General features: G+C 44.0%; 2 protein-coding genes and 1 non-coding gene across 7 annotated transcripts in view; all 3 read left to right on the top strand.

Moving 5' to 3' along the window:
• Nucleotides 1-15,421, top strand: part of CD84 (CD84 molecule) — a 34,106-nt gene extending 18,685 nt beyond the window's left edge. For 3 of the 5 annotated variants that reach the window (XM_025860613.2, XM_025860617.2, XM_025860616.2), the window contains 6 exons: nucleotides 538-789; nucleotides 1,136-1,273; nucleotides 1,910-1,942; nucleotides 2,945-3,042; nucleotides 4,100-4,159; nucleotides 5,779-15,421. In XM_025860613.2, coding sequence (XP_025716398.1) covers nucleotides 538-789; nucleotides 1,136-1,273; nucleotides 1,910-1,942; nucleotides 2,945-3,042; nucleotides 4,100-4,159; nucleotides 5,779-5,844 — 647 coding nt within the window. In that variant the 3' untranslated portion in view covers nucleotides 5,845-15,421. The remainder of the gene's footprint in view (nucleotides 1-537; nucleotides 790-1,135; nucleotides 1,274-1,909; nucleotides 1,943-2,944; nucleotides 3,043-4,099; nucleotides 4,160-5,778) is intronic. The other 2 variants (XM_025860614.2, XM_025860615.2) reach the window with 2 other exon arrangements.
• A 12,239-nt stretch (nucleotides 15,422-27,660) lies between these two features.
• SLAMF6 (SLAM family member 6) lies at nucleotides 27,661-65,405 on the top strand. Its single transcript, XM_073888248.1, is given in 9 exon segments — nucleotides 27,661-27,706; nucleotides 27,709-27,816; nucleotides 55,259-55,591; nucleotides 59,727-59,987; nucleotides 60,435-60,563; nucleotides 60,805-60,843; nucleotides 61,957-62,036; nucleotides 63,629-63,703; nucleotides 64,077-65,405. Coding segments are annotated over 9 exon segments (1,104 nt in total). The 5' UTR covers nucleotides 27,661-27,675; the 3' UTR covers nucleotides 64,125-65,405.
• On the top strand, nucleotides 33,356-33,462 carry LOC112814972 (U6 spliceosomal RNA). Its single transcript, XR_003205902.1, has one exon. It is a non-coding gene; the product is annotated as a U6 spliceosomal RNA (small nuclear RNA).
• Nucleotides 65,406-72,089: the final 6,684 nt, after the last annotated feature.

The raw sequence follows: 72,089 nt of genomic DNA, 5'->3' as shown, positions 1-72,089 counted from the left end.
TCCACCGAGCAGTCAACCCAGCCCAAGTTTGAGCACTTGCCAATCTGTCTTTTTGGGGGATGGGAGTAAAGGGAGAGAGAGGGAGAGGGAGGGAATCCATGGAGCCTCAATGCGGGGCTTGATCTCATGACCCTGAGATCATGTCCTGAGCCGAAATCAAGAGTTGGAGGCTTAACCAATGGAGCCACCCCGGTGCCCCATTATTTGTCAATTTCTGAGGGGTAAATACTCCCTCTGTGTTTTAAAACTTGCAGAATTGGGAAGACTTTGTATATCATTACAAAAGACAGATACTATAGATGTAAATAACTTTTAGAATGTAGATAAGAGTAAATTGGCTCCCCCCCAAAAAATAGAAAGTGGTGAATGTTGAGTATATATTAGCTTTTTAAAATATAATTAATTTAATTTTTTTTATTTTCTTGCAAGTTTTTATAATTTCATTTTTCATGAATAATTTCTGTAAATTTAACAGTTGGCTCTCCTGGTATAGGCTAACTCCAGCTTACCACTGACACATGTGTCTTCCCCTGTTAGGTCGGCTTGGAAAGCCAAAAATTATGCAGAGTTTAATGACGTCTATGAACAGCACCTGTAATGTCACCTTGACATGCTCTGTGGAGAAAGAAGAAGAGAATGTCACATATAGTTGGAGCCCCCTGGGGGAAGCGGGGAATGTAATTCGAATCTTCCGGACCCCCGACAACCAAGAGCTGACTTACACGTGCACAGCCTGGAACCCCGTCAGCAACAGCTCAGACTCCATCTCTGCCCAGCAGCTCTGTGCAGGTGACCAGCTCCATCCATCTCTCCTGCAGTCTCCAGGACTCACTCAGAAGAGCGGCCCGAGCTGGGCCCTGTTCCCCATGGGGCGGCGGGGGGAGGCCAGGCCTGGTCCCCAGGGGCATCTCCTCCCAGGAGGGCGTGGAAAAAAGGCCAGAGCTTTCTGAGATAGGCCATGCTTCTGGGGTGTTCTGAGGCAGGCCCTGCTTGGCCCTCTGATTCTGTTTCCAGTGCTGACTTTGAATAGCAGAAAGCCCAGTTTCCCTTGGAGATTTGGCACTCCCCTGGAGGGCACCCCGTTTTGATAGTGCCCCTGAATGTGGCCAAGCCCCGCTGTCTCTTCTGTTTGCAGACACTGCGGCAGGCCTCCATTCTCGCCGCACCGGGCTGCTGAGCGGGCTGGTGGTGCTCCTTCTCTTTATACTCATTGTGCCTTCGGTACTTTTGTTCCTTTTGTGCAAAAGAGGACAAGGTAGGATTTTTCCAGAAGGTAAAATGTGGAAATGTACCTTCCTTCTTCCTGGGACTGAAGTCATTTATCCAAGGTGGGGCAGAGCGGTCCTTTGTTCCGGGGAAATCCTTCTTCCAATCCCCCTCCTCTACCTCAACATCTCCAGAGTGCTGGCCCCTGGATGACAGTGCCCTGAGTGGGCTCCAGAATCTGTTCCTGTTGTCATCAGTGTCTGGTGGGCCCAGAACCTGGGTGTGAGTTCAGTACTGCCATTGAGAAGCTGTGCTTCACTGGACATGTGTGTTTCCCTCTCTGGCTCAGTGCTCTCACGTGTGAAATGAGATTTGAACTAGAGGGTCTCCTGGGTCACTTCCAATTCCATCATATTTTGACTATGACCTTTGGAGAGTCACAGAGGGACATGTACTAACTTTGCATTCCATGCGCATCACTAGATCCCTCTGGATCCCTCTGGATCCTTCTGTAATTGTGCCATCTGCAAAGCAGAAAACCTAATCTTAGGCCCCCAGAGGAGCATTGTGCCCTCCTATACCTCCTAGCCCCATGATCTCCCCAAATCTTCCTTTCCCACCAACCACAGTAACAAGCCTGGGTATAGAGGGGCTAAACCTCTGTTTCCATGTTCCTGACTCTCCTTTGGGTCTGATTCCTCAGGTTCCTTCTTGAAGCCCTTCAGTAAGAACTCTGGTAAGTTCTCGGCCACCAGTTTTCCCGGATGACAACTGGGAGAGATGAGTTCACGGCAGATTGGTTAAGACTCAGCCTGTGCCTTGCAGGCAGTCTGGGCCAAAGGTCCCAGCTCGGCTGTTTATCAGTTACAAGGGATCTGTCACCGTAAGCCTATTTTGTCAGTGGTAAACCAGACATAGAGGATGCGCTGCACATACTTATTAGGGGGATTAAACGGAATTACCCACATAAAGTACTTGGCCTGGAGCCTGGTACAGAGTAAGGACTCAGTAAACGTCAGCACTGCGCTTGCGACTGACGGCCCAGGCTCGGCACAGGAGGAGTTAAATTCTCTTCCCTGGAGAATTTAACTCAAATGGCATTGTGATGGGGAGAAGTCCCATAACCTGACTCAGGCCAAAGGGGATCTTCAGGGTTCCTCCAAGAGACATCTGTCTTCAGTCCCTCACAGTCTCTTGGGAAGGAAGAAGTGCTACTTTTTCCATCTATCAATGAGATGACAGAGAGCACTCGGTCTGGCTTGCCTGCCGGGTCTCAGGCAGGGTCTGGGTCGGTCTGGCTCACCTGCCTGGTCTGGGACAGGGTCTGGGACAGGACTTAACTCTGTGTGCCGCTTAAGCTCACTGTGATTTGTGGATATGTTGGTGCCCTGAAACATGAAGGCCCCAAATTCTAGCCATCTCTTTTCAACCTCACCCTAAAATGTCCCACATTAGGAGCAAGGAGAGGAACACACTGGGATGGATGCCTTTACCACCCCAGGAGTTCTTAAGAGCAGGGACTTGTCTCTCCGGACTTGGCCTCTCCGGGCTCCCACACCACATGAAATCCCAAGAGGGAGAGGCAGTCCCAGGACCCGAGCATCCATCTCAAGATGATGATAGCCATTTGACCTTTTAGGGCTTCATTTCTTTACCTTAAAAAGAGAACCTTAGAAGAGGTCATCTCTAAAATCTCTCTGCCTCTCACGCACGGTGCTTCTATGTTTCTTTGTGACAGATGCCATCTCAAAGAAAACAATATACACCTACGTCATGGTTACAAGAGATGCCCCGCCGGCAGAGGGCAGAATCTACGATGAAATCCCCCAATCCAAGGTGAGCTGATGCCACTCATGGGTCCTCACCACCAGCCCCAGGAAAGGGAGTTGGGGCAGCAGGCCAGGGATCTGGAGGGTCCAACCAAGCATCGTCATGTCAGGGAAATGATGCTGTGAGCCCCCCGACGAGACAGGAACATGGCCGATGGTCACCCCGTGGCAGCCTCTAGGGGTGGAGGCCGCCAGCTTCCACACGGGGGTCTGGCTCTGGGTGAGGTGAGAGGCCTGACTAGGAGTGGAGTGCCCTCCACGAGGGACAAACAACAGGGGAGCCCCTGGTGTAAGGGGAGGGCTGCTAGGTGGCCACCGACGCGGGAACAGGAGGCTGAGGGGCCTCCAAGGGCACAGAATCGAGAGAGGTCCCCCCTTTTTAAAAGATTTTATTTCTTTATTTGAGTGAAAAAGAGAGCACGAGCAAGGGGAGAGGGAGAGGGAGAAGCAGACTCCCCGCTGAGCAGGGAAACCCCATATGGGACTCAATCCCAGGACCCTGGGATAATGACCTGAGCCGCAGGCAGACGCTTAACGGACTGAGCCACCCCAAGAGAGGTCCCCTTGAACTTCCTGGTGTGGCGGCGGCACACCCCCTCCTCCCACCTGCCTTTCACCTGCCTGCCCTGCCCTCACCTCCACCCTGAACCAGGCTTCCACAAGCACCGCCTCCCTCTGTGCCCCGCCCCCCGCCCGCATGCTCCCCCCGAGGTCGACAAGAGTGCTGGGCAACAGAGGTCTGCCTGGTCCGTCTAGCACTGTGCTTGGACTGATGGGCGGCTAGGGGCCCAGAGCCAAAATCTTCAGTGAGCAAGCCCCGGTCCGAACCATGCAAACCCCTCCTCTTGGCTCCTGAGGGTTTTACCCAATGGCTACCCACTCCTCCCGCCCCATACCCGGCCCTGACCCTCTCCGAGGCTGGGTGGAACCAGAGCTGAGGCCGGGAGAGGAGGCCATCTGGTGGGAGTGGGAGCAGGGGGGCAGCAGGCCGGGCAGAGGAAGGAAGGGGGCTTGGCGAGGTTTTGCCTGGGCTCCTCACTGAGGGCAAGATGGGTGTTTTACAGGCGCTCCCTGCCAAGGAGGAGCCGGTGAACAAGGTTTATTCCACATTGCAGACTGATAAGGTAAATCCTTTCTGACTTCTTATCCCTGTTGCCTGTGTGTTCCAACCATTCTGCTGTACCCTGTCCATCCAAGCAGGGGCCAGCTCTTGGCGCTCTTCTCTGTCCCTCTCAGGACTAACTGCTGAGGGCCGTGGCCCATGGGTGTTTCACACCTGCACAGAGCCCGGCTCCCAGGTCCATGGCCATCCAAAAGCTGGCCTGCTTGGGATGCTGGGCCTGCCTCTAAATGCAGGAGCCCCCAGGCCTCTGACCTGCTGTGTGGAAACTCCAGCCTCTAGAGCAGCTGGGGCCATGCCGGCTCACAGAATAAAACTAGACAACAGGTGCCCCCCTCTGGACAGAAACAGGCCCACACCAGGTGCCCAGACCGACAAGTAGAACACAGGCTGAATTTCAGTTCCCGTTTCCTCCACCAGCTGGCTTGTACAGGGTGCAGCCTGCACAACAATTTGCAACGGAGCAGTGACACTCACAGTACCCTGTGCCTCGGTGTCCTGCTCTGGAATATGCATAGACGGAAGGTCTATGTCACTGTCCATGAGGATCCTCATTTCTGCTACAGTCAGAAAGCCAGCTTTGGGGTCTCTTGGCAAATCAAATGTTTTGCCAGTGTTCCTGTTTAATAGCTGGGCAAAATCATCATGAAAGATAAATAGGGACCCAGGGAGTCTAGGGGGAAGGGAAAGTCGTGAGAACAAAAAACATTAGGAAATTCGCTGCAGATGGATGGGAAATGAGAAGTAAAAGCTGATTCGGTAGAGGGCATCTGTGAGCTGCAGATGCAGGAGACTTGCAAGAGAACTCAATGCACAGGTCGTTGGGGTGCGAAGCTAAGCCAGTGTCCTGGAGCCCGGGAAGAAAGGGCCTTCACTCCCTTAGTGCTCAGGAGAGGGAAGGAAGGAGAAGGAGACGAAGGGGCAACGGAGGGACGAAGGACAAGGGGAAGGGGAAGGAAGAAGTGAGGGGCAGGGGGCCGCATGTGTGAGCCGAGATCTGAAGGAAGGGGAGGGCACGGAGGTGACACTGGCAAGGACTGGATCAGAGGGATTAATCAGGGCGGCCGCGTTGAGGCATCTCAAAGTGCGTCCTCTAGACAAGGCCAATGGCAATTATTGATTGGTCATTATATAATTTAAGAAGAATTGTTTTTCCTATCCTGTTGGGTCCACTTTATTTGGGAGCAGGGTGTGGGGAGGGCTCTAGGTCTGTCCACATAACTAGAGCACGGGACGCCAGTGAAGGCAACTCGCCAGTATGTGAAGTGCCGTTATGGGGCTTCAGAAGGAGCTGAGGCTCAGCTAGGAACAAGGAAGGCAGGTAGCTTGAGCCTGGATGTTGCCCAAGCCTATAATCAAAATCAATGCTAATACCCCCATTCCGTCCTGCTGCTTTTTTCTGGGCTCTGCAGTTGATGACCCAAGGGCTTGCAAGCGGGTGACCAGAGCAGAGGCAAGGGACCCAGCAAAGGGCAAGGCCCTGCTGCCCCAGATTCCGCCAGCACCAGGGAGGCCTGAGGCATCTCCCTGTGCCGTCTGTCTGTCCCAGGCACCACCCAGGGCTGGGCTTCCCCAGCAGCATCTCTCAGTTAACCTGCAGTTCCAACTCCTTCTTGTGCACAGATGGGGAAAACCAGCTCTCAGGACGGCAAACCTCCTGGGATTTCAACCTATGAAAATGTGATCTAGGCTCATGGCCAGCATTCTCCCTGTGGACACTGAGCTTCAACAACCATCGATACCCAGGCAGATGCCCCGGACCCAGACTTTCTCTGCGTACGTCTTACCCGGAGATTGCAAACCATCACGCCCCAATCTGTGACTTTTTTGTGACTGGAGGTGATGAGCCTTCCCAGCAACCCCCTATGTAGACAGGATTGGTATTTTGCACACCTGTACCAGGCCATGGCACACCACTTAGGATGCTCTGATCATACTCAATGTCTGTGGGGAGCCCTGGGGCACGGCCTCCACAGTCCACACAGCACCTGAGACAAATTAGGCAAAAGCACCCTTCCCCCGAGGCAGATGCAGCCCCTCCCAAGCACGTGGCTTGATGAGTAGAGTGTGGGCTGCATTTCAGCCTCTATGTGCCCCTTTGCCCAGGAACCTTTGTGCAGGGGCGGCTGGCTGGCCCGGCCCGCCCATACATGATGGTGTCACACGGGAAGCCATGGGAGGTGTGGCTCTCGGCTGTGCAGACACACTCTCCAGATGGAGGGTTGGAAAATGCTCCTTCTGTAGGGACTAGACAGCTGCAGCATTTTTCTTCAGGCTCTACTTCAGAAGCCTCATAAGATTTTCTTTCTGGCCAAGCTTTCAACTTGACTGGGCCATTCATGGGGTGCCCAGACATTTGGTTAAACACGATTCTGGGGGGGATCTATGAGGGCATTTCTGGATGACATTAACATTCGGATTGGTAGATTGAGTAAAACAGATTAATCCCCACTCCAGTACGGGTACATATCACCAGATCCATCAAGAGCCTGAATAGAAGAAGAAGACAGAGTAAGGGAGAATTAATTCTCTCTGCCTGGCCATCTTAGAGCTGGGATATCAGTCCTCCTGCCTTAGGACTTGGACTTGGACTGGAACTTACACCATCAGCTCTCCTGGTTCTCAGGCCTTTGGACTTATGCTGGAGAACTACACCATCAGCGGTCCAGCTGCAGACCTTGGGATTTCTCAGTCTTCATAAGCACACAAGCCAGCTCCTTGTTATATCTGTTTCCTGTTGGTTCCATTTCTCTGAAGAACCAGACTAATACCTATTCCAAGCAGCCTCGGCAAGAAGAAGAGACCGTACTCAGTACCCCATTCACCAAAAGGACTTGACCAGCTATATTTCTGACACTTTAGGGGGGCTGAGTACAACCCAACCATCGAAACAAGAGACCTTAAAAGAAGCGGGTCATTCTTCAGAGGGAACTTGGCAGATGATGGTGTAGATGATGAAACTGGCTTCACTTCACCTCTGTTACTAAGGTTCAGTCCAGAGAGTCACTGCTTCATGCTTTGGTTCGATGCCCCTGAGCCCCCGCCACCAGTGCTGAGAAGGAATCACCCATGGCTGAGCAGAACATTCAAGTGATCGTATGAAGAACCGTTTCCCTTATGTGTGAGCACCCATAACCAGCTAAATCCTAAATCCCCATGAACAATCCCAGGCTGGGCAGCAGAAGTGAGCTGCATTTAGGCAGAAGGAAGGTGTTAGTCTCAGTGAATGGTTCCATTGAACCATCTAGCCCCGACCACCATTAGCACTGTGTTGGGGGATGCAAGACCTCCAAAGTATCAGATGAGCGTAATGTCTGCCCTGGTCTAGCTGCCCCGTGCAAGGCAAGCGCGGACACTATAGTTAAATGCTGAATTACACGTTTTGGGGAGTGGCAGGAGCTAGTACAGTCAGGGAAGTCTTCATGAAGGAGGTGGAGCTGAAGCTGGGCTCTGGAGGAAGGGTAGGATCTGGCTGAGAATGGAGAAGACAGATGGCATCCAACTGAGGAAGGCACAAGAAAGAAGCAGAGGCTGAGTCGGCATGATGTGTTTTGGGCACCACCCCAGAGGCACTGAGCACGTTCACAGTCCCTTGCCTATGATGGCAGAGTGCCTCTGCTTTGGTGTGCCGCCCAACCCCCAGCCCTTTCCACACACATGAACGCTCAGCTCAAATGTCACCTCCTCTGTGAAGCTCTCCCTGGCATCACTGGTCAAATTAATTATGGCTCTTTTTGCCCTCTCCCCCCCCCTTAGTCCTTATATCACTGCAACTCATTTTTTTCTGCTTCACGGTATAGATCATTATTTGTTTCCCTCCACACTGTACATACTGAAGGGCAAGATCCATGACTTCATGACCATGGAGAGTGATCACGAGCGATGAAAGTTTTAGTCCCCTGTGCGTCCACCACCAGCCAACGTTTTGCCTTGTACCCTGCCTGTGAGCAATAAATGCTATTGAATAGAATTGAAAATGACCAGCCAGCTCAAATAGAAAGTACACGTTGCAAGTATGGATAGAAGCCAACAAGCATAGTGGAATCCAATTATGGCAAGTGTTAAATGTCAGAATGCAGACGTCAGTGTAAGGACGTTTTGGAGGGAAAAGACTCTCAGAGTTAGACCAGCGAAGACGTCACCTGAAGCCATGAACCAGGGGTGAGCGAAAGGCAGTCACTCCAGGGAGGGAAGGAAGAAATAAGGAGACTTGTCATAAGGATGGAGAAGTTCCAAAGGGGACACCGAACAGGCTGGATTTCCCCTAAAATAAAAGCATGCCTCGCCTTTGTGTGAGCTGAGGGACCGCTGCTGAACATGGTCCTTCTCTAAACTGTCCTTGCTTCACCCTGGTGCGTTCACCCAGTGACATTGCTAGTGTCCTACAGCCCCAGTGGCAAGTAGGGGAGAGGAACAGAAGGAGAGGCCAGAGTTCCTTGGGTCTTCCGGGAGAACAAGCCTGGGAAGGAACTAGTACCCAGGAATTCTTCATGTGGCCTTTGGGATTTGGGACCACTGAGCTCCGGTCTCTCACTTTCTTTTCTCTGACTCTTCTGATTTATGAAGATATAAGCTACTCACCCCGTCCCTAAGGGCTTGGTTCTCAGCTTCTCCTTCTGTAAAATGGGTGTGATCCCATGTATCACACTAAGATGGGCCAGTTTTTACGAAGGTGCATTGAAATTGGAACCTTGGGCGCAGGGCCCTCTAGTGGCAAGTGCCGGTAAGGCAGCACAAGCCAGGCACCTGCGGGTCCACATGGGCTTTCGGCAGAGAACAGAGAACAGGAGAAACAGCGCAGCGAATGCCTCTCAGAAAAAGAAAGTGAAGCCGATTTAAAATGTGATGCTTTTAAAAAAGTTATAGAATGCTCTAAACTGCACAGCCCACAAGAGAGGAGCTTGGCTGGGCCACTTTGGAAACCCAGCAAAGAAAGGAAGGAGCCTGATTGGTCTGGTGATTCTTTTTTCCTCTTTTTTTTTTAAGATTTTATTTATTTGAGAGAGAGAGTGAGAAAAAGCGCGCGCGCACAAGCGGGGGGAGGGGCAGAGAGCGAGGGACAAGCTCCGCCTACTGAGCCCCACGCGGGGCTCAATCCCTGGACCCCGCGATCATGACCTGAGTGGAAGGCAGAAGCTTAACCCACTGAGCCACCCAGGCGCCCCTGGCCTGGTGTTTTGTAGGTTCAGCCTGGAGAAAAGAAGTGGCTGGGCCATATTTTCTTCCAGATCTATTACTTTTCTTCTACTTGACCTTTCCCGGGTGCGAGTAACTTTCTCAAGAACCCTTAGAGACAGTTTCTACTGGCTGTAAAATGAAGTTTGGAGGAGAAGGCAGAAGGCAGAAGGGTACTGAGTGGTCCCAAACGCAGGCTTCGATGCTGGAGTGCCTGGGTCTGAATCCTGGTTCCTTCGTTCTGTGACCTCAGGCAAGTTAGGTTCACCTTACAGTGCCTCGGTGTTCCCACCTGCAAAATGGGGACAGTAATAGCTCCTGCTGTGTAGAGTTAGTACGAGGCAGCACTGTCAGAATATGCCTATAAGCTGATCTTACAGGCTTGAACCTTCATCAGGTGCTGAGCCTGTATCAGGTTCTTGCAGCACAAATGTAGCTGATATTGTGCTCAATTAGTGTTTAGTTAAGTGAACTTAACTCCCAGTCCTCCTACACCGATGCTTGTTCCTCCTGTCATTTCACTTACCATGCTACCCCCCCTGCATCGGCTCCCCAGCCAGACGGAGAGAACAAGGGCTGGTCTGAATAATAATAATGCCAACAGAGACCTCCTGAGGGCAGGGAGACTGTAAGAGTTAATTAACGGTTTCCTTTGTATACCAATTGCTATACTAGATGCTTTTTACAACTCACAACAACAACAATTCTTCCAGCTTATGTTAAGACTGAGGGAATAAATACCTGGCAAAATCAGGCAGCTGGGGAACACAGGACTTGAATTCAAGACTTCTTGTCACAAAGAGCCACATACTTGCACCTGACCATGCACTTGAGCCTTCCTATACCTGGCTCTGGACTCCCAGCACCGGGCACTTTTCTTGACACTTCATAGGTGGACCACAAATATTTGTTGAATGAATATGTATGTATAATAATATTTTAAAGACACCAAGAGCAGCTCCAAGTAAATGTATTCATATATTAATTCCGTTGTTGTCTGGATAACCACTCAACTCTTCTACTAGAAACACCCATTAAGAATCTTGAGTAGAGCTCACTGTCTGCATTTTGGGCAGAGCTGGTTTCACAGCCAATAAGGGATCTAGGTCATAAACACTGCTGATGAGTTGTTATGAGAGAAAAACTGTGCAAATTTCCACTATTAATATCAGAAGAATAACGAAAACAGAAGGAGAGGTAAGAATTTATGAGTTGTGCAACACTATTTAAAAGTTTAGAAAAAGCTGAACCTTTAAGTTTTGATGACCCACCATACTCATAATAGCTAACATTTATTGGAGCCTACTATGCACCGTTCCCCACCCGAAGGTTTTATATGTACTAACTCATCTAAAGCCCACATAGGAAACATTAAAATTCATCTAATCCCTGAAGATGCAATCCTCCTTCACTTTACAAATTAAGAAACTGAGTCACAGAAAGACTCAGCAACTAGTCCAAGATACTATGGAAACCAGGACTCCACTGCTGGCCTCCCAGGTCCAGGGGCTGGGCACCGAGCCACTGTTCTCAGTGCCTCCCCTACCCACAGCTTCCCAAGGCAGGAAACTTGTATTCTTGACTCCAGATGCCCTACGTCTAAGCAGTCACTAGGTCTTGTCAAGTCCAACTCAACCATGTCCCCTCAATCTGCCTAGCCTCCCTCCCGGTGTCCGTTCTCCCAGGTCATTCCTTTATCACATGTGACCTGGGCTGTTATCACATAAAGAGCAATCTTTCCAAAATGCTCACCTTATCGCTTTATTTTTCTACTGAGAAATTTTTCCTGTGGGACCAGACTCCTGAGCAATTTGACCCATCAGACTGTCCGGGCCTTTCTCCTGCTTCCTCCCTAAGCTGCAGTCACACAGAAGTACGTGGGTTCAAGAACCCACCAAATCCTTTCCTGCTCTATGTCTTTGCCCACGCTGTGTCCTGTGCCTGGAAAACCTTCTCTCCTTTCCATCTCTAGCTATTTTATACTCAAGGACCAAACCAAGGATCCCTCTTTGTGTAGAACTCTGAACCCCCCCAACTCAAAGCTAAATATATAGCTCGCTTGTAAATTTCCATTAATAAAGTATTTATTGCCCATAAATTTTACCTCCTAAGTGCCTAAGAAATGAGACTACAGGCTCCATTTCAGCAGGTAAACACAAACTATTCGATAATGCACCTATTTTTGTGTGTGTCTTACTTTGTTTTTGTTTTTCAAGAAAAGAGACCAAGCAAGTAGCAAAGAAACAGCAAAGACTCTCCAACATGACAAAGGGCCTGTGCCGTCTGAAGCCTCAGGCCCTGAGTAGCCAGAAAGGGACTGTGGGGTTGAGGGCAGTAAGACAGAAATTGAGGACGAGGAAGTCTACTGTGAGAGAGATGACCAGGACCCCGAGAGAGGATGGAAAGCTAGCCACTGGGAGGGCCAACGCCAGAAGCAAGAAACCAGAGTGCAGCACAGGCACGTGGCTGGAGGAAGGGAAGGCAACTCTGCCTCCATCATCCTAAAGATAGGAAACTGGGCACTTAAGTCACACCTCCCTCCAGGACAAGAGCTTTGCTTTATTCATCTTGTTGTTCACTGCAACCATGATAGAAGCTAGTGCCTAGCAGAGCTCCATAAACATATGAATAAATATTTGTTGAACCAAACTCAGATTGGGACCCAGACACTGGGATTCTCCTTTTCAGAGTCTGGGTCTAGGGAATGGAGAGCAGAGGTTGTGTGGGTCGCTCACGGTGCCACTTGGAGAAAGCCCTGGGCTTTTCAGTGAGAAGAATGCGCTGTGGTTCCCTCACAACTGTTGGTGCAGGACCTCAGGATGTTTTGTAAAACCCTGAAGGAGAATGGACTTGCTAAGAGGTGGTGTGTGAGATTTCAAATGGAAGCTTCTAGATCTGAAAACACCTCCATAACTCCCCGCTGATCAGAGAAGCTCCAGATCCTCTGCTCTGAGCAGCTCTTTGCAGATGTGCTTGGGCTCCCAGCTACCCCAGCTACATCTCCACATCCCTTTCTTGTTGGGCTGAAATTAAGCTGCTACCCTGAAGAACTTCAGAGTCCCTTTGTAGAAACTCTGTAAGCAGATACAGAACTACTTGAGAAGATTTTTTTAAAAAATTGGTGGCGTTTTCCCAGTGCCCTGAGGTTCTGGCACATTTCATTTATTTTAGCCTTATGCGTTAGCCCTAGGACCCTTTCTCTACCTCTCCTCCTTCCCCTCACCACCTCCAAATCCAACGCCCCCTACCACTCATCCCTCAATGCTCAGTGCAAACGCCCCTTCCTGGGAGCAACTTTCCCTGCTCCTGCAGACCATGTTTGATGCCCACACTTTGTTCTCATTGTACTACATGTCTTTCCTTCACAGAAGATTTCAAACTTTGTCTTTAAATATTTCTCCTTGTGATTATTTAGTTAATGTCTCTCTTTCCTCACTAGACTGTGAGCTCCATCAGGGCACAGACCATGGCCGGTTTTGCTCACCATTTGTACCCACAGTACCTGACCCTGTGCAAGTTGGAGAGGAAGTTTTCAATGTTATCATATTTTGATTAACTAATGAAGATGTAGCAGTTTGTGCAGGCTTCACCTGCCTTACCTGGAACGTGAGAATCCTTTGGTCCATGTCTCAATGACAAAGCTATTTATTCCTAAGCAGTAAGACCCTTAATAAGTCTCTAACCTTTGGGTAGAAATGCAGTAGAAAATGCACCATCGAATGTACTTCCTGTGCAGGAAACATAGTTAAGGGTCAGAAAACATAGAAAAGAACTAACATTATAGGGCTAAGACTGTTATCCTTGGAAAGGCATGCTCACAAGGTTGTCCTGGGCTGGTGTCTGGGAAGTTGGATTTGGGGAGTTTAACCACACCCTGATAAGAGTGGTTCACTGAGCTTAAACTATTTGTACAATTTGGTTTGTGCTAAACACCTGATTTCCTTCTGGGGTTCTGAAATTTTGGTATGTGCTAGGCAGACAGTGCTTCCATTTCTGACAGTTGAAAAAAAAAACCCTGGAATTCTGGGCTGAGGCAGGCTTCCAGGTGGACAACATTTCACACATGTTGGCACAATACGTTGCTAGAAGAATTAAGAATGGTCCTGTGTGACTCCACTGGGATAAGACTCTTGGAAGCTTCACCAGGTTTCTTCTGGACACAACTCCAGGTACCATTCCCTTTGCTGATCTTGCTTTGATCTATTTCCTGTAATAAGTCGTAGCCATGAGTAGGACTATATGCCAAATCCTGTAAGTCCTCCTAGTGAATCATTGAACATGGAAGTAGCCTTGAAAACCCCTAACACACCTCCTAAATGTTTTTGCAGTCTATCTGACTTCTCCCCTTTCATCTGCCAATAGCTGCTGCAGTCATGGCCCCCACCACCTCTTCCTGGACAACAGCAGCTTCCCTCCCACATCCACACTCATCCTGGTCCAATCCATTCTCTATACCACAGCCAGAGTGGTCTTTCCAAACACAAATGTGATCCTGGTGGCAGGAGGAACCAATGGATTGCTGGTGTACCTTTATATCTGTAGTGGTTCACAAGCTGAAAGTTTATAAGTAGAAGAACTTCTTTAACCAGAGAAAAATTGGAAACAATATTCAGTAATCTAATTCCCATAAATGTGCCAAGGCTAGGTGGTCTCATGAACTAGTTCTATCATAGTCAGTGAAAGGATAATTCCCATGTAATTTTAACTGTTCCAAAGCATAGAAACTTCAAAGTTCATTGAGCACTATTAATATAACACTGATTCCAAACTAGATGAGGATGATTCTCCAACAAGAAAAATATAGGGATCAGCAAACAACAGCCTGTGTACAAATCCAGCCTGCCAAGTGTTTTTATATAACCTGTGGGCTAAGAATAGTCTTTACAATTTCCAAAGGTTGAAAAAAACTTGAAAGAATAATATTGGTAACATGTGAAAATTATATGGAATTCAAATTTCAGTGTTCCTAAATAAAGTTTTATTGGAACACACACAACAGTCATCTGTTTGTGTATTGACAATGGCTGCTTTCATTCTACAACAGCCAAGTTGAATAGCTGCAGTGAAGAATGTATCGTTGCACAGTGTAAAATATTCACTATCTTGACTTTTACAGGAAAAAAGTTGTCAACTCCTGATAATCTCACTTATACATATAAATATTAAGATCTTAATTTAAAAAATAAGAAGAAAAAATCTTAATTTAAATTTTAGTAAATGAACCAAGCAATGCATGAAAAGAAAAAAAAAATACAACAAGTAGGGTTTATCCCCAGAATGCAAAGATGATTTATCTTTAAGAAATCTTCTATTGCAATTTATTATTTAAACACATTAAAGAGGAGGGAAAAAAACCATAATCATCTTGACTGATGCCAAAAAATGTATTTGATAAAATTCAACAACCACAACTGATTAGGAAAAAAATTAGCAAATAGAATAAAAATAGAAGACGTTTCAGTCAATGCCCAATCAGAAAAATTGAAACCATGTTAAATATACAAACCCCACAAATTGAACATAAGAATTGAATACAAAAGTGATGGAAGGGTTTGAGGAGTGAAACAGGGAAGATGAGGTTATTGACCAAGTCCGGGAAGGTGTTACCACTCTTGGGGGAATTTGCCTTTGGAACTAGTGCTGTCCCATCACAGGATGCCAGGAGTCCGTACTCCAACCAAAGCCACAAGAATCTGGGAGCCTAAGTTGCCCCGCCACGGTGGCTGCCATCATTGGAGCCAGAGCCCAGAAATACCACACTGCCAAGACTTCTGGAATGACTGCTGGAACTGCATTGCTAGACCAAGAACCCTGGGACTGCATTCATTTCCCACTATTGCTGCCACTGCTGGGGACATGATCAGAAGCCAAGATGGAAAAAACATTTCTCCCTTCTTCCCACTTTCCAGTGTTTCACCAGTACCACCCATTGATAAAAGTATAGAATAATATCTCTCATGAATGTTGATGCAAAAATCCTCAACAAAATACCAACAAACCAAATTCAGTAGCACATTAAAATGATTATATATCATGACCAAGTTGGATTTATTCCTGGAGGGCAAGGATAGTTCAACATAAAAAAAAACAATGACTGCAATAGAACAATTAATAGAATGAAAGGGGGAAAAAAACCACATGATCATCTCATTTGATGCAGAACAAACATTTGACAACATTCAACACCCTTTTCATGATTAAAAACAGTTAACAAATTAGGAATACAAGGAAATTACTTCCACATAATAAAAACCATGTATTAGTTTGCCAAAGCCTCCCATAACAAAGTACCACAGGCTGGATGGTTTAAACAACAGAAATGTATTTTCTCACAGTCCCAGAGGCTAGAAGTCTGCAATTAAGATGTCAGCAAGATCAGTTTATTGTGAGGCCTCTCTCTCTGGCTTATAGATGGTTTTCTTCTCCCTGTGTCTTCATATATCTTCTCTCTGTGCATGTCTATGTTCTGATCTCTTCTTTTTATAAAAACATCAACCTTATTGAATTAGGGTCCACCCATACGATCTTATTTTAACTTAATTACCTCTTTGAACACCTTATCTCCAAATACAGTCACGTTCTGAAGTACTGGGAGTTAGGACTTCAACATGTGGGTTTTGGCAGGACACAGTTCAGCCTATAACATTCTGCCTTCTGCATCCCCCAAATATGTCCTTTTAACGAGTAAAATGTGTTCACTCCATCCCAACAGCCCCAAAGTCTTAACCCATTTCAGTATCAACTCTCAGTCCAAAATCTCATCTAAATATCATCTAAGTCAGGTATGTGGGAATCTCAAGGTAGGACTTATCCTGAGGGAAAATTTAACTCCAGTTGTGAATCTGTAAAACCAGACAAGTTATATGCTTCCCCAATATAATGGTGAGACAAACAAAGGATAGACATGCCCACTCCAAAGGGAGAAATAGAAAAAAGGAAAGGAATCACATTTGTTTTGTTTTTTTAGAGTCCATATACAAGTGAAATCATATGGAATTTGTCTTTCTCTAACTTACTTCAGTTAGCATAATGCCCTCAAGGACCAACCATGTTGCTATGATTTCCCTTATATGTGGAATCTAAAACAAAACAAAACACACAATCAAATTATGACAACAACAATCAAATTATGACAATAACCCAAAAAACCCCAAGCTCATGGATAGAGATAACAAATTAGTGGTTGTCAGAGGGGAGGGGGGCATGAGGAGAGGGTGAAGTGGGTGAAGAGTTTCAAAAGATAAAAAATTTCCATTATAAAATAAATAAGTCATGGAGATGTAATGTATGTTATGAAAACTATAGTTAATCATATGTATTGCATATTTGAAAGTTGCTAAGAATAAATCTTAAAAGTTCTCAACACAAAAGAAATTGTAACTATGTATAGTGACCAATGATAACTAGACTTATTGTGGTGATTATTTCCCATTGTATACAAATAGAGAATCATGTTGCACACCTGAAACTAATATAACTACGTCAATTATACGTCAGTAAAAAAAAGGAAAGGGGTCACAGTTCCCAAGCAAGTCCAAAATCTAGCTGGGCAGATTCTATTAGATTTTAAATGTCTAATCCTCTTTGGCTCCACGCTCTGTTTGGTGGATCCACCTGGGTGGCTCTGCCTTCTGGGACCACCAGGTTCATCCTCTCCACCTCCAGCAGTGGCCCCACCCCTCTATAACCAAAAGCAGCCCTGACCCCTGAACTGTGCCTTAGGGCCCATAGTGGCAGTGTCAGCCCTGGCTTTTTTCTCATTTCTGGAATGATAATACATGTTTGCAGCTGGATAACTTTATTGGTCTATCCTGTAGAATTCCAGAAATCCCATGGCCTTCCTTAATCTAGTCCTGTCTCTGTCTCCTTCAGTCCAAGTTGACAGCCTTTCTGCTGGTATAAAATTCCCAAAAGCCTTGTTGGTCTCCCATGCAATTCACAGAGGCCCGCACCATCAGACAACAGGTCCTCCCCAGATTGTTCCTGGATAACCCCATCTCTATCCCTCGCTTCCCCTGAAATGATTAATTGTATCCATAAGTCACACACCTGTAATTCAGCCCCATGATAGGCCATATATGAAAAACTCACAGCTAATATCATACTAAAAGGGGAAAGAATAAAAGCTTTCCCCCTAAGATAAGAAGACAAGGATGCTGGTTTTTACCATTTCTACTCAACATAGTATTTGAAGTTCTAGCCAGAGCAATTAGGCAAGAAAAAGAAATAAAAGGCATCCAAATTGGAAAAGAAGTAAAATGATCTCTGTTCATAGATGACATGATCTAATATATAGAAAACCCTAAAGATTACACACACACACAAAAACCTATTAAAACTAATAAATGAGTTAAGCAAAGTAGCAATATGCAAAATGAACACACAAAACACAGTTGTTTTCATACACCAACAATGAACCATACAAATGGGAAATTGTGAAAACAATTGCATTTACAATAGCATTAAAAAGAATAAAATACTTAGGAATAAAATTAAGGAAGAAGGCAAAAGTCTTAAACACAGAAAATTATAAAACATTACTGAATGAAATTAAAGAAGACAAAAATAAATGGAAAACATTCTGTGTCCATGAATTGAAAGATTTATTATAAGGTGATAATACCATCCAAAATGATCTACAGAGTCAATGCAACCCTGATCAAATCCGAACAATGTTTTTTGCAGAAATGGAAAAACACATCCTAAATTTCATAAGAATGTCAAGGGACCCTGAATGGACAAACAATCCTGAAAAGGAAGAACAAAGTTGTTTGACTCACACTTCCTGATTTCAAAACTTATGGGAAAGCTATAGTATTCAAAAACAGTGCCACATGGGCATAAGACAGACCAGCGGAATAAAATAGAGAACCTAGATATAAACCCTTGAATAAATGTTCAAATGATTTTTGCCAAGGATATTGAGAATAATCAATCGGGAAAGGACAGTCTTTTCAACAAATTATGTTGGGAAAACTGGATCTCTACATGCAAAAGAATGAAGTTGGACCCTTATCTTTTTTTCCCTTATCTTATTCCATACACAAAAATTAATTCAAATGGATCAAAGACCTAGATATAAGAGCTAAGACTAAAAAATTCTTAGGCGAAAACATAGGGGAAAATCTTTATAATATTGGATTTGGCAATTATTTTTTTAATATAACACCAAAAGCATAAACAACAAAAGAAAAAAACAGATAAATTGGCCTTCATCGAAATTTAAAACTTTTGTGGCTCAAAAGACACTATCAAGTGACACAGTCCCAGAATGGAAGAAAATATTTGCAAATCATGTATCTTATAGAAGATTAATATCTAGAATATATAGAGAACTCTTATGACTCAACAACAATAAAACCCAAACAATTTTAAAAGGGGCAAATAACTTGAATAGGTACTTCTCCAAGAAGATATACAAATGACCAATAAGCACATGAAAAGATGCTCAACATCACTAATCATTAAAGAAATGCAAATCAAAGCCACAATGAGATACTACTTAACATCCATGAGGATGATTATTATCAGAAAAACAAAACAACAAATGTTGGCAAAGATGTAGAGAAACTGGAACTTGTATGCATTGCCAGTGCAAATGTAAAATAGTGCAGCCATAATGGAGAACAGTTTAGTGGGTCCTCAAAAAGCTAACCATAGAATTATCATATGACCCAGCAATTCCAATCCCAGGTAATCGAAAGCAGGGCCTCAAACAGATCCATGTACTCCAATGTTCGTCGCAAAATTCTTCACAATGTGCAAAAGGTGGAAACACTCCAGTGTCCACAAATAGATGAATGAATAAAGAAAATGTGTTATATTCAAAAAATGGAATATTATTTAGCCATAAAAAATAGAGTGAAATTCTGATACATCCTATAATATGCATATACCTTGAAGACATTATGCTATTTGAAATAAGCCAGACACTAAAGGGCAAATATGATATAATTCCACTTATATGAGATATCTAGAATTGGCAAAGTCAGAGAGAGAGGAAGTAGATTAGGTTACTAGGGGCTGAAGGAAAGGAGTAATAGAGATTCATTGCTTAATGGTTATAGAGATTCTGTTTGGTATAATAAAAGGTTCTGCACCCAATCCCATTGTGTGTTTTGGTAGGGGGGTGGGTGTCCAAACAAACAAGAATTTTCCCAACACCAGCTGGGTGTCCTATAATTCAACTCAATTCTGACACCACCTATCTGGAAATAGCATAAGTTTCCACAGGTTAAGTGTTTAGTCCCACAAGTCTGCCCCACCAACCCCATTTCAGATGGCAGTCACAAATGCAGGGCTCCTGACCCACAGGCTATAGATTGAAGGTTCCAACAACCCCCACCTTAGGTTTAATTAATTAGCTACAGCAGCCCACAGAATTCAAGGAAACTCTTCTTTTACTAGATTACCAGTTTATTATGAAAGGATGTAACTCAGGAACAGCCATATGGAAGAGACGCACAGGGCAAGGTGTGGAGAAAGCGCAAGGCGCTTCCAGGTCCTCTCTGAGGTCACCATTCTCCCAAATCTCTACATCTTCACCAACCCAGAAGCTCTCTGAGCCCCCTCCTTTTGGGTTTTCATGGAGATTTTGTTATGTAAGCATGATCGATTAATTCACTGACCATTGGTAACTGATTCAACCTCCAGTCCCCTCCCCTCCCAGGAGGTCAGGAAGTAGGACTAACGTTTCCAGCCCTCTAATCACATGGTTGGTTCCCCTGGCAACCAACCCTCATCTTAAGGTGAAGTCCAAAAGCCACTTGTTAACATAAATCCAGTTGTGGTGGAAAAGGTTTGTTATGAACAAAACACCCATTTCTCTCTTAAAGTTCTGAGGAGATTTTAGGAACTGAGGACAAGAGACCAAATATTATAACAAAAGATATTCTCATTACTCTAATCACTGAGGAAATTCCAAGAGTCTTGGGAGCTGTGAGACAGGAACCATGGACAAAGATGAAATATATATAAGAAATGAGTGACCAAATATGTATTTCTCATAAATCACAGTATCACAGGTAATAAAAACATTTTGGAAATAGATACAGGCATATCTCAGAGATATTTCAGGTCCAGCTCCAGAGCACTGCAATGAAGTGAATATCACAATAAAGTAAGTCAAGTGAATTTTTTGGTTTCCCAGTGCATATAAAAGTTATGTTTATACTGTGGCACCTCGGTGGCTCAGCCAGTTAAGCATCGGACTCTTGATTTTGGCTCAGGTCATGATTTCAGGGTCGTGGGATCAAGCCCTGCACTGGGCTCCCTGCTCAGTGGGGAGTCTCCTGGAGATTCTCTTTCTCCTTCTCCCTCTGCCCCTCCCCCTGTTCACACACACACACACACGCACGCACACACACACGTGCACACTCTCTCTCTCTCCTTCTCTCTCTCCTCTCTCTTTCTCTCAGATAAATAAAGAAGTCTTTTTTAAAAAGTTATGTTTATACCAAATTGTAGCCTATTGAATATGCAATGGGTGTATGTCTAAAAAAAAGTACACACCTTCATTTAAAAATACTTTATATCAAGGGCGCCTGGGTGGCTCAGTTGGTTAAGCGACTGCCTTCGGCTCAGGTCATGATCCTGGAGTCCCGGGATCGAGTCCCGCATCGGGCTCCCTGCTCAGTGGGGAGTCTGCTTCTCCCTCTGCCCCTCCCCCCTCTCATGTGCTCTCTCTCTCTCTCTCTCTCATTCTCGCTCTCTCAAATAAATAAATAAAATCTTTAAAAAAATACTTTATATCAAAATAAAGAGCTCATACAACTTGATACAAAAAAACCCAATCAATCCAATTTAAAAAATGAGCAGAGAACCTGAATAGACTTTTTTTTTTTACTTTTTTCTTTTAATTGTGGTGAAATATACATAAAATTTACCATTTTAACCATTTTTAAGTGTACAGTTCTGTAGCATTACGTACATTTACATTGTGGTGCAACTGTCACCACCATCCATTGCCAGAACTTTCTTCTTTCCTACCCAAAACTGTCCCCATCAACCCTATGAAATCATGGGAGGAAAACACTGAGCACAGTAGCAGACATTGAACAGACACATAATAAGTGCGCGTTTCTCTCTGCCTTTGGAGTTGCTCACCTGCAGCTCTTCCCTGAGTTAAACTTTATAGGTGTTTGTGATTAACCAGAGACCACTTAGGAAAATTTTCATTTCCCTTTCCTACTTCCCTTCCCCCAATTTACATGCCAACAACTTGTCTCTTAATTTTATTTTGAACATTTGAATATATGTTGAAGATGAACACTTTTCTGAATATTCTGACATAATCAGACCTTTAAGAAAGTGTATTTCGTTAGCCAGGAGGCAAGTGTATGTTCTCCTAGGTGCACAGCTTTAACATTATTTGAGTAAGTGCATGTTCACAATTCATAGTAATGCCAGTAAGTCTTCAGTTCCCAGATGACATGTACAACCTTTATGGCGGGAACGCAGTGGTGGAGTTAGTGACCGTCCGATCATTTGACACATCTCTCATCAGGAAGACAAGGACTATTTTTGAGGCAAAACAAGCGGTGAGTACGGTTTTAGACCCTGCTTTAAAACTGTAAAATTAAAAAAACCACTAAATCCTCGATCACCTGTGGGCGACATGGACGAGCGGTCAGTAAATCTGGGAAACAATTTCAGTGAAAACCTAGATTGCTTATTCATGTAGGCATGTGCGTTTTGCCAGTGATGCTCAGTCTGCTTATAATCAGATGATACAAGAATTTGAGTTAGGGTAAGTCTGTCAAAGCCAGTAAGATCGTTCAAACACTGCTCTTACAAGCAGACATCAGAAGTTAATGGGAGGGAGGAGGATGGAGGATTCAGCCCCCAGTGTCTGCTTTTCCCGGAGGTACGTTGTCTGTATGGCCCCGTCCCTCATTTCCCAGGATCTGCTGTTTATACTCCTGAGAATTTGATTTACAAGTGTTTGGCCTGGGTCTTGCTTTGATTTTAGGCATTTAGGGGGTCGTAGGCAAGGGTACCCGCCGTAGTGAAGCATGTGTGCGCCTGCACGCATAGGAGGGCAGCACTGAACATCCTGGCCAAGAACCTTATTGATAGTCGCTACACAGTCATTTATAGACACTCCCCTTTGGACCCATTTATTGATCTCAGGGTGGGACAGAGCTGGAATGCCTGCTCAAGATAATCTAGGCATGACTGGTTTGAGATGGTTTCATTCTAATGGGAGTGGGAGGACCTGTATTTAAGGCCACATGGCAGGCTAGACAATCCCCCAAATTTTCCCACCACAGAGCATCTAGAAATACTGATAAAATATAAACAGCTTTTGAGTACAGAGTTTAGCTTTCAAGACAGACATTCTTAAGGAGCAAGTAAAGAGGAACTCGAAGTGAATTAACATTTTACATATGTAATCTGAAAATTACAATGTCATATTTGTTCATTCTAATAGACTAAAGCACTGGGAGATGGGAGGCTGGTGCCCCGCATCCTTGGGAATGTTCTGCCTCTCAGCTCTGTGTGGACGGTCTCCCCAGCCCCCCAGGCAACGAGGCATTCAGCTTTAGGGTCTTTGTAGGGTGATGGGAATGTTCTACATCTAGACTGTGCTGATGGCTGTGCGGCTCTGGGAATATACTAAGGTGCAGGGAGTTGTGCGCAGGGAGAAAGAAGCCGCTTACCGCCCAAAAGAAAGGGGTCTTCAAGGGGAAATCCTTTCACGTTTGCCTCCTAGGCTCCCTGCACATGGGAATGCCTACCCTCTCCCCCACTGAAATCCCTCTTTCTTCAGTCTGAGAGAAAGAGTCAGAGTTGAAGGAAACATTCAAGTGCCTACAACATGCCTGGTGCTGGGGCTACATCGTCTTCTGTGTCCTTTTAGGACAAACCTGATCCTGTCACTCACTTCCTTTTTGACACCTGTCCACGGCTTCTCCTTGCCCAAAGGCTCAAGGCCAGGTTGCCCGTGGCTTCCACGCGTCTCCAGTTGTTTTCCTCCTTGCTTTGTTCTCCAGCCAGAATGAATGAAGTTGCCCAAACAGCGCCTTTGCCTGGGCCTGGAATAGACTCCCCCTCCACGAAGGCCCGGCAGGATGAAGATGGGGTTGAATGACCTGTTTTCCTCTCTAAAATTAAAATTTTAAGTGGAGCACACATAAGTATATAACGTGGGGAAGGGAACACAATACTTGTTCCTCTGAGCCCCCAGTCTTATCCCTGTGCCTTCTCCATCCACAGGGAATTGCTGTCCCGATTTGTTAGTCATGCCCTTGATTTCTTTACAGCTTGACCACAGAGTGGACTGGAATTGTATGTGAATGGAATCCTACTCTTGTCTTTTTCTGTGTTGTTTGCTGCCCAGTCTTGTTTCAGAGGCCCACAGGCCGTAGGTCCATCCTCACTGCCACGGCTCCCATTGTGTGGACGTGCCACGTTTTCTGTGCTGTTAACGCAGGTTGCTGTGCGTGGCTCTGGGTACACACACACAACGTTTCCGTAGGCGTGGACTCGCTGGATCACAGGATATGCACACTTTGACCTTACTGGTGTCGCCACATTTTCTCAAGCAGTTGGACTGGTTTATGCTTCCAATGACTGTGCACGTCCCCTTTCCGGGAAGATTCCCCTTCTTGGCTCCTCCTAGTAGAAGCATGTCTTAATGCCACCTCCCTGGGTGGCTTGTGGAGCCCCGAGAGTTTTACGGTGGTCACAGTCCAATGGCGAACAAAGGACGAGGCTGTGGTCTCACCCTTGCTAGAGAAACAGACACGCACGCACACACGAGAGCATCCATGCTGTGCACACTTTACGGCTATCCTACTCCTGAACAGACATTTTTTTTAAGATTTTATTTATTTATTTGACAGAGAGAGAGAGAGCACAAGCAGGGGGAGCGGCAGGCAGAGGGAGAGGGAGAAGCAGGCTCCCCATGGATCAGGGAGCCCCATGAGGGGCTCGATCCCAGGACCCTGGGATCATGACCTGAGCCGAAGGCAGATGCTTAACCAACTGAGCCACCCAGACGCCCCATGAATAGACATTTTTATTTTTTTTTCTTTTTCTTTTTTACCCTTTCTCCAACTGAGGCATTTTATTGTTGCCTCTTATACACGTACACAAACACACACAGTGTGTAAACAATTTAAATAACATGTGGAGAACAACCAAATTCAAGACTGTGGTTGCCTCTGGGAATGGGGGAACATAAAGGGATTCTCTATTAATTCACAATATTTTGTTACTTTCAAAAATGTCTTTATTTTAATTCCAGTATGGTTAACATACCGTGTTATATTAGTTTCAGATGTCCAATACAGTGACTCAACAATTCCGCACATTACTCAGTGCTCATCATGATAAGTATACTCTTAAACCCCTTCACCTACTCCACACATGCCCAGCCCAACACCCCGAATAGACATTTTTCTAAAGAAGACATACAGATAGCCATTGGACACGTGAAAAGATGCTCAACATCACTAATCAGCAGGGAAAAGCAAATCAAAACCACAATGAGATGCTGCCTCACACCAGCCAGAGTGACTAGTAACAAAAGACAAGAAATAACAAGTATTGGTGAGGATGTGGGAGAAAAGGAACCCTCATGACTGTTGGTGGGAATGTAGACTGGTGTAGCCACCATGGAAAACAGTATGGAGTTTCCTCAAAAAAATTAAGAATAGAAATACCATATGATCCAGCTATTCCATTTCTGGATATTTATCCAAAGGAAACAAAAACACTCGTTTAAAAAGATATATGCACTTCTACATTTATTGCAGAAATATGTACAATAACCAAGATATAGAAGTGAATGTCCACTGATAGATGAATGGATAAAAAATGTGACATACATAATCGGATATTACTCAGTCATAAAAATGAATGAAATCTTGCCATTTGCAAGAACATGGATGGACCAAAAGGGTATTAGGCTTGGTGAAATAAATCAGACAGGGAGGGATAAATACCATATGATTGCACTTATACATGTAATCTAAAAAACAAAAACAGGTTGATAAATACAGAGAACAAACTGGTGGTTGCCAGAGGGAAGGGGGTCATGGGATTGAGCCCTGCTTTCAGCTCTGCACTCAGCGGGAAGTCTGCTTCTCTCCTCCCTCTCCTTCTGCTCCTCCCCCGCTTGCGTGCTCTCCTTTTCTCTCTCTCTCAAATAAATAAATAAATAAATCTTTAAAAAGAAGAAATATAGCCAATAAATTGTGATAACCTTGTACGATGACAGGCAGTAACTATACTTATAGTGGTGAGCATCTCATAATGCCTATAAATGTTGAATCACTGTGTAGTACACCTGAAACCAATAATACTAGTTTTATTTTTTTTTAAGATTATTTATGTATTTGAGAGAGAGAGCACAGGGGGAGGGGCAGAGGGAAAGAATCTCAAGCAAACTCTACACTGAGCAAGGAGCCGGCTGGATACGGGGCTGAATCTCACAACCCTGAGATCATGACCTGAGCTGAAATCAAGAGTTGGGCGCTTAACCCACTGAGCCACCCAGGAGCCCCTAATAATACTAGTTTTATAGTCAATATAGTCAACAACGCTTCAATTAAAAAAAAAGAAAAAAGAACATATTGTAGTCCTTGCATAGGAATACATTGCATTGCATTTACTCATTAACTTCATATTTACTGAGTGTCTGTTATGTTCCTAGGTACTGTGTTAGGCTGTGGGTAAGAATGGTAATCAACCCATTTCATGTCCTCAATTAAATTATAAAGAAATAAAGAAGAGAGGCCAAGGAAACATACTGAACCACGTGAGAAATGCTATGATTTGAATAATAAGAAGAGCAAATCACTTCACCTGGTTTTCAGGAGGTTTGGGAAAGTTTTTCAAGGAGATGATATCTTGTATATGAAATTGTGCTATGTACCATGAGAGACTTGTAGATACAACCGAACAATCCCTAGTTTCAAGGTGAGCATGGCTTTGAACAGAAGATAAGAGGCAGGTAAAGAAGGTCCAGACCACCCGGACTTTCTCCACATCAGCAACAGGCCAGTTAGCTTTCTCATCGTCCCGTGTGTTCACTGGGATAGCACTTTTAATTTCCTCCAACAAGTTTTCCTTTGCATTCACAACTTGGCTCACTGGTGCAAGAGGCCTCGGCTTTCAGTCTGTCTCAGCTTTGGACATGCTTTCCTCTCTAAACTTAATCCCTGCCAGGTTTCAATTTAAAGCAATGGATGTGTGATTCTTCCTTTTACCTGAACACTTAGGGGCCATTGTAGGGTTATTAACTGGCCTAATTTCAATACTGTTGTGTCTCCCGGAATAGGGAGGCCCGAGGAGAGGGAGAGAGACGGAGGAACGGCCATCAGTGGGACAATCAGCACACACGCATATCTATCGATTAAGTTCGCCATCTTATATGGGAATGGCTCACAGAGCCCCCAAACAATTACAATAGTAACATCAGAGGCGCCTGGGTGGCTCAGGAGGTTAAGCGTCTGCCTTCGGCTCAGGTCATGATCCCAGGGTTCTGGGATCGAGCCCCGCGTCGGGCTCCCTGCTCAGCGGGGAGCCTGCTTCTCCTTCTGCCTCTCCCCTCTCTCATGCTCTCTTTCCCTCTCACAAATAAATACATAAAAATCTTAAAAAAAAAACAGTAATATCAAAAATCAGTGATCACAGATCACCATAAAAATATAATAATAATGAAAAGCTTCGAAATATTGTGAGCATTGCCCAAATGTGGCACAAAGGAAGTAAGTGTTGGAAAAATGGCTCCAATAGACTTGCTCGACCCAGGGTTCCCACACAACTTCAGTTTGTAAAAAGCACAATGTCTGCAACGCTCAATAAAGTGCAGCGCAATAAAACGAGGTATGCCTGTACTGTTGGTGGCTACACAACACTGTGAATGCCATTAGCGCCACTGAATTGAACAGTTAAAACAGTAATTTAAAAAAAAAAGATTTTATTTATTCATTTGAGAGAGAGAGAACGAGCACGGCATGGTGTGGGGGGACAGGCAGACTGCCGACGTGGGGCTCGATCCCAGGACCTGGAGATCGTCACCTGAGAGCCAAAGACAGACGCTAACCATCTGAGCCACCCAGGCACCCCTAAAACTGTAACTTTCAGCTTACAACACCACAACATGTCATTTAGGCCATTTCACCACAAAAAAAAAAAAAACCACCAAAAAATGAAAAAAGGATCTAGATGGAAAACGAAAATGCCAATTCACATTGCACACTTAAGATCTTTGCGCTTTGCTCAGAAAAAAAAGTAAAGGGAGTAGTAATAAAATCAGGACTGCAGCATGTGGGAAGAGGGCTTACCACACCTCTGAGAGGAAGAGGAAGTCTCCGTGAGAACCAATCTCCATCTATGACAGAGCAGAGAAGAGCAGATGCCAGGCACCGGGAGGCCACCAGCACCAGCCTCTGCCGCTGACAGCATGCCCTGGTTGCTTCTGCCCCTCACGCTTGTCTTCTCCTTCAGCCCAGGTAAACGCTGCAGCACACTCAGGTAGCCGCTCGCTGACGCCCTGGGTTTGTGCCGCTTGCTCGATCTGAGGCACTTGCGCGTATCGTCTGTCTGTCTCTCTGCCATGGGACAGGGTGGGGGATGGGGCTCTCAGTTGTGCCTGAGAAACTGCCCCCTCCTCTCAATTTAGCACATGAGGTGCACTCGCTCCTTCAGAGGTCACGGTTTCACCTGTGTCTGCCTTTGAGGGTAGTCTCTGCGGGGCACGGGAGGTGAGCTTCTTCTAAGACCAGATTACTTGGGCTTTTTACAACTAGCGTGCTGTGGTATGAAGAGTACTGAGATTGGGAGAGTGGGTTCTCTTCCCAAAGTAGCTCCTGTCTTGCTCTGGATCCTCAGGTAGGTTACTGATTCTGCCTGAACCTCACTATCCTCATCGAAAAGATTGAAGATCTATGGCTCAGTGTAGCCACAATTTCTGGGCACAGTGAACACTAGAATAGTCCTATTAGTTTTTGCTTACTGTAAAAAAAGACATCTCCCATCCTCTCATGCAAATCAGGGTCTAGGCAGTCCAGCAGGACTTTAGGTGCCACAGAGAAAGGAACGGTTCCCCCTGTCTGTTATACGTGGAAAACATGAAGGTATTCTGTTCCGGGCCCTGGGCTAAGTGCTGCACACGCGTTATATACATAAGCCTCAGGACTGGACTGTGAGCTTGTACTATATTGACCCCATTTTAAAATGAGGAGCCAAGATGATTTAAAGAACTTGCCCAGGGGCGCCTGGGTGGCTCAGTTGTTAAGCGTCTGCCTTCGACTCAGGTCATGGTCCCAGGGTCCTGGGATGGAGCCCTGCATCCGGCTCCCTGCTCCGCGGGGAGCCTGCTTCTCCCTCTCCCACTCCCCCTGCTTGTGTTCCTTCTCTCGCTGTGTCTCTCTCTGTCAAATAAATAAATAAAATCTTTAAAAAAAGAAAGAAAGAACTTGCCCAAATTTCATTAGCCAGCAGGTGGCAAGCTCTTGTGACAGTTCTAACAGTTCTGAGAAACAGTGACAACTGACCAAGCACAGCCCGAGCACAAGAGAAAAGACAGAAGTGAGAGAGTCACCACAGATGCAGAATTAACTAGATTGACCGGCAGCAGGAGTAAGGGGAAAGGCTGGTTTTCTACTTTCTGGGGACGTATTGTGATCAAAGCAGGCAAAAACCCCCGTCCTTACCGAGTTCATTTGAGCAGGGGAAACAAGATGAATAAGTGAAATGGCATATTGCACAGAGATCAATGATAACTAAGTCAAGCAAGGAGGGAGGGTATGAAGTACGGCAGAAGGGGCAGGGAAATCTCAGACAGAGTAGCCAAAGGTGGTGAAGTTGGGTGACAAAGGGGAGGGGAGGAGGGAGCAGCCATGGAGAAGGTGAGTTCAGCCTGGGACCTACTGACTTTAAGACGGCAGTGTGATATCCATGAGAAGATTTCCGGAGAGCAGCTGGGAATTGAGAACTAGCGGCTGGAGGCTTGGGAGTCATGGCACGGAACTAATAAACAAAGCTAAGGAGAAAGTGCAAGGAGGACAGAACCCTGGGCAGTGTGGGTAAGATGCAGAAAGAATTTGTTCATATATTCGAGAGCCACTCCCTGGCCTGGTGGCAAAGCCCTGCATCTTTGCCTCACTTTTACCTCCTTGCAAAACTGAATCCACCCTAAAATGAAATATTCTGAGTGTGCTCAGGTTAAAATTCCCCTGCTCCTCCCCATTTCCATCAATACCTCTCGTAAAGACCCTATGAAATAGATACTGTCCTTATTCCTACTTCAGGGAAGAGGAAAGCAAGCACACGACACTTAAGTAGCGTGTTTGTGTCACACAATTATGGGTTGGGGTGGCACCGTAAAAAGAAACACAGGGGAATGCATTTGCAGGTGTTCTGAAGCCCAGGAGAGGAGCAATGATTGCCAAGGATGGACATCAGGGAGCCTGGCTCCAGAGTCTGTGCTCATAATCACCTCGCTATGCTACTTAGTTTACACATAGCTATGTATTCACATGAATGTATATATAATTACAAAATGTGACACCAGGAAGAAAATCAGCAAGGTACCATGAAACAGAAAAACCAAAGGATCTGCTTTGCTTGGGGTCAGAAGTTCGAGGAAGGGAAAGAAATCTGCTGCAGCAAGGATCGGGCACAAATCAAGTCAATTTTGAAAACAAGCATGAAGGAAGATGACTCATGCTATCCAAACTTCTTTCCAGTTGGTCAGACACTGTGACTTGGTATTTTTTTAAAAAGCTGAAAAGATAAACCATATTGAGAAATAATTCCCCTAGGTATAACTGGAATCGGGCGTCATCATGCTCTGGAGAAAATGAATTTCATTAGTTTCTCTGTTTTATTCTTTCTAGATGGAAACATCAAACATTGACATGCATACAAATTACTAGGGAATCTTATAATACTGATTCTGAATGCAGGCAAACCTTCTGCATTCATAATAAGCTCCCTGGTAACCCCAATGTTGCTCCATGGACCACACCTTGAGTAGCAAGGATCTAGATTTCACGGGATTTTAGTCATATTGGGGTTGAAGGGAGGGAGAAATAAGGACTAATTCTTTGCGTATGTTTGCCAGAAGCAGATACGGGTATTCTAATGTTCAGGAGAGAAGTGGTTGCAAGCATAGGCCAAGCCAATACATGTGAGTTAGTCATATGATTGTGAGGTTCTGAGTCAAAACTTTTCTGCTAAGAGATTGTATCCAATGGCTCCCTTCCTCTGAGCAGTGTTAGCTACTTCTCTTACCAACCATCCACACCTTCCAATGTTTATTGTTGCTCTTTATTGTTGCTCACCACGGGCAAGGATTTGTTTTGCATTTGACATTATGGACATCAAAGACAACTGTACTTTACCACCTCTCAGAGTCCGTGGTCTGCCCCAGGTGACCTCCAGCCTCCCATGCCTCTCAGCTTCCAGCCTCCCAATCCCCATCTAGCCTCAGCTGGGTCTCCATCTACAGGCAGATTTTCTTTCTTTCTTCCATTAAGGTAAAATTCACAAAACATAAAATAATAATTTAAAGTATGTAATTCAGTAGCATTTAGTACATTCACAATGTTGTGCAACCACCACTTTTATCATTCCAAAACATTTTATCACCCCAAAAGAAGACTCTATGTCCATTAAGCAGTAATTTCCCATTTGCCCCTCTCCCCAAACCCTGCTCACCCCCCAGCAAATACCAACTAGCTTTTTGTTTCTGTGGGTTCACCTATTCTGGACATTTCATATCAATGAAATGGTATGATGTGTGACCTTTGTGTCTGACTTCTTTCACTTAGCATAATGGTTTTGAGGTTCCTTCAAATTGTATCATGTATCAGCACTTCATTTCTTCTTATTGTTCAATAATACTCCATTGTATGTATGTACCACATTTTATTTATCCACTCATCTATATAGATGAACACTTGGCTTGTTTCTACCTTTTGGCTCTTGTAAATGGTGCTGTGATGAAGATTTGTGTGCAAGTATTTGCTTGAGTACCTGTTTTCAATTCTGATCCAATTCTGGATCATACGATAATTCTCAGATTAATCTATTTATTAATCGGAGTTTACACTCCGACCAGCAATGTATGAAGGTCTTAATTTCTCCAGCACTTATTTTCTTAATAATTATTTATCTTATTAATTCTTACCAGCACTTTCTGATGATGATGATGATGATGATGATGATGATGATGATGATCACTCTCCTGGAGTTGGTATTCAAAGGTTTCTTTTCCTGTTCCAGCAATTCATTAGTTAGTTTCTAAAAGATAAAATTCATAGGCAGAAGCTTCTAGGAATTTCCTGAGTCTAGGACGTCTCACTGGTGACAAAATCCCTTCTCTAGTTTTATTCTGCTTCTCATTCTTGAGGGGGCATGGGACAATGGATCATATTCTGTAGCTACTTCCTGCTGGATGTTGGCATTGTCGTGGGGATCAGCAGAGGTGCAGAACCTCTTTCTAACTAGTCTGAGATATGTGGGTCACCGGGCCCAGCTCTGAGCTGTTCATACCCTTGTGTTACCACCATCTGTAATTGTATGGCCTCTGTATGCTTGGTCACAAACTGTACCAAACAGGTAAGTATGCAGGTCCAAAAAGTAATGAGTCGCGGGATTATTAGTGGCCGCAAGAAAGAGAGGAAATTTATGATACTGGGTCGTGCCATTTGACAGTCGGCCAGACTTAATCAGGAGATCCTCCTCTGGTTGAAGGTACGCAGTCAAGCCTCCTGATCAAAGAGTTTTTTAATATCCACTTCCACTTCATCTGAGGTATTATTACCCCAGGTACAACATGACGTATTAGTTACTACACAGATTCCCCCCTCCTTCTGCTAACAAGTAGTCCAGAGCTGGTCTATTATCTCACACTACATTAGCTAAGGAGTCAAGGACAATTTTTAATTTCTTGAGGGCACTGCCTGTATTTCTAGCGAATGTTTCTATTGTGCCAATTCCTGACGGGTGGCTTCATGATATAAAACCTCCCCAAGGGGCGGTTAATGTGATGGCCAATCCAAAGCTGGCCAGAATCAGTCCCAGGGCTCTCTTTCCCCGATGGGAAGATTGAGTAGGATTATGTAAGGTCATCCTCACAGGACTCATGAAGCATACAATACATTGCCCAGTGAGCTGGACATCGTCAATGGACACGTGAGCAACAGCAAGAAGCAGGGAGATAAAAATCCCAGCTGGAGATGAGTCCCTTGGGAGCCTATGGTGGGATGATCCACAAATAAAAGCATATCCTGGGGTATGCAGGCTCAGTGAGCCTGCACTGAGTTAAACCAGTTAAGCAATTTGGGACCCCAGCTCGGGGATGCCATTGCATTCAGGAGACAATGGTCTGCTCCACAAGACTGTGTAATTGATTGGACCCGTGGCTGCCTTTCCAGGGGCCTGATTATATAAATAGGGACATCTGATTATATAAATAAGTACATCTCCAGCACCCCTTAGGTTTGGTCAGTCTTGTCCTTGCCTTACATTGACTTTCCCACGTCCCTGTAGTGTTGTCGCATCCCCTCACTGGACACCAATGAGCTTCACTTGGAAAGCAACCCTCAGTGACGTTGACAGTAAGAGGGGCTGTGGATGTTTCAGGGGTACACCCACAGCAGGGCCTGACGCTGATATGCAATTCAGGTATAGCACCCCTCTCCTCCCAGTATCATTAACAATGGGGGTAAGGTTTACACACAGAATTTCTCTATGGGAATGACCCAGCCATACAGCTATGGAAGGAGAACTTTTATTTTATTCTTAAAATTTATTTATTTATTTATTTATTTGAGAGAGAGAGAGAGAGAGAGCGTGAATGGAAGGGGCAGAGGGAGAGGAAGAGAAAATCTCAAGCAGACTCCCCACTGAGCACAGAGCCTGACTCTGGGCTTAATCCTACAACCCTGAGATCACGACCTGAGCTGAAACCAAGAGTCGGACGCTTAACCGACTGAGCCACCCAGGCGCCCCGGAATGAGAATTTTTAAAGGAATTCAGGGAGCCCATAAAAAAACTTACATTAGTGCTTGCTTCGGCAGCACATATACTAAAATCGGAATGATACAGGGAAGATGATCATGGCCCCTGAGCAAGGATGACACACAAATTCGTGAAGCATTCCCTATTTTTTATGTATTAATCGAAATCAAATTTTGCGTTGTAATTGTGTGTTATTTCCTAAGCCCAAAATGTATGTATTAAGCATAAAACCTGTTATAACTTAGAAAAAGATTTGCCACTGCTGCATTAGAATAGAGTGGACTTTACATCTAACATTTTTTAAGAGTAGAAAATTTTTTTCCTGATTTTTACCCTTTAGAACATATTACTTGGCAAACAGGACATTTTCAGAATAGATTCAGTAACATTTTATTAAAGGATCTGTGTGCCAAGTACTATGCATATTTGTATGTTGGCCGATCATCTCTAACAATTTAATGTTAAAAATTATGTGTTTATCATACAGCCTTAAGTGGAGGTAGCCATGCCTCACTGATACGCTTTTCAGTCTCATTGGAAACTTATACCACAGCTCATATCGCTTGTTCTCTGAAATGTCTAAAGGAGATGAGCTCTCAGCCATGAAGAACTTTGGCTTCTCAGAAACAGCTTGTTGCCAAGGTCAGGCTAAGAGGAGACCTGCTTACCCTTGTGGTTGCCCAGCTCATGTGAGCGGTCTCCACTTTCCCACTTAGCTAGCTCGCCTCTGCATATGTGCTATTGACCTGAAGGTACCTAACTAGCAGTCTGTTACTCTATGGCATATCTCCGTTGACAAGTCATTTTAACACTAGTTAAGTGAAAAGAAAATTGATCATTCTTTCAGTAGTTTGGAGCCTTTGTGGTCTCAGATGTCCTGCTTCAATTCTCTTTGTGTGCTTGGAAAGTATATATATATATTACTGTGGTTTTCAGGATTTTTTTTTTTAACACATTGACATCTTAAAAAAAAAAAAAAGATGTTCGCACATTCTCAGGGTATGGTGAAACAGATAGAAGTAGCTTCTCTGGGTCCAGAGCAGGGTCCAGAGTCCTACTCACTGGGCTAACTCTCCTTAACCAGCTCCCGATGGCACCTGAATCATCCGCACAGGGCTCTTGGAAACCACTGGTCGGGAGCATTCCTTGTTCTCATTAAGCCAAATAACAGTACTTCCAACACCACTGTCAAATTGATTTGGTCTTCATAATTTTGTATTCTGGTTTCAACCAGAATCATTCCAATTTGTATTTTTTCATTCCAATTTTTAAATTAAATTTTTTATTCATTCTTAATCAGGTTCATCAGTAGACGCTGTTATTCGTAAGAACTGTGATTCCAGGAAATGAGGATAACTGATGCCTTTTTTGCAGTTTTGAACAAAAGCATTTACAACTGTTAAATTATTATTTTGTAAAATTCTTACAGCCTCACCATTTCACCTCCTCACATGCTGATTTAATATTTTTTATGTAAAAATAGTCCTTTTCCCATTGTGTCATTAGTTCTTAAAATGCATTAAAAAACAACCAAGCTGACTTTCACACCTTGTATGATCAGCTGTATTACAAACACATATTGGGGTGACAGTGTCCTGGAAAGACATAATATTTCTCACATACGACTTTACTGAGGAAATAATATACCAATTAGCATGGTCATGTCACCTTGTGCTTCAAATTGAAATTTTTAGGATCATGAAATTACAAAGTCAGATAAGGGATTTATAAGTATTTTTTTGGTAATGCCTTAGGCAGACTTTCCAGAGTAAATTCTGGGCCCCGTTGCTGTTTATGTTTTATTGGATATTTTTTGCCTTTTTCACTTTATCAATTTCCTACAAAACCATCCTCAGTAAATTTTTCCTAGTCTCTTTAGGTGTGTGGTTGCTAGTCGTGGGAGTGACACATAAGGGAGGCCAGAAGTTGGGTTGAGAGTGCAAGAGACTATATTGTGCTTTAATGATGTCATACTTGATAATAAGTGTATAAGTTACCAATATATGAACTGATGTTAAATATATCTCCCACTTAGGGACGCCTAGATGGCTCAGTCTGTTAAACATCTGCCTTCAGCTCAGGTCATGTTCTCAGGGTCCTGGGATGGAGCCCCATGTCAGGCTCCCTGCTCAGCGGGGAGCCTGCTTCTCCCTCTCCTTCTGCCGCTCCCCCTGCTTGTGCTCTCTCTCTCTTGTCAAATAAGTAAATAAAATCTTTAAAAATATATATCTCTCCCATTTGAATTCCCGTTGGATAAAGTTATTTCTTGATGTGAAAAAAAAACTTACATTAGGGTCACTCTGGATTGGGTGCTGTATAAGCCATCCAGTTTCAGTCTGCGGGTGTCGGTGACATGTCCAACAGCCTTTTAGTTTATTTCCCTCTGCTATGAGTTTACTTAGCTTCCCTAGGGAGTTCAGTTCCCAAGGGTGCTCTGGTGTGTCTGTACCTTGAGATATTCCTAGAACCACTATGACAATAATGAATATCAGGAAAGTGTTCACACTAAGATCTTAAGGGCTAAAACACGGTACCCATCCTCTGGAAGCTCGTGAGCAAGGCAAACAGGACTTGAAAACTATCCATTTTTACCATGTATTAGCAATGAGCGGTGGCATATCTCACTGAACAGTCACAGGGAAAATGGCTTAATCTCGTCAAGGCAGCAAGGCAGAACAGCAGGCTAGCACTGTGTGGACTGAAATCACAGCAGTTCAGATCTGAGTGTCCTGTCCACTGGGGTTTTACTTAACTGCGTGTCCCTGGAACACAGGTTTCAGGTCAGTGTGGCTCACGGATGTGTTTGTTGTTGTCTGTTGCTTCTAGCACCTCGTCTCCCGAGCTTCTGGTGCAGGTGACTTTTCCACTCCAGAGTTGGGGATCCAAGGCACCACCCCTTCTAGTTTTAAAGAAGAATGCGTGGCCAACAGTACTAGGTGGGGCCCTGTGCATACTGGGTGTGGCTGATCCCGGGGTGACCCACTTTTCCATTGGAGGTGCACCCAAAGGCCAGGTTTGTTGGGTGAAGCCTGATTTCGGTAGGTAGGGGGAGGCAAAAATGCCAAGGATACTTGCTGAGCATGCTGGAGATTAATTACATGCTCAATGGCCAGAGAAAACTCCGGGTCTGGTGGTGAGTAGGAATGAGAGCCTTCAGGAAAGAGCCTCCCGTAAGTCGTTCTGAATGGGCTAGATTTTGGTTCGGGTCGGCTCTTACCCTGGTGGGAGCTATTGGTAATAATTTTAAACAGTTTTGCTGTGTTTCTGGACACAACTTCACCAGGGTCTTTTCCAGAAGGTTCTTTTAGCTCCTCCTCCTGTCTTTCTAGAGGACTGAGGTCTCCAGGCACAGAGTGTAGCCTCCATTTGATGTCCAAAGCTCTGGCTACCCCAGAAATGACCTTTGATATGGAAGCCGACCCATTATCGCTTTGTAGTGACCTCGGTAACCCAGATCAGGGAAATCCCTCTTTTTCTTTCTTTTTAATTTTTTTGAGAAAGAGACAAATGCAAGCAGGGGGGTGAGAGGGGAGAGGGGGGTGAGGGGGGTGGGCAGGGACCGTAGGAGAAGGAGAGAGAGAATCCCAAGCAGGCTCCACGCTCTGTGTGGAGCCCGATGTGGGGCTCGATCTCACGACCCTGAGATCATGACCTGAGCCGAAATCAAGAGTCGGATGCGTAACCAACAGAGCCACCCAGGCGTCCCAGGAAATATCTCTTTTGATAAGGCCTTTGGTACTTAACTTGCCCTTTCTGTCCTACAGGGAGAGGCCTCCATCCATCCAGTGAATGTGTCTACAAATACCAAGAGGTATTTGAAACTCCAGGTGCTACTGGCATAACAGTAAAATCCATTTGCCAATCTTCCCCGGGTGGTGCCTCCCAGTCTGAGGTACCACGGCTAAAGGGGGTACCAGAGGCCTGGCTTGTATATTATTTGTCTGACAGTAGACACACCGGTTTGCTATTCTTTTAATAACCTCTCTCATCCTTGGAATGTCTATAATCTTTGTTAACCACGGGCATAAAGCTTCTTGGGCATAAAGCTTCTTGGCCATAATGCGTTGAATCATGTGCACTCTTAGAAACCCCCCAGACAGTTTGCTGGGTGCCTGGACTTTCCCACTGCTCTTTGTCATCCAGTCTCCGATTATCAGGGACCACAGGGAGCCCATCTTTGCTGCCTCTTCTGTTTCATCTCAGGAGCAGGTGGGGGTAGACTGATAAAGAGGCAAAGAAGGGATTACTGGCCTCTGCAAACTCTCCCCTGATCTAGCAGAACTTTCCGTGCCTGCGTCAGCCATACGACCTCCCGGTATTACTTCTGGAATTTCCTTTCTGGTGGCATTTACAGTGAATGCCCCCTGCCACCTGTAGTGGCTTCTGCCCTGCTTCCAGCAACCCGTGGATTTCTTTGCCATATCTGATTTCTTTATTTCCAGCATTTGAGAACCCTCTTTCTTTCCATATGGCTCCATGAGAGTGGATTACAGAGGTGTATTTAGAATCAGGGTGAATAGGTACCAGTTGATCTTGACCCGACTCTAAAGCTCTGCTTAGCACAATTATGTCTGCGTTTTGGGCTGAGGAGCCTGGGGCCAGCCTCTTAGCCTCCACAAGAGTGTTTAGGGACACAACCACACAACCTGCCTGTCTTGCCCATTTCCTATGAAACCGCTGCCGTCTACAAACCAGCCTTCCTCTGCATTGGACAGGGCTCCAAAGAGTACACTTGATCCGTTACTTCTGGGCAACTGTGGGTAGTAGGTGGATCAAGATCAGGAAGTGAGGTGGCTGGGTTGAAAGTGTGGCATGGGGTCTAGCTGCATGGCCTGACATCGCAGTAGTCTGTGCCGGGATAACCACAGAGGTCCTTTGGTTTCCAATAGACCAGAGACCAGGTATGGGGTCCAGACTGTTGTGGGCTGACCTGCAGTTTTTCTCTGCCTTTTTGATCGAAAGGCATGTGGCTCAGGCAGGGAGTCCAACCGCTGGCCACCACGTCCAACCATTTAGAGAAATAAGCTACCGTTCTCTTCAAGGGCCCCAGCATTTGGGTTAACACCCCCATAGCCACTTCTTGTCTTTCATGTACATATAAATCAAATAGCTTTTCAAAGCCTGGTAATGCCAAGGCTGGGGGCTTCTGAAAGGAGGGCTTTAAGTCTATTGAAATCTTGATCACATGTTTTATCCCACTCAAACAGGTGGGTCTCAGGTCCCCGGAGCTTATCATAAAGGGGTTTCATGATTAGCCCAAAGTCAGGAACACAGATGCAGCAAAACCCAGACATTCCCCAAATCCCCCACAATTGCTTGGGGGTCCTTGGTGGGTCTGGCTGACATACTGCTTTTTCTTTCTTGAGGAAGACCTTGTTGCCCCCTTAGAAATAATAAGCCCCAAGCATTTTACACCTTCCTTAGAAATTTGAGCCTTTTCTTTTGATACCTTATATCCCTTGCTAACTAGAACATTTAACATGAATATAGTATTTTTGTCAGAATATCTTCAGTGAGGCTGGCTATTGGAATACCATCCACACGTTGCATGAGAGTACTCTTTTCTAGAGTTAACTCTTAAAGCTTGTTCTGGGATTTCTCCAGAGAGAGTGGGGGAATTTTTTAAATCCCTGAGGTAAACCAGTCCAGCAGTATTGTTTTCTTGGGGGGCTGACGCCTTCCCACTCAAAGGCAAATAATTCTTGGGATTCAGAATCTAATGGGGAGCAGAAAAAGGTCTTCTTTAAATCTAACACAGTGTAATATTTACTATCACTTGGCTAATTGTCTAACAGGGTATACAGATTGAATACTACAGGATGTATGTCTCAAGTAGCCTCATTAACAGCTTGGAGGCCTTGAACAAATTTGTTCCTTGCTCCCTGGCTTTTTAATGGGTAAGCTGGGGTATTGCATGGGGATCTGCACAGCCTGATCAACCCTTGTTCCAAGAGTCTATTTATTACCCAGAAGATCCCTTTTATAGCTTCTGGTTTTAAGGGGTGTTGCCTTACCCCAAGCCAATGATCAATCTGTTTTATTTTTTTTTTAAGATTTTATTTATTTGTCAGAGAGAGAGAGAGCATGAGCAGGGGGAGAAGCAGGCAGAGGGAGAAGCAGACTCCCCACTGAGCAGGGAGCCTGATGCGGGGCTCCATCCCAGGACCCTGGGGCCATGACCTGAGCCGAAGGCAGACACTCAACTGACTGAGCCACCCGGGCGTCTGATCGATCTGTTTTAATTCCACCATCACTAGTGTGGCACTGTGGGCACATCCCAGTTGTCCTGGTGCTCAGACGTCCAGGTTAACCTGCGTGAGTTTAGCTCCCTAGGACCTGGACACTTGGATCTCTATCCTTTCCTGCTCCCAACTAATTAAGGCTCCCAGTTTGGATGAAATGTCTCCTCCTGAAAGAGGAAGAGAGGACGTTCTGGTGCATAAAGAAAAGAGTGCTTTCATCATGTTGACCCGATGCCACAGGTCAGAGTCTCCAGAAATCTTTTGGTTTCTCCTCTTCCCGAGACTCCTTTTATACTACATTTTGTGTTAGAAAGGCTACCCTTTTGGGTGCTCAACACAGAGGAAGCGGCTCCAGTATTGAGCGAAAATTCAACCGACTCTCCTCCCCACTGCGAGGGTCACCAGGGCTCCTCATGGGAAATGAGGATCTGGTCATCTGAAGCTGACCTGGGAGCCCCACGGTCCCATCACATCCCATCCTTGCTGAGGGGCAGCTGGGATGATTCAGTTTTGCCCATCCTCCTTTTGTGGGCCGTGGGAGCAATTCTGTTTCCATTGCCCTTCCTGTTTATAGTAAGCACCCTGACTGTAACCTAACTCTGTCAGAGGCCTCTTGATCCCACGGGTGGGGGAGCGGGGGAGGGCAGGGCGGGGACTCTCAGCCACGTGTCTTCCTTCCTAACCCTGGGTTACCTCCGGACTGATAGTCTTTCAGCCCCTTCTCTGGCTTTTGCCACCACCACAGACTTTTCTTCTGCCTTTGGGAGGATGGTTAGTAAAGCTTGGATGTCCACCCAGACTGGACTGTGCATAGAAAATATACAGTAAATTTATAAATTCAACTAGATCAGCTCATAGTCCCCTGGTGTGCCTTCCAGTCACACAGGTCTGATGTTGAAAAGAGGACACGCACATTAATGAGACGTCTGTGACCGTGAGGGACCTGTCTAAATGGGAATATTCCAGCCCCAGGCTGGAAGCGGGTCCCTAATCTAGTAGTGCTATCTGGTAAGGGAGGAGACATCGGGGACTGCTTGGGGAGGTGTTAATGGGAAATCAGGGGTTAGCACTGATGGGGCTGGAGGAATTGGGGTCTGGGTGTCACTAAGGATCTGGATACCAAGGAAATAAGGCAGAGGTTTATTACGACTTAATGGCTGACTTGGAACTGTAGAAGGGATTTGAGGCAAATGGCTTCTAGCTTTATGTCTTCTGACTTAAAGGAATAGTTCTTCATCAGATTTAATATGGGAAGTATTTTTGAAGTTTTAGGTTCCACATTTATCCCACAAATTTTACATTTCCTTTATAAATCTTCATTTCGGTATAGTTGCATAAAGGATTGAACATATGGGATCTCTTCCCATTTTCTTACTTTTCTACAAAATAATTTTAATTGCAACGTGGCATTGAATTTTAAAGTTCCATTTCCTGGCCACTTTTCTCCATCCTCTACAGTATATTGTGGCCAGGCTATGTTGCAAAAGGAGATCACTTGCTTTTGCGTCCAGGGCGAGTATCCAGGAGGAGCTTCCAGTTCTGGAAGCTACAGCCCACGGGCTTTCCCTCGGAGTAGAACTGGTCCCATGTTCTGGGAATTTTCCTTAGAGTCTCCTAACCTACACAGGTAGCTTACAGTGAGTAGCAGTGACACAAATGTCACACCATCTTGCTCACAGAATATTTAAGACTCCAGTGGCTTGTCCTTAAAAAAAAAGCTAGAGAAAGAAAGATGCCCCAGTGTCTTCTTAAAAGACATTTGGAGACTGCCAAGGACTCTGGGGTGTCTCTCTTATCAGTTAGTAAAAGGGAAGGTAAACCAGAGAACCAGGGATCCCTACTTACAGATTGCCAGGAAAGAAAAGAAAGGAAGGGCAAGGTACATAAAGGCCAAGTAGCCAGGGTGGTGATCCAAACAATCAGCAACGGTGTATTGAGTATAAACATATGACCCAGATATTAGATCAGCCAGGACGGAGATGTCTGGCAATCTCCCAGACTCTAAGCACTGGATACCAGAACAACAGTGTCCAGAGTCCCTGACAGAGGGACCACCCAAATTTACCCTCTGACTAGTCTTTAAAGGAATGTTCTCATTTCACCAGGAGCATCCAAGCCTCCTGAAGAGCCAGGTTATGCCATCTTCCTGTTTTTCCTGATTTACTCAGACTTTGGGAGACAACTCTAATTTACCTCTAAAAGCTGTGCTGTCGACCCAGCTTATGCCAGCAGAGATCATTTTGAGTAAACATACTCAGTGTGGCCGCTGGATTTCAGGGGAGATCTCAACGCTGGTGGCAGTTATAGACACCAAGGAGGGAGAGCCCCACGAGGAATCTGCGCCCGGAGCATCCCCAGGAGCTTGAATGGGTTAGCCCAGGACCAGCTGCCACTGCCCTCCGCTCTGCCTGTTGGAAACCAGGGAACTGGAGGGCAGAACCTCAGAAGGACAAGAGTCCCATCTGGGTCACCAGAATTTGTTCCTGGACCAATGTGGGTCGGGTCTGGGGTGAGTTATAGAGAGAGACTATGCCAGCTGAAGTTGCCTTATGAAGTCTTCTTTATTTGCAGCAAATAAAGAGAACATGGAGAATAATTTCCAAAGCTGTGACTCCCCAAACAGGAGTAAGCAGTCTCCTTTATTTCTCTCTCTTTTTTAAGTCAATTTTTTAAAATTCAAGTATAATTAACATACAGTGTTACATTAGTTTCAGGGTAATAATCTAGTGATTCAACAATTATATACATTACTCAGTGTTCGTCATGATGAGTGTATTCTTAATCCCCTTCACTTGTTTACCCCACCTCCACCCCCACCCACCTCCCTCCTGGCAACCAGCCGTTTGTTCTCTATAGTTAAAAGTCTGCTTTTTGGTTTCTCTCTTTTTTCTTTGCTTTGTTCCTTAAATTGCGCATATGAGTGAGACCATATGGCATTTGTCTTTCTCTGCCTGACTTATTTCACTTAGCATTACACCCTCTGGATCATCCATGTTGTTGCAAATGGCAAGATTTCATTCTTTTTTATGGCTGAATAATATTCCATTGTGTGCATACCACATCTTAATCCATTCATCTATGGATGGACACTTAGGTTGCTTCTGTATCATGGCTATGGTAAATAATGCTGCAATGAAAGATATAAGGGTACCTATATCTTTTAGAATTAGTGTTCTTATTTTCTTTAGGTAAATACCCAGTAGTGAAATTACTGGATCATATCATTTTATATCATATCATATCATTAATTTTTTGAGGAACCTCCATACTGTTTTCCACAGCAGCTGCACCAATTTGCATTCCCACCAATAGTGCAGGAGGGCTCCTTTTTCTCCACAACCTTACCAACACTTGTTATTTCTCGTGCTTTTGATTTTAACCCTTCTGACAGATGTGAGGTGATATCTCATTGTGGTTTTGATTTGCATTTCCCTGATGGCAAGTGATATTGAGCACTTTTTCCATGTTCCTGTTGGCCATTTGGATGTCTTCTTTGGAGAAACATCTGTTCATGTCTTCTGTCCATTTTTTTAATTGGATTATTTGTTTTGAGGCTGTTGGGTTATATAAGTTCTTTGTATATTTTGGATGTTAACCCTTTATCAGATATATCATTTGCAAATATCTTCTCCCATTTGGTAGGTTGTCTTTTTGTTTTGTTGATGGTTTCCTTCACTGTGCAAAAGCTTTTTATTTTGGTATAGTCCCAATCATTTAATTTTACTTTTGTTTGCCTTGCCAAAGGAGACATATTTAAAAAAATATTTCTACGGCTGATGTCAAAGAGGTTACTGCTTGTGTTTTCTTCCAGGAATTTTATGGTTTCATGTCTCACATTTAGGTCTTTAATTCATTTTGAGTTTATTTTTGCGTATGCTGTAAGAAAGTGGTCCAGTGTCATTATTTTGCATGTAGCTGTCCAGTTTTCCCAACACCATTTGTTGAAGAGACTGTCTTTTCCCAATTGTATATTCTTGCTTCCTTTGTTGAAGATTAATTGACCATATAACTGCTTTTATTTCTGGGCTCTCTATTCTGTTCCATTGATCTATGTGTCTTTTTTATGCTAGTGTCATACTGTTTGGATTGCTACAGCTTTGTAGTATATCTTGAGATCTGAAATTGTGATTCCTCCAACTTTGTTCTTCCTTTTCAGGATTGCTTTGGTATTCCGGGTTTTTTGTGGTTCCATACAAATTCTAGGATTTTTTTGTTCTAGTTCTATGAAAAATGCTATTAGTATTTTTGCATAGAGATTGCATTAAATTTGAAGATAAGCAGGCTCCTCTCATTGAATTCTGGGATGAATATGCAGAGAGGGAGTTCCTCCTCATTGCATGTAATGGGCAGGCATAGAGTTGCTCATGCTCACTCAGAAAACATGCCTACACATACATTGTATGTTATGCTAATGAGGCTTATGCCCTCCCAGGGCAGGGATTTTAACATTATGATGAAGCTGAGGTAACCATTGGGCACTTTATGAGTCATCTCCCCAGGCATGTACTGGGGGCAGGGGATGGAGGGGGGGTTGGGGGATCCTATTCAAAATATTTCTTTTCCTGTTCCAGCAATTCTTTAGCTTGTTTCTAAAAGATAACATTGATAGCTAGGCAAAAGCTTTGAGGAATTTCTTGAGTTGTGGGGTTCTTCTCACTGGTAACAAAATCACATCACCTGGGCCCCGAAGCAGCTCTCCTTGTGTCCAATGTCTCACAGAAAGGCTTTGGAACATTTTCTGTAACCTCTGTCCTTCACCTTCCCAAGCAAACTGCGTCCAGCCTTTTTCTTTTTTCCTAGACATTCAGGGGCCTCTACCTTCCACTTCTCCACCTTCTTCCATTTTGTCTCTTCTTCTGTCACAGACTCCTTTCTCGTCCCCCTGTACCCAAGCAAACTCCCCACAAATAAAAGCAGAGGCAAACAGGTATTTGAGCTCATCCTTGAAGGATAACTAGGAGCTCACCGGGTGGAAAAGGCGAGGAAGGGCATTTCAGGCAAAAGGAACAACAAAGCAGAGAAAGAACAGGGCATTTTTGGAAGAATACAAATAATTGAGGTCTGGGAACCTCTTGTTTTTATTCAAAACTCTGCTACAATGTTATCTCCCCTGTGAAGTGTTCCCTGACAACCCCCACCTCTCCTGGCCCCTGATGCTCACTTCTTTGTCCACAGAGCACACACCTCTATTGATTCAACATTTATTGAGCTAGAAAGTGTGCTAAGTCTTAGGGAATACAGAGATAATAAGCACAATCCCTATGATAAAGACTCTGGAAAAGAGAGGAAAACAATCTCATAATTACAACAAAAAGAAAGAAGGACTAATTTTTTTATTGTTATGTTAATCACCATACATTACATCATTTGTTTTTGATGTAGTGTTCCATGATTCATTGTTTGTGCATAACACCGAGTGCTCCACGCAGAACGTGCCCTCTTTAATACCCATCACCAGGCTAACCCATACCCCCACCCCCTCCCCTCTAGAAACCTCAGTTTGTTTTTCAGAGTTCATCGTCTCTTATGGTTCGTCTCCCCCTCCGACTTATTCCCTTCATTCTTCCCCTCCTGCTATCTTCTTCTTTTTTTTTTTTTAACATATATTGCATTATTTGTTTCAGAATTACAGATCTGTGATTCAACAGTCTTGCACAATTCACAGCGCTCACCATAGCACATACCCTCCCCAATGTCTATCACCCAGCCACCCCATCCCTCCCACCCCCCACCACTCCAGCAACCCTCAGTTTGTTTCCTGAGGTTAAAAATTCCTCATATCAGCGAGGTCATATGATACATGTCTTTCTCTGATTGACTTATTTCACTCAGCATAACACCCTCCAGTTCCAGCCATGTCGTTGCAAATGGCAAGATCTCATTCCTTTTGATGGCTGCATACTATTCCATTGTGTATATATACCACTTATTCTTTATCCATTCATCTGTCGATGGACATCTTGGCTCTTTCCACAGTTTGGCTATTGTGGACATTGCTGCTATAAACATTGGGTGCACGTACCCCTTCGGATCCCTACATTTGTATCTTTGTGGTAAATACCCAGTAGTGCAATTGCTGGATCGTATGGCAGCTCTATTTTCAACTGTTTGAGGAACCTCCATACTGTTTTCCAGAGTGGTTGCACCAGCTTGCATTCCCACCAACAGTGTAGGAGGGTTGCCCTTTCTCCACATGCCCGCCAACATCTGTCATTTCCTGACTTGTTAATTCTAGCCATTCTGACTGGTGTGAGGTGGTATCTCATTGAGGTTTTGATTTGGATTTCCCTGATGCCGAGCGATGTTGAGCAGTTTTTCATGTGTCTGTTGGCCATTTGGATGTCTTCTTTCGAAAAACGTCTGTTCATGTCTTCTGCCCATTTCTTGATTGGATTATTTGTTCTTTGGGTGTTGAGTTTGAGAAGTTCTTTATAGATTTTGGATACTAGCCCTTTATCTGATATGTCATTTGCAAATATCTTCTCCCAGTCTGTCGGTTGTCTTTTGGTTTTGTGGACTGTTTCTTTTGCTGTGCAAAAGCTTTTTATCTTGATGAAATCCCAATAGTTCATTTTTGCCCTTGCTTCCCTTGCCTTTGGCGATGTTTCTAGGAAGAAGTTGCTGCGGCTGAGGTCGAAGAGGTTGCTGCCTGTGTTCACCTTTAGGATTTTGATGGAGTCCTGTCTCACGTTTAGGTCTTTCAACCATTTGGAGTCTATTTTTGTGTGTGGTGTAAAGAAATGGTCTGGTTTCATTCTTCTGCATGTGGCTGTCCAATTTTCCCAACACCATTTGTTGAAGAGACTGTCTTTTTTCCATTGGACATTCTTTCCTGCTTTGTCAAAGATGAGTTGACCACAGAGTTGAGGGTCCATTTCTGAGCTCTCGATTCTGTTCCATTGATCTATGTGTCTGTTTTTGTGCCAGTACGGTACTGTCTTGATGATGACAGCTTTGTAATAGCGCTGGAAGTCCGGAATTGTGATGCTGCCAGCTTTGCTTTTCTTTTTCAAGATTCCTCTGGCTATTCGGGGTCTCTTCTGGTTCCATACAAATTTTGGGATTATTTGTTCCATTTCTTTGAAAAAAGTGGATGTTATTTTGATGGGGATTGCATTGAATGTGTAGATTGCTCTAGGTAACATTGACATCTTCACAATGTTGGTTCTCCCAATCCATGAGCATAGAACGTTTTTCCATTTCTTTGTGTCTTCTTCAATTTCTTTCATGAGTATTTTATAGTTTTCTGAGTACAGATCCCTTGCCTCTTTGGTTAAATTTATTCCTAGGTATCTTATGGTTTGGGGTGCAATTGTAAATGGGATCGACTCTTTGATTTGTCTCTCTTCTGTCTTGTTGTTGGTGTATAGGAATGCCACTGATTTCTGTGCATTGATTTTATGTCCTGACAGTTTCCTGAATTCCTGTATGAGTTCTAGCAGTTTTGGGGTGGAGTCTTTTGGGTTTTCCACATACAGTATCATATCATCTGCAAAGAGTGAGAGTTTGATTTCCGCTTTGCGATTTGGATGCTTTTGATTTCTTTTTGTTGTCTGATTGCTGTGGCTAGGACTTCTAATACTATGTTGAATAGCAGTGGTGATAGTGGACATCCCTGCCGCGTTCCTGACCTTAGGGGGAAAGCTCTCAGCTTTTCCCCATTGAGAATGATATTCGCTGTAGGTTTTTCATTGATGGCTTTTATGATATTGAGGTATGTACCCTCTATCCCTATACTCTGAAGAGTTTTGATCAAGAAAGGATGCTGTACTTTGTCAAATGCTTTTTCTGCATCTATTGAGAGGATCATATGATTCTTGTTCTTTCTTTTGTTAATGTATTGTATCACGTTGATTGATTTGCGGATGTTCAACCAGCCTTCAGCCCAGGGATAAATCCCACTTGGTCATGGTGAATAATCCCTTTAATGTACTGTTGGATCCTATTGGCTAGTATTTTGGTGAGAATTTTTGCATCCATGGTCATCAAGGATATTGGTCTGTAATTCTCCTTTTTGATGGGATCTTTGTCTGGTTTGGGGATCAAGGTAATGGTGGCCTCATAAAATGAATTTGGAAGTTTTCCTTCCATTTCTATTTTTTGGAACAGTTTCAGGAGAATAGGTATTAATTCTTCTTTAAATGTTTGGTAGAATTCCCCTGGAAAGCCATCTGACCCTGGGCTTTTGTTTGTTGGGAGATTTTTGATGACTGCTTCAATTTCCTTAGTGGTTATAGGTCTGTTCAGGTTTTCTATTTCTTCCTGCTTCAGTTTTGGGAGTTGATACATCTTAGGAATGCACCCATTTCTTCCAGGTTATCTAATTTGCTGTCATAGAATTGCTCATAATATGTTCTTATAATTGTTTGTATTTCTTTGGTCTTGGTTGTGATCTTTCCTCCTTCATTCATGATTTTGTTGATTTGGGTCATTTCTCTTTTCTTTTTGATAAGTCTGGCCAGGGGTTTATCAATCTTGTTAATTCTTTCAGAGAACCAGCTCCTAGTTTCGTGGATCTGTTCTACTGTTCTTTTGGTTTCTAGTTCATTGATTTCTGCTCTGATCTTTATTATTTCTCTTCTCCTGCTGGGTTTAGGCTTTATTTGCTGTTCTTTCTCCAGCTCCTTTAGGTGTAGGGTTAGGTTGTGTATTTGAGACCTTTCTTGTTTCTTGAGAAAGGCTTGTATTGCTACATACTTTCCTCTTAGACTGCCTTTGCTCTATCCCAAAGATTTTGAACAGTTGTGTTTTCATTTTCATTGGTTTCCATGAATTTTTTTAATTCTTCTTTAATTTGCTGGTTGACCCATTCATTCTTTAGTAGGATGCTCTTTAACCTCCATGTATTTGAGTTCTTTCCGACTTTCCTCTTGTGATTGAGTTCTAGTTTCAAAGTATTGTGGTCTGAAAACATGCAGGGAATAATCCCAATCTTTTGGTATCAGTTGAGACCTAATTTGTGACCTAGGATGTGATCAATTCTGGAGAATGTTCCATGGGCACTAGAGAAGAATGTGTATTCCGTTGCTTTGGGATGGAATGTTCTGAATATGTCTGTGAAGTCCATTTGGTCCAGTGTGTCATTTAAAGTCTTTATTTCCTTGTTGATCTTTTGCTTAGATGATCTGTCCATTTCAGTGAGTGGGGTGTTAAAGCCCCCCACTATTATTGTATTGTTGTCAATGTGTTTCTTCGCTTTTGTTATTAATTGCCTTATATAATTGGCTGCTCCCATGTTCGGGGCATAGATATTTACAATTGTTAGATCTTCTTGTTGGATAGACCCTTTAAGTAGGATATAGTGTCCTTCCTCATCTCTTATTACAGTCTTTGTTTTAAAATCTAGTTTGTCTGATATAAGGATTGCCACCCCAGCTTTCTTTTGGTGTCCATTAGCATGGGAAATGGTTTTCCACCCCCTCACTTTCAATCTGGGGGTGTCTTTGGGTCTAAAATGAGTCTCTAGCAGACAGCATATTGATGGGTCTTGTTTTTTAATCCAATCTGATAGCCTGTGTCTTTTGATTGGGGCATTGAGCCCATTTATATTCAGGGTAACTATTGAAAGGTATGAATTTAGTGCCATTGTATTGCCTGTAAGGTGACTGTGACTGTATATTGTCTCTGTTCCTTTCTGGTCTATGCTGCTTTTAGGCTCTCTCTTTGCTTAGAGGACCCCTTTCAATATTTCTTGGAGGGCTGGTTTCGTGTTTGCAAATTCCTTTAGTTTTTGTTTGTCCTGGAAGCTTTTTATCTCCTTCAATTTTCAATGAGAGCTTAGCTGGATATAATATTCTTGGCTGCATATTTTTCTCATTTAGTGCTCTGAAGATATCATGCCAGTCCTTTCTGGCCTGCCAGGTCTCTGTGGATAAGTCTGTTGCCAATCTAATATTTCTACCATTGTAGGTTACATATCTCTTTTCCTGAGCTGCTTTCAGGATTTTCTCTTTGTCTCTGAGACTCATAAGTTGTACTATTAGATGTCGGGGTGTTGACCTATTTTTATTGATTTTGAGAGGGGTTCTCTGTGCCTCCTGGATTTTGCTGCCTGTTTCCTTCCTCACATTAGGGAAGTTCTCTGCTATTATTTGCTCCAATATACCTTCTGCCCCTCTCTCTCTTTCTTCTTCTTCTGGGATCCCCATTATTCTAATGTTGTTTCATCTTATGGTATCGCTTATCTCTCGAGTTCTTCCCTCATGATCCTGTAGTTGTTTATCTCTCTTTTTCTCAGCCTCTTTATTTTCCATCATTTGGTCTTCTGTATCACTGATTCTCTCTTCTGCCTCATTTATCCTAGCAGTTAGTGCCCCCATTTTTGATTGCACCTCATTAATAGCCTTTTTGATTTCGACTTGGTTAGATTTTAGTTCTTTTATTTCTCCAGAAAGGGTTTCTCTAATAACTTCCATACTTTTTTCAAGCCCAGCTAGTATCTTTAAAGTCATGATTCTGAACTCTAGGTCTGACATCGTACTAATGTCCGTATTGAGTAGGTCCCTGGCTGACGATACTATCTCTTGTTCTTTTTGCTGAGGTGATTTTTTTCGTCTTGTCATTTTGTCCAGGGGAGAATAGATGAATGAGAGAACAAAATGCTAACAGGTGAACAATGTCCCCAGCAAATACACTCTATACAAATCAGAAAAGACCTGAAACCAGGGGAAAAGAAAGGGAAAGAAAGAAAAAAGAAAGAGAAAAAAAAAAGAAAAAGAAAAAGATAAAAACAAACAAAAACAGAACAAACCAAAGAAAAAAAACAGAATATGATCAAATATGATCAGGCTAGTGCATAGATCAGTGCCACACACTAGATTTTGGGTGTATTTTGGTCTGTTAGAAGAAAGTGCCTCCTAAAATTTTAAAGGAAGAAAGACTTATATATGTACAAAATAAGGGTTGATACAATGAAGGGATGGAAGATGACTGTAAAGATGAAAATTATAAAAGGTTTTATAAACGGAATTGATAAGATAAGAAGTTGTTTGAAAGAAGAAAGAAGAAGATTTTTAAAAAAAAAGAAAGAAAAAAATGGGAGAGACTATGATCAGGCAGGAGAGTAGAACAAAGCCATACACTAGTGATTTAAGGTATATTTTGATCTGTTAGAAGAAACTGTATATCAAAATTTTAAAGAGAGAAGAACTTATATATATATGCCAAAAATAAGGGTAACTACTATGAAGGGATAGAATATGACCGTAAAAATGAAAAATAAAAAATGTTTTTTTAATAAAGGGATTGATAAGATGTTGGTTGAAAAAGGGAAAAAGAAAAATTCAAAAAAAAACAGTTAAAAAAATTAACTTTGAAAAACTAATGAATCATGGTAAAAAAACCATGAATTCTATGTGCAGTATTCCCCTAGCGCTGGAGTTCTCCCGTTCTCCTTGATCGGTAAACCTGGTCTTGGCTTGCTGGCTGTTGGTGCTGATCCTCTGGGGGAGGGGCCTGTTGCCGTGGTTCCCAAATGTCTTTGCCGGAGGCGGAATTGCCCCACCCTTGTCGGTCTGGGCTAAGCAAGCTGCTCGGGTTTGCTCTCAGGAGCTTTTGTTCCCTGCAAGCTCTGGTACAGCTTTGGAGGACCAGGGTGAAAATGGTGGCCTCCCAATCTCCACCTGGAGGAGCCGAGAACTCGGGGCCCCGCTCCTCAGTGCACCCCCAGAGAAAAGCAGTCAATCACTCCCGTCTCCCCGGTCTCCGGCCGCACTCCGTGCTCACCCGGCCTGTGACCGAGCTTTTCTATCTCTGGCACCCGACCCCGTGTGGAGTCTCCAAACCCAGCAGATCCCTGTGGTGCGCTCCTGCGCCGCTCTTCCCCGGGGAGGAAGGGGAGTCTCCCCGGCTCTGCCGCTTGTTGGGTCCCTGCTGGAGGCGCAGTGGCCCGACTGGGCTGCGGATCACAGTTTATGGCCACCCCGAGCTGAGAGCCTGCGCCTCGGCTCCGTCTCTCCACAATAGCCAAAATATGGAAACAGATGATCATAGGGGAAGGGAGGGAAAAATAAAAGAAGACAAAATCAGAGAGGGAGACAAACCATAAGAGACTCATAACTCTAGGAAACAAACTGAAAGTTGCTGGAGGGGAGGTGGGTGGGGGATGGGTTAACTGGGTGATGGACATTAAGGAGGGCACCCGATGTAATGAGCACTGGGTGTTATATGCAACTGATGAATCACTAAATTCTACCCCTGAAAGTAATAATACAGTATATGGGAACTAAATTGAATTTAAATTTCAAAAAAGGGCAGCTGAACGTATAAGGATGAGTGTTGGTGATGAGGGAAGAGTGATCCTCTCTGAGAGGGAATGTGTGCATTAAATACTTTTTGGAGATGAAAAAGTGAGCCACGTGCACACCTGGGAGAAATGCTTCCAGACAGAGGGAACTGCAAGTATACAAGCCCCAGTCTATTCAAGAAATAGCCCAGGCCAGCATAGTTCGAGCAAAGCAAACCAGTCTGGAGAGAGTAATAGGAAATTAGGTCAGAGAGATAAAAATGAGCAAATCATTTTGGTCCTTATAGGCCATTGTAACTGTTTTGGTTTGGCTTGGTTTTTGTTGTTGCTCTAACATTTTTAACTGAAATATAACACACAGTGACTCTTTCCACATTTTGGGTATTGTGGACATTGTTGCTATAAACATTAGGATGCGGATGCCTCTTCGAATCACTATGTTTGTATCCTTTGGATAAATACCTACGAGTACGATTGCTGGGTCATAGGGTAGTTTTATTTTTAACTTTTTGAGGAACCTCCATATTGTTTTCCAGAGTGGTCGCACCAGCTTGCATTCCCACCAATAGTGTAGGAGGGTTCCCCTTTCTCCGCATCCCCGCCAACATCCGTCATGTCCTGACTTGTTAATTTTAGCCATTCTGACTGGTGTGAGGTGGTATCTCATTGTGATTTTGATTTGTATATCCCTGATGGCAAATGATGTTGAGCATCTTTTCATGGGTCTGTTGGCCATTTGGATGTCTTCTTTGGGGAAATGTCTGTTCACGTCTTCTGCCCATTTCTTGACTAGATTATTTGTTTTTTGGGTGTTGAGTTTGATAAGTTCTTTACAGATTTTGGATACTAGCCCTTTATCTGATAAGACTCTTGCAAATATCTTCTCGCATTCTTTGGGTTGTCTTTTGGTTTTGTCAACTGTTTCCTTTGGTGTGCAAAAGCTTTTTATCTTGATGAAGTCCTAATATGTCATTTTTGCTTTTTTTACCCTTGCCTTTGAAGCCATGTCTAGCAAGAAATTGCTGTAGCTGAGGTTGAAGAGGTTGCTGCCTGTATTCTCCTCTAGGATTTTGATGGATTCTTGTCTCACATTTAGGTCTTTTATCCATTTTGAGTTTATTTTTGTGTATGGTGGAAGAAAATGGTCCAATTTCATTCTTCTGCAAGATGTCCATTGACAGACGAATGGATAAAGAAGATATGGTATATATACACCATGGAATATTACTCAGCCATCAAAAAATGAAATCTTACCATTTGCAATGACGTGGATGGAGCTAGAGGGTTTTGTGCTAAGGGAAATAAGTACTCAGAGAAAAACAATTATCAAATGATTTCATTCATATGTGGAATTTAAGAAACAAAACAGATGATCATAAGGGAAGGGAGGGAAAAGTAAAATAAGACAAAATCAGAGAAGGAGACAAACCGTAAGACTCTTAACTCTAGGAAACAAACTGAGGGTTTCTGGAGGGGAGGTGGGTGGGGAATGGGCTAACTGGATGACGGGCATTAAGGAGGGCACTTGATGTAATGAGCACTGGGTGTTATACGCAACTGATGAATCACTAAACTCTACCTCTGAAACTAATAATACACTATACATTAATTAATTGAATTTAAATTTTAAAAAAGAAAGGAAATATAACACACAGCAAGAAAACTGTACAAATCCTAAGTGTGAACTCAATGAATTATCATAAAATGCCTAAATCTGTGTATCCAGACACAGGTCAAGACATTAGCAGCACCCCAGAATTCCCCATTTATGCTCCCTCCTGCCTGCTCTCTCCCTCCTTCTCAAAGGTGACCACTGTGGTGACTTCTAGCAGCAGATTTGTTTTGCCTATTTTTAAACTTTCAATAAATGGAATCAGTTATAAAAATAAAAGCAAAATAAATCTTTGCTCAAGATTTTGCTTGTGATATTCACCCATGTGGTTCCTAGAGGGTAGAAGGATTAAGATGACAAATAAGGGCACATTAAACTACTGATGGGAAAGATGTGGTACAGAGGGTTATTGCTTGCAGTGTGTCTGTGCCCAGCTTCCACAGTCCAGGAAGGAGAGAGCAAACATGAGCTCACCCAGGAGCTAGCTGAGTGTCAGGATCTCAAGAGATATTTTCTCCCTGCTCAGATCCTCTCCTGAGAAGTAAGAGATCTGGAGAGGGTTGGGATCATGGCTGCAATTACTTCTTCACTGATTCACTCAAACATTTCCAGATCCTACTTCATGTCGGGCACAATGCTGAGATAAAAAGGTAATTAAGCCATGGTCAGTTAGACAAATGAGTTAATAGGACTACAAAATGGTATGGTAAGTGCTAAGTATTTGCAAAGGATGATAAGGAAGCATCTTTTTTAAGAATCATTGTGACAATTTCACCTTTTTTGCTCAAACATTAATGGCTCTGAGATAGGCTCATGAGAATATGGCCATTATCCGTCCCTTTGAAATTATATTTATACTTTTTTTAAAAAGGCTTATTTATTTATTTTAGATATATAGAGAGAGTGTGTGTGAGCAGGGGGAGGAGCAGAGGCAGAGGCAGAGGGAGAAAATCCTCAGGCAGACTGCCTGCTGAGCGCAGAGCCTGATGTGGGATTCGATCCCATGACCCTGAGATCATGACCTGAGCCAAAATCAACAGTCAGATGCTTAACCAACTGAACCACCCAGGTGCTCTTTATATTTATTACCTTTATATTTATCAGTTTTATCTCCTCAAATAGACTATAATCTTTTTGAGAATAGAAAAGATACCTTCTGCTATCATAAAAAGAGCACAAAGTAGCTGAAGTCAGAAGAGCTGGGTTTGATTCCTGACTTGTATTCTTTAGCTGGACAACCCTGGGAAAATGAATTAAACTTCTATGCTTCAGTTCCTTTATCTATAAATGGAGATAGTAATATTCATCCTAGCTGCCTCCTAGAATTGTAACAGCATCAAAGGAAATAATGGATAAGAAGAGCTGTAAATTCTTATTATCAGTTCTCTAAACCACACAAAACTACTATGTTGGGTGTAGTAGGTAAATCAGTAAATGTTGAGCTTTCACTATACTTCATCAGCAAAGACTTGGTCGTTTTGGGGTCCTATGCCAGGGAGTGGATGCAGTTCCCTGTTCCCCTCTACCTTATGCCCAGAGAACCCAGAAGCTGGAGTCAGATATTGTGGCCATGACCCAGGAGTGACCGGCCAGTGTGGGAGGGTGGACTGGCCCAGAACCATCTGGGCCAATGACCCATTACCCAAGAACACCAGACATTTTGTTTGGTGTGGAACCTCTGTGATTGTCCATTTCAACACTTCTCCTAACCCTTGTCTCTCTTCCTCCTGTCTCTGGGCTTCAGTATCAGAAGGCTCTAATAGACGGGCAGAATTACGGGAATGGGTGTGGGAAGCAGGGAGTGGGCAGAGGGGGATGGTTATAGCCGTTTCCCTTCTGTGCTTACAGGGAACACAGCTTCACAAGACAGCTCAAACCCACTGACAGTGAATGGGGTTCTGGGGGAGTCGGTAACTCTTTCCCTGAAGCTTCCTGTACATCAGGATATTCAGTCCATCACCTGGCTTCACAATGGAAAATCTATCAACTTCATATTGCCAAAAGCTGCTCCAGATTTGCGGATCTCGGCGACTGATCCAAAACGGAAAGATCGACTGCAACTGTTGGAGAACTACTCCTTACAACTCAGCAACCTGGCAACGGGAGACGCAGGACTTTACTGTGCCCAGATAACCACACAAACCTCTACAGAGTTTTCCTATTACACTCTGCAGATCTTCAGTGAGTCAAAGCGTGGTGTTTAATTGTGTATGGACTGAAAGGTGTTACAGATGTCAAATCCTATGTGACAGCAAGTGTAGCCTAGTGGTTAAGAACATGGCATTTGCAGTCAGACTGAGTTCTGGCAGAAAAGCAAGTCAATGGCTCGGCCAGTTAGTGGCAGAGTGGAGAATAGAATGTAAGTCTTGTGACTCCTGGCCTCAAGTCACATCACTCTCACTCACACACTAAAATATTCCCTCTCGACCTGAAATGTACTGGAAGGAACAGAAGTGAAGTCGCTATGACTCTATTTCCTTGTGCATTACCTCTATCTGTAGTATATTCTTCACAACAACTCCATGAGGCAGGTACCACCCTTACCCCCAAGGCCTCGAGTCAGCCCCAGCAACCTGCCTACGGTCATGGAGACAGTAAGTGGGAGAGTGACATGTACCTGACATGAGACCTCCCTTTACACAAAGGCCAGTCTGACCCCATGGAGTGATCAGTGTACAAGACAGAACTCTACCTAGAAAGTGCTCTGTAAGGATGAGCTGATAATAAGAAAGATCTTTTCTATCAAGGTTATTTAACTTCTTTTTTATAAAGATTTTATTTATTTGTCAGAGAGAGAGAGAGCACAAGCACGGGTGAGAGGCAAAGGGAGAGGGAGAAGCAGGCTCCCCACTGAGCAAGGAGCCCGACGTGGGGCTTGATCCCAGGACCCTGGGATCATGACCTGAGCTGAAGGCAGATGCTTAACCAACTGAGCCACTCAAGGTTATTTAATTTCTTTTTTTTAACATCTTTTTTTTAAGATTTTATTTATTTATTCATGAGAGACAGAGAGAGAGAGAGAGGCAGAGGGAGAAGCAGGCTCCCAAGGAGCAGGGAGCCCGATGCGGGACTCGACCCCAGGACCCTGGGATCATGACCTGAGCCGAAGGCAGACGTTTAACCATCTGAGCCACCCAGGCGCCCAAGGTTATTTAATTTCTAACAATACTTTTCCCAGATGGCTCATGTCCTCAACATAAAATTATGGAAACCATGAGACAGCTTTTTATTAGAAAAAAAAATCCTTCTAGCAATCAGTGATGTTCAGAGATGCCATGAATGGCTTTAAGATAATTCTTTCATGGGAATGTTGTACAGGAGATTCAAGCATTAAATTGGCAACTTTAAAGGCCACCAAGATTCTATAATTCTTATCTACTCCAGAATCCATGGTATCTAAAATTAACCCAGAGTCCTTTGAGTTAAGACTTGGAATCCAAAAAAAGCACTTTAGTTAAAATAAAATGTCACCACAAATAGGTTACAGTGAACCTTTAGAATCCCCTGAATATTTGGCAGATTTACCATGTTAGATTAGTCAAAGTCATGTCCCTAAAAGAATAGGACACAGAACAGGTAAATATGAAGGGAAAGAAAGATTGTCTAGAAAAGTCTGCAACAGGAATTCCAACCAAAGGGGCAAAATCGCCCTGGGGCAGTTCATTAGTGTCTTGAGGCCTCCAAAACAAAACACCACAAATTTGGTGGCTTAAAACAACAGAAATTTTATTCTCTCACAATTCCAGAGGCCAAATGTCCAAAAGCAAGGTGTGGGCAGGGCTGCCTTCCCTCTGGAGGCCCTAGAGGGCAATCTGTTTTTTGCCTCTTCCAGCTTCTGGGTGCTGTTGGCATTCCTTGGTGTTTGTTGGTCTATGACAGCATCACGCCAGTCTCTGCCTTCTTTCCCTGTGTGATCTCCTCTTCTGTCTCAAAGATCTGCTTTCCTCTTATAAGGACCCTTGTCATTGGATTTAGGGCCCACCCAGATAATCCAGAATCATCTCCTCATCTCACTTAATTACATGGGCAAAGACCCTTTTCCAAATAAGATTCTGGGAATTAGGACCTGGGGATATCTTTTGGCCGTGGGGTGGGAGGTGTCATCATTCAACCCACTACAGGCAGGATCACTCAGTGTGACCAGGATCATCAAGGCAGAGCCAGGACGCTGGAGAGAAGAGAGACATCCAGTCAAAAGTCTGAGAATAGACCCCATATCAGGCTCCATCATACTTGTTGAGACAATGTTCTTCTGCCATTCTTCAGAAGACCAAGCATGACTTCTTCTGCAATAATCATACTCCCCAGGTTCAATGCCAATCCCTTCTCAGGGCCTTTTGGCATGAAGAGTGCCAGGGAACAGGGGTGAGTTCTAAATGGGGTGGTCATAATAGGCCTCATTGAGTAAATAACATTTGAGCCAAGACCTCTTGGAGGTGAGGGAGTGAGCCATGCAGATATTTGAAAGAAGAGCCATCCAGCATAGGCATTCCCTGTGCCCAGCATGCTCAAAGAGCACCAAGGAGGTCCAACACCAAGGAGCAGAGTGAGGGGAGAGTAATAGGAAACAAGGTTAGTAAAGAAATAGGGGCCACGTCTGGTAAGGCTCTGAGAGCCATCATGGGGACTTCGGCTTCTACTCTGTGAGACTGAGAACCATCAGAGGGTTTTGTAGAACAGTAATATGATTTGACTTACTTGCTTAATATATCCCTTTGACTGCTCTGTTAAGAATAGGCTCTAGGGGACAGCAGTAGAAGCCAGTTACCAATTAGGCCACTGTGACAATCCAAGCAAGAGACGCTGCTGCTTTGCCCCAGGGTGGTAGCAGTAGAGGTAAGGAGAAGGGGTTGGACCCTGAATATATTTTGGAGGTAAAGTCACCAGGATATCCTGATATGGTATAAGATGAAGAGGTAAGTCATCTCCAGGGCTTTTGCCCTGAGTGTCTGGAAAGGCGATTATCAACGAGGGTGCTGAAGGCTATGGACTGAGCAGGTTTGAAAGAGAAAAACAGGGATCCTTTTGAACATGTTGAGTTTGAGATACACATTATTTCCAAGTGGAAATGTCACGTAGGTAGTTTTATACTCATTAAGTGGAGAAGGGTAACAAGTTAGATTTTTGAGGTCAGCCATGGACACAGGTTGACGGAATGTGGCATTCATGCCAAATATTTGCCATTGCTGTGCTAGGCACTGTCTCAGTTAACCCTCATAATTCCCTAAGAAGTTGGTATTATTGCCCAGGTTTACACATAATGAAACTGAGCCTTGGAGAGATTAAAAACGTATCCGTGGTCATGTAACCAGTAAGTGACAAAGCCATGAGTTTAGCCCAGGTCTTCCTAACTCCAAATCCAACACTCGCCATTACAAGAAATCGCCTTTCTGTCAACATATGTCCCACCTCCTAGTCCATTAACGAAGCTTAGAGCATTCTTCAATCTCTTTCCACCAGACAGTGGGAGTCATTCTGTTCTCCATTGGGTCACCGTTACCCTCAGGTCAAGTCCAGGTCAGTGGCCTTTTCTGTACAACTCCCATGTCCCTGTTGATTCACAGCTACTGACATCTTAATAGCCAATATTTTCCGGTCTCTGCTCTCAGAAATTTCTACAGCAGATGTTCTCTTACATGCCTGAATGTATTGTACTTCTTGGCTTGCTTGTTCAGTTTCACTCCTTTCCTTGGTTTTTCGGTTCTCAACATTTCCCTTTCTGACTTGCTGGCATTCCATATCAGAGTCTCTTTGTCATCATGGGAACCAGCATCTGATACAATGAGGCCCAGGATTCCTGCAGATTTGTGAGAAATACAGTTCCACAAGGATGTTAAGCTTTTATCTTCTATTCCAGCTAGGGGATTCCGATGGTTGAGAAAACAAGGTTTTTGAGTCTGGTCTACTGGTTTCTGCCCTGGCTAAGGTAGAGTTGACCCTCAGCTGAATTCCCAAATGTCTTTACACGAGGCCAGTGTACAAGGCTAGAAAGGACACCAGGAACAAATTGGGGTCCAGAAAGTAAATCGAGCAGCCCAGAATCATGTAACTAGGTGGTGGCTACCCTGGTGTGTCCCTACCACTTCTCCCTCTGGCTACTCTGTCCTATGCTGATTCCCTTCATCATTTGGTCATCCCAGAACTTGGTGCCATCAGTTAGGCAATAGGAGCTGACCTAGTTACAGACGACACATACCATAACACACAGTAGAGTGTTGGGTGGAATACAGAAACATTTTGTGGCGGGAATGGTATTTTTCACAGAGTGCTGAACCAAGGCGTTTGTTCTTAGTTCAGGTCTTTTCTCTGCATGCAGGACGACTGAGGAACTTACAAATTACCAATCACACGTGGCTGTCTGAGATTGGGACCTGTGAGATCCACCTGACCTGCTCTGTAGAGAATTCAAATGACACCTTCTTAAGGTGGCAGGTTGTAGGAAACACGTCTATAAATGAAGCAAACCTCACTATTTCCTGGGACCCCAGGAATTCCAGTGAACAGAAGTTCACCTGCATAGCTGAGAATACTGTCAGCAATATATCCTTCTCTGTCTCCACCCAGAGTCTCTGCGAAGGTAACAGTCTGTCTCAGGTCCCTCTGAGAGCCTTGAGCAGCTGTGGGGTGTGGGGTGTCCCTCCTGCCCAAAGTGATTCCCCAGAACAGTGGCCCAGTGGGAGGCAGCCAAACCCTTCTAGGAGAGGACAGGCACTCCTGCAGCTCTGTGCCTCTCACGACCTCCAGAGGCCTCTCCTCCCTCCCTCCTTCCCTCCCTCCCTCCCTCCCCCAACCCTTCCTCCAGCCCACTCAGAGCCCAGGAGCAAAGTCCTTGGGGAGTCAGAACTGCTCCCCATTCTGGCTCTACCATGCTCCTGTCCTGTCTGCCACATGGACTCTCATTCTCAGAAAATCTACCCAGAGCCAGGGTCCAGCCAGTCCCCAAAGGTGGCCTAGAAGAGGCTCAGTGGAGGCTCTGAGGAAAACACTCCCTGCTTCAAGTGCAACTTCTTTTTTCTTTTTTCAGGTGTTTTGAATATGAAAAATCACCCTGATACCAAATGGATTATAATTGTGGTTGTGGTTACTTTGATATGTATAGTCATCACTGTGGGGTTACTTGTTTGGAGGAAAAAAGATTGTTTGTGGAGGACAGGTAAAGGGAAGGAGGATGGTCCACTGGGACAACCCTTGGGATGTGACCACACACCTGCTAATTTCCCAAGGAGGGTGGGTCCTACTGGAAAATGCATGACCAAGCCTCCAGGCCTGACTGCCCTTCCCCTTCAGCACCGCCCCCCATACCCTCTAGAGAGACACCTGTGGGTGTGGGGTAGGGTGTGGGAGCCTCTCTCACTACACTCACAAATTTCAATTTCCCTGATTTTATTTTTCAGGCATCTTTCATTTCTCTACTCCACAAACCCAGAGTCCTGGTGAGCTTGCAGACTCTTAGCTCCCAATCATAAAACCGATGGGGAGAACCTAATGGAGGAGGAAAAGGGCTGGTCAGAGGGCTGGATAATGAGAGAGGAGGGAGTCAGAATGTCATTACTCAGATGGACCAGATGGTGCGAAAGGAGATGACCTGTAACTATGCATGTCTGTCCCCTCTGGGACCTAACGGGTCCCTTACAAGCATGCAAACCAGTCACTCACCCAGTTTCTTGGAGTGGGATTAGGGTCATTTCCCACCCTGCTGATGAGAAACTAAGTGCCAGCAAAAGGTTCATGGCCTGTCCATTATCAACCAGCAACTCCAGGGCAGGGACAGGGTTAGAGCATCAAAGGTCCAAAGACAAACTGCCTGACCCCATCACTCTTTCAGCCAAGATTTGAATATTGAGTAGACCCAGTCCAAAAAGAAAGTATGATCTAGAGACAGGAACACAGGCTCTGGCTTCAGATTGGCTGTGAGTCTCATTTCATGGGTGAGAAATAAACGACATCGTGTGTAGAAGATGAACCTGAGGTTCAGAGTCAGAAGGCAGGCATCCAAGTTCCTGTTCCATCACTTCCTGTTTGACTTTGTGCCAAGTTAATTGAAATTTCTGAGCCTCTAGTTTCTCATCTATAATATAATATAATATAATATAATATAATATAATATAATATAATAATCTAGAGTATAATAATCTAGAGTATAATCATCCATAGTATAATCATTTATAATATAATCTGAGAAGTTTAATAGTATTATATATGTGACATAATTTGGCTCCATTACGCTTGCCAACAAGGTTCTCTAGCCCTTGTGCAGGCAGTGCTATTTGGTCTCGGGAGCTCCCTGGCCCAATGTAAATCCAGAGGGAGACTCTGAAGCTTTAGGATACCTCTAGACCACATCCCCCCAGTGATGAGGTCAGAAATAGAGCACATGGCTGAGAAGGTTCTCGTTCAACCCAGAACTTCAAAGACTGTCAAAAATGAATGAACACTAGGGAATGGCATTGCCTTGAACAACTGCCTCTTTGGAGCCAAAAAGTGCCCTGGTGTAGGCCAAGGTCCCAGGAGAGCAGGACACTGACTGTGCCTTCCTGTGTTAACAGCAGAGACCATAAGGAACTTAGATTATGTCTCCATCTCTCCAGGGAACACCGTGTATGCTTGTGTCACTCATCCAAACAGGGTGAGTCCTTTCAGCTTTATACTCCATCATTGGCATGATTTTTATAGTCTTTATTCACAAACTTGTCACCACAATCATCTGACTAATCCAATGACACACACCTTTGAGGAGAGGAGAGGCAGTGGCAGGAGCTAGGATGTTGTATGTGGGACATAACTAGACCCAGGGCTCAAGCCCCGTGGTGTGTTTGCGCATACCCTGCTTTACATGGTCCTCTAACTGCGTGATGCATCAGTAAGTCTTGTCCCTTTCCAGCTTAATTACAAGCTACCTGAAGTGAAAATTACATCTTCTTCCCTCTTCCCTGAGCACAATGCGCAGTAAATACTTGCTGAATGGAACAGACTCTCATGTAAGTCTGAGAGTTTCCAGAGCAGACAATTCTGTAGCAGGGGATTTCTCACCCTGGATGTAGTGGAAATAGGGGAACTCAGAAGCAGTCTCTCAAGAGGGGAAGTGGGGCAAGGATTTGCAACAGTAGAAGACAGTAAAGGCATGAACAGGCTTCAACCCTCCCCTCCCCCCTGCAACATAACAGATGGCCTTGGTCAGCCACCAGGAACTGCTCTGCCACACATCAGCAATTTCCCACCACCCCCAAAGTAAAGCACCTGCAGGTGAACATTTCTAAATAATACCATACATCTTCTGAAAAGTAAGCCAAGATAACTCAGTATTTACCAACTCATGGAAGCAATGATGCAGCTAGAAATCTTAGATTCCCCAAGTGAATGTCCCTTCACACAGCCCCTCACAGTTACTTACAAGATAGGCTCCATGAAGAGAGGTAACAGGAAAGGGTATTCTTACTTGTTCAAATGTTTCTATTGCCTTTCCAGTTCCCTCTTGAAGACAAGATGAATCACCCTCAACAAACAAATAAATTAATCTCCAGCAAATTTGCTAACTTCTTCTTTAGCAAAAATTATACTTTGGAGAGTTCCAGAGGTTTTGATAAATACCCTAAATATTCCTTAATTAGTTTTAAATGTCAAAACTTATGAGCACAGGGGACTTCTGCTGTTATTGCTGTACTTTGTATTCCAAGCAGAACCATTCTTGAGACTGGGTGTTCCTCCTACTTAGCAGTTCCCCAGGCATGAGGAGAATCCAATGGCATGAGAACGAGGCAATTCGAGTCAAGGGACAAACTTGAAGCAGGCAATAGGTCCAGTCGTAGCTAGTAAAGATCTAAGACAAAAGATCCAGTACTTCTGTACACTTCTAGTATAGAAGTCAGTTCTTAAAATGGAGGAAGGAGAGTAGAGTCGGATGCAGGAAACAATGCTTCCTTTACTTCACACCACCTGCCAACAAGGTTGCCCCTCTGTCCCTTTCTGGGTCTTGAGCCACTGGTTTGTGGGGGTGTTGTGCTTCTGTGTGGGCCTCAGGAAATGTCACTAAACTTCCCAGGTTGGAGAGCTCGTGGTGTTTGGTCTCCAGCTCCTTCTGCTACACAGTCTCTAGCCTTTTCCTCCTGAAGAACTTTGACATCATCTTTCTATATGGCATTGTCTTCCCCCAGAATATATCTAACGCATGAATATCTCTTCGTCTGCGTGAGCCAAATGTATATGATTTTTTTTTTACAGGAAACAAATATCCCAACACCTGTGAAAAGCAGTGATTTCTCCACCATTTATTCCACAGTTCATCAGTACAAAGAGGTAAGCCCATGACCGTCCCCTGGTCTCACATCTTACCTCTCTCCCCAGACTTGTAACCTTACAAATAAAGTACAAGTAAAGGGGCCATTCTATAGATGCACAAATACCAGCAGGATATAGAAAGCTTCATGATATCACCAAAACATATCCAAGAAGTTATCTTGTATTTTAGGATCACCACCCATAACTAAGTTTTCAACGTACTTGAATTTAATGAGATTTTTTTAAATTCAATTTTTAATTTAACTTTGCCTTAGCTATCAATATCCTTATCTGCCAGTTAGTGCTCTCCAGACGTTCTCTATAGCCATGAGAGGTAGCCTGAGGCTCTGATCCCGACTAACCTACTTCATTTTCCTCTTTTTTGCATTAGAGTAAACCTATTTCTTCCAGGACAACTGCCCTTGACAACGTCATCTAAATTGCTGAGAGGTCTCAAAAGGAACTCAGGAATGACACAGCTTCTCCTGGTCTCATGGGACAGAACACAGCTTGTTTTCTGCCTGGCAACAGAATTTGAATATTTAGGATTATCACTTCTAGTTCTTTGGACTAGAACCTGCTCAAGTACGTCAGACATCTAAGGAACAACATAATTTCCAGCGTGTGATTCAAATAACATTTTGTAATCTGCTCCAGGCCAAAACATGCTTCCATGAACAAGCCTGGACATTGACTTTCTCTTTGGCAGCTGATGGAGTTGTGCTTGACAGAGAGTTATAATTCAGAAGACAGCCACTCCTTTCCTTTTAGAAAGGAGCAGGATTGTGATTCACTGGGAGAGAGTACAGTGTATTTATTATGTATGTTGTCTCTGGAATTGGCTGGGCCTTGTCCCAAATCCTCACACATCACTTCCTAGACATACCTCCTGGGACATGTTCTGGAACCTCTTGAGGTCTGGTCTCCTAGACTGAAAAATGGGGATCAGCCTGTTACTCAAACCAGGAACCAGAGTTAGCCTTGACTTCAGCTGTTCCATCACCAGGCCCTTTGGACTCTACCTCCAAATACATATCTTAGACTGACCCACTTCTCTCCAAAACTTTAACCTCCACCTTATATTAACCCATCATCTTGCCCAACCTGGAATACGACAGTAAGCTCCAAACAGATTTCCCCAATTTTTGTTCTTATCTCCCTCCAATCCATTCTCTACAAGACAGCCAGAGTAATATTTTTAATATAAACCAGACCCTTCATTTGTCTGCTTAAAACTGACCCTGCAAGACATCCCAGGCACTCCAGAAAGAAACTGAGTCTCTGTGGTTCTGGATGGCCTGGCCCATCTGCAGCCTCAGCCACCATGTCTCCCTCCCACCCCCTCTCTGATTTGGCTTCTCTGATTCTCTTTCAGCCCCTCCATCAGAGGAGAGAGTTTACTCACATCTGCCTCAAGACCCTTCTCTGCTTGCCTGGTTCCTCCCTACTCTACAGGTCCCAGTGCATATATGTCATTCTCCAAGAAAGACCTTCAGACCACTGTAACTGAAGTGGATCCCCCTGTTATTCTGTCACACCTTCCATGTCATTTACATTGTGCCGTTAAATATTTATTTGTATTTAATGTCTGTTTCTCCTATTCTACTGTACACTCTCCAGGAACAGGGACCACGACGATTTTATCTCTGTATCTGGAGCATCTAGCACATAGAAAATGTTCAACAAATACTTTTTAATAAATAAATGAATATGTAGTGGAGTTTTGTGAGAATTAAAGACAATGTGCCTGCAGCCCTTTGCGTGGGGCGTAACACATGAGAGAGCTCGATAAGTGTGAGCATCGCCGTGGCGCTGTTGCTGTTATGAAATGTTGCTGTTATGAAATTGCATTCCCCCTGAACCGACAGAATCTTCTCACAAACCCTCAGCACAAGAAAGGAGGAAGGATGCCTCCTCTGTCACCTGGTTCCACATCACTTCCTACCTTTTATCTCTGCTCAGATTTTAAAATTTCATTCTTTTATCCCCAGGGAAGAATTCTCTGATTTTTTTGTGTGAGTTTGAGATCTTTAAACAAATTGTTTTTCAACACTTTATTGAGGTATGATCGACATACAAAAAACTGTCTGTACTTAATGCACATAACCTAATGAGTTTGGAGATAAGTATACATTTGTGAAACCATGACCACAACCAGTACTATAAACATATCTGGCACCACAAGAAGTTTCCTCTAACCTCTCTTTTTTTTTTAATTTTTAGGTTTTTGTGTGATAAGAGCACTTAAGACCTATCCTATCAGCAAATTTTTAGGTATACAATACAATATTGTTACTTATAGGCACTATGATGCACAGTGCATCTCTGGGACTTACTCCTCATGCATGACTGAAATGGTACGCCCTTTCTCCCTACTCTGCAGAGCCAGCCTAAGTGCTGAGTCACCAGTCCAACTTCCCCAGAACAGTACGCAGACATGCCAGGATAATGGGTGTAAGCTTCATTATTCTCCTTCCCTGCTGAAGGAGCAGTCCAGGGGTTGTATGCTTTCTCCCAATCCTACAGAGCCAAGCCAGCTTCTGGGTTCCTGTGCTGTTTGTAGGGCCATGCATGAGTGCGGGGCAATGGAGCACCATCTGCAGGGGCGGACACAGGCCAGCTGCTGGGGTCCACCAGTGGGCCAGCTGATTGGCAGGGTCCATGGGCCGGTTTTGGAGATCCATGTGTCGGTTGCTGTGAGCCCCAGCCCCTTTTCTTTGTCCTTAGCTGCCCCTCGGTGAGGCAGAAAGGCAAGTTCCCTAAGCATTCTGGGGAACAGAAGCAAGTCTCTCGGGGGGACTGGGAAAGCAGGACACTCATTTCACTTTCTGGGTCTCCTGTGGGAAGAGCGACAGACTGAGGGGGTCTTGCTAAGCCCTGAGCTGTGCCAGCCTGGGGAGTAGGTGATGTAAGTCAAGTCAAACTGTTCTCACCCTTAGTAATGTGGCTATTCTCTGATTTTGCACTCCTCTGGGGTGCTAAGACCTCTCAAAGAGACCCCAGAACTCTCATAAAAGTATATTTGTCCACGAATAGCTGTTAAGTTGGTATTCGCGCGGGAGGGCAAGGGCTTGGCTCTCTTATTCCACCATCTAGCTGATGTGACTCTAATACATCTTTTTTCAATGCGTCTTTTCTGATCACAAAAATAAATACATGCTCATTATAAATAATTCAAACATTCCACAAACAAAAATCCCCTATAATCCCCAAGATAACTACCACAAATGTTTCCCTATTAAAGAACAACTTTTTTACCAGAATGAAATATTGTTTAGAATTTTTTTTTTTTTCTGAAGAATATCTCTTAAGGGGCTTGTGGCTGGCTCAGTCAGTGAAGCCTACAACTCTTGATCTCAGAGTTGTGGGTTCCAACCCCACACCGAGTGTGGAGATTACTTAAAATTTTTCTTAAATCTTTTTTTTTTAAGATTTTACTTATTTATTTTAGAGAGAGAAAGTGTGTGTGAGTAGGGGAAGAGCAGAGGGAGAGAGACAGGGAGACAATTTCCAGCAGATTCCCCGCTAAGCACAGAGCCTGACGAAAGGCTCAGTTCCTAGACTCCAAGAAATCATGACTTGAGTCAGTCACTTAACCGACAGAGCCACCCAGGCACCCCAAAATTTTTAAAAATCTTAAAAAAAAGAATATCTCTTAAACAACTTTCCAATGTTAGAACATGTAGTTGTGCTACATTTTTTTTGCTTTTGATTAATTTTTTTAAACATTTTTCTTGAGTTTAACATTCTTTTTTTTTAAGATTTTATTTATTTATTTGAGAGAGAGAGAGAGAATGAGAGAGAGAGCACGAGAAGGGGGGGGGTCAGAGGGAGAAGCAGACTCCCCGCCGAGCAGGGAGCCTGATGTGGGGCTCGATCTCGGGACTCCAGGATCATGACCTGAGCCGAAGGCAGTCGCTTAACCAACTGAGCCACCCAGGCGCCCCACTTTTGATTGATTTTTATCAGCTTTATCTACAAATAGTTCAGAGTCAAATAGTGCTTTAAAATGCATATGACAAGGAGGCTCCTGGGTGACTCAGTCAGTTAAGCGTCTGCCTTCAGCTTGGGTCATGATCCCAGGGTCCTGGGATGAGCCCCGCATCAGGCTCTGCTCAGTGGGGAGTCTGCTTCTCTCTCCCCCTCTGCCCCTCCTCCTCCACCCCTCCCCTCTGCCCCTCCTTCTTTGCCCCCCTGCTCGTGCACGCTCTCTCTCTCAAATAAAAAAAGTGATTTTCAATATAATTTTCCACCTAGTTAAATCTGTTAAATAATTTATCAGCTTTATGTTCTTCTAGAGACATCCCTACTGGAGGATCTGACCTCCTACTCCATCCTGAGCTGGTTATTTTCTTTGCCCGATGCACAGCCATTGTCTTGGGAGCCCTTTTGCTATCATCTTTGACAAACTTTTTTACCTGTCTCCTTTGTGAGATACTCCAACTTTTGTATCCCACGATTTCCTTTATATATTTCTGAATTATTTAAATAGCTACAGTAATAGTGTATTGTTTTGTGATTTTAAACCAATAAAATTCTTCTTAAATCTTAAATCTATTTTTAAAGTAAAATGCAAAATTTCAAACAGGCCAGGACTGTTGGGGGGAGCCTATGTGCTGGGAACTATGTGATAGAGACCAGCTCTTAAGACTCAAGTTTCAGTGTGAAGGGGTGGGCGAGCTTGAATGGGAAATAGACGAAATAGTGGCTGCAAACAATAGATGAGCCAAACAAAATTCATCAAAGTTAAATTAATCTCACATACTGGCTATCAATTACATTATCAGTCAGTGGAATAAGACAGGACTGAGAAAATTTGATCAGGAAGAAGGAAAGACTTCTAGGAACAAAGTCGTGGAGGCATCAAGGAAAGAGAAGAAGGTTACTGCCATGCCATGCAAGATGGCGTCAAGCTTTTACCTACCCAAAGAAATCTCTTTGGGTAGGTAAAAGAATGCCTTCCAAACCAAGGGGATCAATTAACAAAAAGAAGACTTCCTTCAAAAAAGGAGAAGGAAAAATCTGTGAGAAGGAAAAATCTGTGAAATCAGGGCATGTAGAGAAATGTTTTCAACATCTAGGATGCCAAAAACCAGCCAGAGAATTAAAGATCATGTCATGGAAGGGATGATAATCTATCTAGAGCAGGAAATCTACAAGAATCCACCCTGAGACTGGACAGCCCTGGAGAGGATCACTACTAAAATGGGAACGAGAAATGTGTCCATGAATATCTAAGAAGTGAGTGAGAAAAAAAGCTTATAAGAAAAACTAAGCTGACACTTCACTATAGATCAGGTAATAAAATATAGAGTTCTTGATTTTTATATTTCCTTAAACCTTTTAAACGTCCTCCATATTTATTCTCAGTGTCACACTGTCTTCTGTTGGCTTCTGTGATACCACATACTCCCGCATTTTCCTCCTTCTTTACCAGTTGCTTCTCAGTTTCCTTCTGAGCCTCTTTCTCCTCTGCAGGACCAGTAAAGACTGGAGCTAAGCTTCAAACCTGGGCCCCTTTCACTTCTCCATCTACATGTTCTTACATGATGTCAACCATTTCCATTGTCTTAATACGATTTATATGCTAATGGTTCCCAAATTTATATCTTTAGCTCTGGCCTGCTGGCTTACATCACTAACTGCCTACTTGGCATCTCCACTTAGATATCTAACACACATATCAAATTTAGGATGTCAAAAAGAAAAAAAAAACCAAACCTTTGGATTTCTTTCTCCAAGGCTCTTCTTCTACTACTCTTTCCCCTATCAGTAAATGGCCACATTGTTAATGGGAAACCTCCTTTACAGGTCTGAAGACCACCCAACGCTCACCAAATAATTAATCATTTTTTCTTTCCTTTCTGGTGGGAAACAAAAGGAATTAGCCAACTGTAAGTAATCTATTGTTATGAAGGTAAACACATTAAGACCTGGATGCCCCATTCCCAAGAGAGAAAATGCATTTTGCAACCAGGGAAAAAAACATTCAATGCCTACAAAATTCTTACAAAGCGAAAACAAAAACCTTTCTTTGTCCAGAAAGTAAGCTTGTTCTTCAATGTTTTCATTGTAGAATGGAGGAAACTGCAACACTGTTAAACTACTTTGATTGAGGGAAGAAGACTGTGATTGGCTGTCCTGGGAATATCATGAAAGAGAAGTCCTCTCCCCTTTTAAGCAGCCCCCCAGTCACACCCACTGGCAGTCCCAAACCTTTGGCATGACCTGCAAGACACCTACTTTTATCTCCACTCCTTCCACAGCATCCCAGCCTCGTTTTCATTTCCCTCCTAGAAGAATGCAAACTCTGCCTCTATGCCTTTGTATATTCAATTCCCTCTGTGTTACGTTCTACACATGCGTGTGCACGCACAAACACACCCACACAAGCTAGCCAGTTCCTAGTCATCCTTCGGGACTCAGCTTCTATATCATTTCTCCAGAGAAGCCTTCTCTGACATCAATTCACCCTCACTATTCCCTCTAGTTCTCCAACCACTTATACAAATTGTAATTTAATAAGCATTTATGTAATTTTATGTTTGATATATCTAATATATCTCATTGCATTCTGAGTTCCAAGAGAATAGTGACTGTTCCCCAGAACCTCACACGGTACCTAGTCTATCGAAGTAGACATTCAATAAATACTTGTTGAATAAATGAGCAAACAATAGGTCGGAAGTAATTTGGTAGATGGGGCTGGAGGAGGGAATTTAAAGACTAGAGGAAGGACCGGGGTACAGAATGAATGACATTAAGATTGTTAGAATACAACCAGTGTAGGTGAATGCTGGGAACACCAGAGGCGGTTCCTTGTATAAGGAGGGACAGCTCTACAGTGGAATCACACCAGAATGGCAAACCCCAAACTGTCTCATCACAATGGCCTCTGAAATCTGAAATTCGAAATTACCTCTCTTCCTTATGTTCCCCCTATGCTCACTGAGGTTTCCTCCCTCCTTCACTCATTTTAAGTCACCCAGACCCTTAGTCCCGATCTGAATAGCTTTCATTCCCTGTCCACAGATCAATAAAGTCACTATTAACACTCTCTGTGCTCTTTTCCTTAGCTTTCTATATTGCTGAGCCAGCATCCAATCCAAAGGATTGCCTATGCCCCAACCAGCAACATCCATGGGAAAAAGCCAGTGAACCATGCAGTACACCACAAACCCACGCAATTTCTCTTTGGACCTTTGCTCCCTTCACTGATGCTTTTACACCCCCAGCTAATCCAAAGTCTCTCACCCTTCACATATTTTCAGTAATTACCTATCCAGTGGTTCTCAACCCCTAACTGCTCATTTGAACCACATGAGGAGCACGTAAACCCACCAATGTAGGACCCAACGTCCAGAGATACTGATCTAATTATTCTAGGCTGGGACTCAGGCAGCAATCTTTCTAAACTCCCTGGGTGACTCCAGTCAACTTACTGGCGGGAACATTCTTTTGCACATGTAGACTACATGGGGTAGTCTTTGAGAGGAGACTGATCTTCTTGGTGAGGTAATGTGTTGATCTTCAGGGACTTCAAGAGAACACTGATGGCATGCTTGTAGACTTGAGAGACTGAACTGAAGGTGAAGCTTCCCCACTCTTCCCCATTCCCATCCATAGGCCTCTGCCCACCTGTTGCCTCCCTCAGAGCCAGCACAATCACAGTCAGTCAATGGCTGAGCAAAGGGGTTTGGGAATCATGGTGGACGTGTTGTGGGGGTGAGGAGTCAGTAATGAAGTGAGGAATGAAGCAAGTATTCCGTTGGCATACTTTCTCAAGTCCTAAACCAGAAATCACAAACTGGCAGCTGGAGACCAGGATCCTATCTACAGATACTTCGTTCCCCCAGTGCTTTAATTTTGTTGTTATCATTACCCTATGCTCACCACAAGTGTAGCTATCCTAGACAACGCTACTACAATACCATGAACTATATTCTTTATTTTATTTTATTTTATTTATTTGAGAGAGAGAGTGAAAGAGAGAGAGAGAGTACATGAGAGGGGGGAGGGTCAGAGGGAGAAGCGGACTCCCCGCTGAGCAGGGAGCCCGATGCAGGACTCGATCCCGGGACTCCAGGATCATGACCTGAGCCGAAGGCAGTCGCTTAACCAACTGAGCCACCCAGGCGCCCATGAACTATATTCTTATGCTGTGCCTTTCATCCCCGTGACTTATTCATTCCGTAACTGGAGGCCTATATCTCCCACTCCCCTTCACCTCAATTTTTTATATAGTAGCATGAAAAATTGAGACAATTTACCTCGAGATCCTCACTTCTCGCTTTTCTTTAAAAATGTTTTCCAGGGCCAAATGGACTTCACAGACATATTCAGAACATTCCATCCCAAAGCAACGGAATACACAGTCTTCTCTAGTGCCCATGGAACATTCTCC

Source organism: Callorhinus ursinus, unplaced genomic scaffold (genome assembly GCF_003265705.2).
Source record: "Callorhinus ursinus isolate GAN/ISIS: 27379988/994484 unplaced genomic scaffold, GSC_fseal_2.0 scaffold88, whole genome shotgun sequence".
Taxonomy (NCBI): domain Eukaryota; kingdom Metazoa; phylum Chordata; class Mammalia; order Carnivora; family Otariidae; genus Callorhinus; species Callorhinus ursinus.
The sequence above is the reverse complement of the archived record's forward strand: the minus strand, read 5'-3'. Positions and strand labels throughout refer to the sequence as shown.